The sequence below is a fragment of the Lepus europaeus genome, chromosome 11, assembly GCF_033115175.1.
Source record: "Lepus europaeus isolate LE1 chromosome 11, mLepTim1.pri, whole genome shotgun sequence".
In the NCBI taxonomy this organism is placed as follows: domain Eukaryota; kingdom Metazoa; phylum Chordata; class Mammalia; order Lagomorpha; family Leporidae; genus Lepus; species Lepus europaeus.
Window position 1 is genome coordinate 51,268,280 of NC_084837.1, and position 68,672 is coordinate 51,336,951.

At 51.2% G+C, this 68,672-nt stretch overlaps 3 protein-coding genes across 7 annotated transcripts in view; all 3 read left to right on the plus strand.

Annotated features, from left to right (window-relative positions):
- The first annotated feature begins 10,800 nt into the window (after positions 1-10,800).
- Positions 10,801-36,068, plus strand: C11H14orf93 (chromosome 11 C14orf93 homolog). Its single transcript, XM_062205445.1, has 7 exons — positions 10,801-10,855; positions 24,304-25,330; positions 27,252-27,572; positions 33,918-33,979; positions 34,198-34,301; positions 34,959-35,071; positions 35,347-36,068. The coding sequence occupies exons 2-7, from the start codon at positions 24,731-24,733 to the stop codon at positions 35,764-35,766; spliced, it is 1,620 nt and encodes a 539-aa protein (XP_062061429.1). The 5' UTR covers positions 10,801-10,855; positions 24,304-24,730; the 3' UTR covers positions 35,767-36,068.
- Positions 36,069-39,852: 3,784 nt separating this feature from the next.
- AJUBA (ajuba LIM protein) lies at positions 39,853-49,199 on the plus strand. 2 transcript variants are annotated; one of them, XM_062205443.1, is made up of 8 exons: positions 39,853-41,172; positions 43,773-43,874; positions 45,384-45,451; positions 45,568-45,630; positions 46,299-46,429; positions 46,513-46,564; positions 47,258-47,326; positions 47,765-49,199. In XM_062205443.1, the coding sequence occupies exons 1-8, from the start codon at positions 40,137-40,139 to the stop codon at positions 47,888-47,890; spliced, it is 1,647 nt and encodes a 548-aa protein (XP_062061427.1). In that variant the 5' UTR covers positions 39,853-40,136; the 3' UTR covers positions 47,891-49,199. The 2 variants fall into 2 exon arrangements, with proteins under 2 accessions (XP_062061427.1, XP_062061428.1); XM_062205444.1 differs by lacking the exons at positions 39,853-41,172; positions 43,773-43,874 and adding an exon at positions 44,300-44,706.
- Positions 49,200-61,915: 12,716 nt separating this feature from the next.
- Positions 61,916-68,672, plus strand: part of HAUS4 (HAUS augmin like complex subunit 4) — a 10,089-nt gene continuing 3,332 nt past the window's right edge. Inside the window, exons 1-6 of one of the 4 annotated variants that reach the window (XM_062205446.1) lie at positions 61,916-62,121; positions 63,555-63,592; positions 64,197-64,264; positions 66,546-66,688; positions 66,774-66,905; positions 67,192-67,326. In XM_062205446.1, coding sequence (XP_062061430.1) covers positions 64,210-64,264; positions 66,546-66,688; positions 66,774-66,905; positions 67,192-67,326 — 465 coding nt within the window. In that variant the 5' untranslated portion in view covers positions 61,916-62,121; positions 63,555-63,592; positions 64,197-64,209. The other 3 variants (XM_062205449.1, XM_062205447.1, XM_062205450.1) reach the window with 3 other exon arrangements.

A 68,672-nucleotide genomic window follows, 5' to 3' on the forward strand; every position in this document is an offset into this window, starting at 1 on the left:
AGCCAATAGGGCCCAAATGTGGTCCTTGGCTGGGCATCACTAGTACTCTGTCTTAGCATGTGCTACACCACAGAGTGTCTACGCTATGGTTGTTTTCAGCTACCCCCGCCTGCCTTCTCAGTTAAACACTTACTATAGGCCCCAGCATTGTGGAGCAGCGGGTTAAGCCACTGCCTACAACACCAACATCCCATATGAGAGCCAGTTCAAGCCCCATCTACTCCACTTTTGATCCAGCTCCCAGCTAATGTTCCTGGCAAAGCACCAGAAGATAGCCCAAGTGCTTGGGCTCTGCCACCCACATGGGACCCCTTCATGGAGTTCCAGGCTCCTGGGTTCAGCCTGGCCCAGCCTTGGCTCTTGTGGCCATTTGGGGAGTGAACCAGCAGATGGAAGGTCTCTATCTCTCCTCTCCTCTCTAACTCTGCCTTTCAAATAAATAAATTTTAAAAATCTTAAAAATAAAGAATTATAGGGGACTGGTGCTGTGGTGCAGTGGGTTAAAACCCTGGCCTAAAGCGCCAGCATCCCATATGGGCGCCGGTTCTAGACCTGGCTGCTCCTCTTCTGATCCAGCTCTCTACCGTGGCCTGGGATGGAAGTAGAGCATGGCCCAAGTCCTTGGGTCCCTGCACCCATGTGGGAGACCTGGAAGAAGATCCTGGCTCCTGGCTCCTGGCTTTGGATCGGCACAGCTCCGGCTGTTGCAGCCATCTGGGGAATGAACCAGCAGATGGAGGACCTCTTTCTCTCTGTTTCTGCCTCTCTCTGTAACTCTGTCTTCCAAGTAAATAAAATAAATCTTTTTAAAAATTAGAATTATACTGTTCATTTTTAAAAAGATTTTTATTTCTTTATTTGAAAATCAGTGTTACAGAGAGAGAGGAGAGACACAGAGAGAGAGATCTTCCATCTGCTGATTCACTCCTCAAACAGCCACAACAGCTAGCTGAAGCCAGGAGATAGGAGCTTCTTCTGGGTCTCCCATTTGCGGGCGGGGCCCAAGCACTTGGGCCATCTTCCACTGCTATTTTCCCAGACACATTAGCAGGGAGTTGGATCAGAAATGGAGCAGCCAGGACTTGAATCGGCTCCCATATGGGATGCTGGTGCCACAGGTAGCAGCTTCACCAGCAAAGCCACAGTGCCACCCCAATATACTATTTCATTTTATTTGTTCCCCAGGGTATCTCGTATGGCACTGAATACTTACTAAAATATATGATAAATAAATAAAATGAGTGAATAATTTCCCCCTTGGTGTCATGCCAGTGATACCTGCCTTTTCAACATTGTGACTCCCAGTCCTATTAGTGCTTAGTTTCTTTAAAAAAAAAAAATTATTTATTTATTTAAAAGTCAGAGTTACACAGAGAGAGAAGGAGAGGCAGAGAGAGAGAGTCTTCCACCCACTGGTTCACTCCCCAACTGGCCACAATGGCCAGAGCTGAGCCGATCCAAGGCCAGGAGCCAGGAGCTTCCTCCAGGTCTCCTACATGGGTGCCGGGGCCCAAAGACTTGGGTCATCTTCTACTGCTTTCCCAGGCCATAGCAAAGAGCTGGATCAGAAGTGGAGCAGCCATGTCTTGAACCAGCGCCCATATGGGATGCCAGCACTGCAGATGGTGGCTTTACCCGCCATACCGCAAGGCCGGCCCTGTGCTTAGTTTCAAGGTGCTGTTTGATCCTCTTTTAAAAAAAAATTATTTGAAAGGCAGAGTGACAGAGCGAGAGGGAGAGACAGAGAAAGTGATCTTTCATCTGCTGGTTCACTCCCCAAATAGCTTCATGACTGGGGTTGGGCCAGGCTGAAGCCAGAAGCCCAGAACTCTATCCGGCTCTCCCATGTTGGTGCAGGGGCCCAAGCATTTCGGCCATCTTCTGCTGCTTTCCCAGGTGCATTAGCAGGGAGCTGGATTGGAAGCAGAGCACCCAGGACTTGAACTGGTACTCCTATATGAGATGCTGGCATTGCAGGAGGCAGCTTAACCCTTTGTGTCACCATGCCAGTCCACTTTTCACTCCTCTTAAGCATACTATGAAACAGACTAGGGGCTGGTGCTGTGTGGTGCATTAGGTCTGCTGTGTTGGCATTCCATATGGTCGCCAGTCCAGCCCTGGCTATTTCACTTCCAAACTAGCTCTCTGCTATGGCCTGGGAAAGCAGTGGAAGATGGCCCACGTGCTTGGGCTCCTGCACCTATAGTGGGAGACCTGGAAGAAGCTCCTGGCTCCTGGCTTCAGTTCAGCTCAGCTGTGGCTGTTGTGGCCATTTGAGGAGTGAATCAGCAGATGGAACACCTTTCTGTCTCTCCCTCTCACTATCTAACTCTACCTCTCAAGTAGAAAACAAATATATACAAGAATACTTCCAAAACCTCAAGGAAAAATGGAATTAAGTTTAGTTTGGTGTAAAACGTTTTGAGAAATCCATTGCATAATTTTTTTATAATCTGCATTTTCCACGAGCTTTTTGAAAGTCTCTTGCTAAATTTCTAAAATTAAGACAAATTAAAATTACTTGTTCTAAGAATCTCTGTAATGTTCATGCCACACGCACCCCGGTTGTAAATGAAGGTAAGCAGGGGTCCTACAAACCAGCCTGCGGAAGCAGCTCGGCCCCCTCCCACGCAGCCCAGGTTGGGTAGCCCCTGTGCACTCTTCAAAAGGCAGGATCCGCCTGGCACAGAATCAGGTCAACCCCTGAAGAGGGAGCTCCAGGTGCAGCTCTGAGGAGGCTCCCCCTCGGCTTGTTTCCTTCTGTTTGTTTTACATCCAAGGGCAGAGGCTTAGCTGTGCGGTCGGTCCCAGGATGTCTGGGTGGTCCCGGTGCTTAGGCTCCTCTCTCGGGAAGGGCTGCTCCCACCCTGGCTGGTGAGAGAGGAAGCTGTGTCCCTGAGCCCCTAAAAAGGTAGCGTAGCCATTTTTCTTTGTGTTTTGCTTCCCTTCACAAGCTGCCATTACTGCTTTTCTTCCACCTATTTAATGCTTTGACAGCCTGGGTGGTACTCATTAATGTGCACTTGGGAGTTTTCTGAAGCATTACAATGGAATCCTAAAATAAATCAGAGGAACCTGGAGTCCAGGAGACCATTTTCTTGCCTCTAGGAAGGATTGAATCTAAGTATCTAAAGCAAATGTTATCTATTTTTAATTTTTTAAATTTTGAAATGTTTCAAAACTTCAGAACAGTTAAATAGTACAATAAATATTCATGTCATGTCTTTTGTATACATTGTTACTATTTTCTTAAAACTTTATTTTAGGCTCACTAGGCTAATCCTCCGTCTGCGGCGCCGGCACCCCAGGTTCTAGTTCCAGTTGGGGCGCCGGTTCTGCCCCGGTTGCTCCCCTTCCAGTCCAGCTCTCTGCTGTGGCCAGGGAAGGCAGTGGAGGATGGCCCAAGTGCTTGGGCCCTGCACCTGCATGGGAGACCAGGAGAAGCACCTGGCTCCTGGCTTTGGATCGCGCAGCGCTGGCCGTAGCGGCCATTTGGGGGGTGAACCAACGGAAGGAAGACCTTTCTCTCTGTCTCTCTCTCTCATTGTCTAACTCTGCCTGTCAAAAAACAAACAAACAAACAAAAAACTATTTTAAAAGAGCTATTTATTTGAGAGGCGGAATTCAGAGAGAGGGAGAGACAGAGAAAGAGAGGTCTCCCATCTGCTGGTTCACTCCCCAGATGGCCGCAACAGACAGAGCTGGGCTGATCCAAAGCCAGGAGCCAGGAGCTTCCCCCAAGTCTCCCATAAGGTACAGGGGCCCAGCACCTGGCCATGTTCGGCTGCTTTCCCAGTGTGTTAGCAGACAGCCATGGCATCAACCCCTACTCATCTTTCTTCTGCCCTCCCTGGCCGCCATGTTCTTCTTCCTCCTCCCGTTTTTCACATTCATCTATCTTTTCTAAAGATTGGTTTGTGGGAGCAGTGCCGGCATCCCGTATGGGCACTGGTTCGAGTCCTGGCTGCTTCTCTTCCGATCCAGCTCTCTGTTGATGGCCTGGGAAAGCAGTGGAGATAGCCCAAGTGCTTGGGCCCCTGCACCCACGTGGGAGACCTGAAGGAAGCTCCTGGCTCCTGGCTTTGGATTGGCCCAGTTCTGGCCATTGCAGCCATCTGGGGAGTGAACCATCAGGTGGAAGATCCCTCTCTCTCTCTTTCTCTCTCTCTTGTTCTGTCTCTCCTCTCTCTGTGTGTAACTCTACTTCTCAAATAAATAAATAAAATCTTATTAAAAAGACTCATACTTAAAAAAAAGAGATTGGTTTGTTCATTGGGAGGCAGAACAACATAGAAAGAGAGGGGGAGAGACAGATCTTCCATCTAGTGGTTCACTCCCTAAATGGCCACAATTGCTGGTCCAGGCCATGAGCCAGGAATGCCATCCATATCTCCCACATGAACGTGGAGGGCCCAAGCACTTGAGTCATCTTCAGCTGCCTTCCCAGACACCTGGCAGGAAGCTGGATCAGAAGTGGAGCAGCAGCATCACAAGTAGCAACTTAACCCACTATGCCACAGCATTGGCCCCCCATTTAACTCTTTAATTTTTAATATTATTGCATTTTATTTTTCATAATTTCTTATTTATTTTCAAATTATTGGGATCGGGGTTGCAGTGCAGCAGGTTAAAATGCTACCTGTGACACTGGCATCCCAGCTGCTCCACTTCTGATCCAGCTCCCTGCTAATGGTCTGGGAAATGCAGCGGAAAATGGCCCAAGTGTCTGGGCCCTAGCCATCCAGATGAAGAGAGAGCCAGATGAAGCTCCTGGCTCCTGGCTTCTGCCTGGCCCAGCCCTGGCCATTGTGGCTATCTGGGGAATGAACCAGTGGTTGGAAGATCTCTGTCTCTCCCTGTCTCTGAACTCTTTTAAATAAATAATCAAATTTCCCGTGCGCCATATCAGAGCACCTGGGTTCAAGCCCCAGCTCCTGCTCCTGCCTCCGGCTCTCAGCGAGCTGGTGCAGATGCTCCTGGAAGCAGCAGTGACGGCTCAGCTCACCAGCTCCTGCCGCTCCTGCCCTGGGAGACTTGGACTGGATTTCCATCTTCCAGTTTGCCTCAGCCCAGCCCCAGCTGCTGTAGGCTTTTGGAGAGTAAGCCAATGGATGGGAACTCTCTCTCTTTGTCTCTCTAAAAGCAAGCAAACACCCCCCACCTCCCCACCCTGCTTCCTTCACTCTTCCTTGAGCACCACTCTGGGCTACCTGCCTGTCTTCTTTTGTCTTTTCCTTTGCATGGTCTACACCTTCCATAAGCTCTCTCCTCTCTGCAGCTCAGCCCCCCACCCCTCACCCCCGACTCTCCTGTGTCTTGGAGGACACGTTCTGCACCGGCTCCAGGGTTTCCTTGCACTCCGGTTCCACAATGCTCTCACCTGTGGTCACCAATGACTGTCGGAAACAGCTTCGTGGCCTCACTCTAGGGGAAGTTACATTTCACCATAGAGAGGTCCCCTTTGCAACCTCACAGAACTGAGAATAAAAGATCTTCTTGACTCAAAGCCAAATAAGCAGCTTGTCCTCAATCAACAAGTCATCTGCTAAGTCTAATATTTAAAATCCTGAGTGCTTAAACTTTGCAAATTATAATTTTTTTTGTGAAAAACATGCATTTTTCTTCCAATGCTCATCACCTAACAGCACAAAAACGCTTTACTCAAACTTTTTACTCAAAGGTTCCCCTATGACCATAGGGGAAAACGCAACTTAAAAATAAATGGCTTCCCCAGCTTCACGCTGACCTTTGTAGAAATGGACTCATAATTAAAAACTATATGCCAGGAGGCTTTGTATGGGGGACGGGTATGAACATGCCGTTGATCATCAGAAGGGAGACACCTTGTCTTTCACGGCTGCAGAACAAGAGAACAAAGGAGGGTAAGAGCAAGGCTGAGTGAGTCCAGCTTGGCGTGCAGGGGCTGCAGTCAGCATACCTGACTCCACTGAGCTACGCGCTCCTCGACTCCCTGTTGGGGTCTCGGTTTTCCCACCAGTAGAAGGAGGAGTACAGTAGTAGCCATCTCCTAGGATTGATTGATGGAAGGGGATTTAGAGTTCCTAGCACCAGGTAACTCTTCAAAAACTGCTGGCTGTAACAATTATTAGCATTTCTGTTCTTGCATCCTAACTGTTTTGGAAATGTATCACCTGGATATTTGAGACTATGAGACACACTAGGAGAGTCCTAGCAAAAGTTGATATTTTCCCAGTGATCTTATAACTGGCTTGTGTTCTTAAAACCAACGTTTATGTGGAAACTGAAAAAGCAACACAGAAATCCTATTACCCTTAAGTATATAATGTGAGTGCCTCCTTTACAGGTAAGAGGCAAAGCTTTTCCCTGACAAGGAGGCCAGGCTGCTGTTGTTAGAGTGAAAAGGATTTCAGAGGGGCTGGCGCCCAGGTGCAGTAGGTTATACCATCTCCTGCAACACCAGCAAGCCATAGAAACACCTATTCAAGTCCTAGCTGTGCCTCTTCCCATCCAAATCCCTGTTAATACACCTTGGAAGGCAGTGGATGATGGCCCAGGTGCTTAGGCCTCTGCATGCACATGGGAGACCTGGATGGAGTTCCAGGCAACTGGCTTTGGCCTGGCCTAGCCCTGGCCATTGTCGCCAATTGGGGAGTGAAGCAACAGAAAGATCTTTCTCCCTCTATCTCCCCCCCCACCTCTATAACTCTGCCTTTCAAATAAATACATCTTAAAAGAAAAAGGCATGAAGACAATATTGGAGGCAACAGGTCTTTCTATTCAGAATCAGATTTTTTAAATTTAATTTTATTTTTTTGACAGGCAGAGTGGACAGTGAGAGAGAGAGAGAGAGAAAGGTCTTCCTTTTGCCGTTGGTTCACCCTCCAATGGCCACCGCGGCTGGAGTGCTGCGGCCGGAGCACCGCCCTGATGCGATGGCAGGAGCCAGGTGCTTACCCTGGTCTCCCATGGGGTGCAGGGCCCAAGCACTTGGGCCATCCTCCACTGCACTCCCGGGCCATAGCAGAGAGCTGGCCTGGAAGAGGGGCAACCGGACAGAATCTGGTGCCCCGACCAGGACTAGAACTGGTGTGCCGGCGCCGCAAGGCGGAGGATTAGCCTAGTGAGCCGCGGCGCCGGCCGGAGAATCAGATTCTACCAAGAACATCCCGTACTTTGAAATCAAAGGTTACCAGAATGTGCATGTGTATGGGGGGACTGGATAAGCTGGCTTGCATATGTCTCAGTTTTTTGTGTACTGGGGATGTCAATAACCCACTTGTTTAACACTGATGCAATCAAATTATCTAATGTCCAGGCCACATTCAATTTCCCCAGTTTTTCCCCAATTATCCTAGTAATATCAATTCATTTTTTTTCTGACCGAAATCATACTTTGCATTAGTTGTCCTCTTTATGGTGCTCTGATTAGAAGAGTCGCCTCACCTTGGTGTGTGGCTTCATTAACATTGGCATCTTCAGTTCAGCTCAGGCCATTTGGCTTGTGGAAAGTTGCAAGAATCAAATTAGATTGACACTATTTTTTTTTTAATTTTTTTTTTTGACAGGCAGAGTGGATAGTGAGAGAGAGAGACAGAGAGAAAGGTCTTCCTTTTTGCCGTTGGTTCACTCTCCAATGGCCGCTGCGGCCTGCGCATCGCGCTGATCCAAAGGCAGGAGCCAGGTGCTTCTCCTGGTCTCCCATGCAGGTGCAGGGCCCAAGGACCTGGACCATCCTCCACTGCCTTCCCGGGCCATAGCAGAGAGCTGGCCTGGAAGAGGGGCAACCGGGATAGAATCCGGTGCCCCAACCGGGACTAGAACCCGGTGTGCTGGCGCCGCAAGGCGGAGGATTAGCCTGTTAAGCTATGGCGCCGGCGACACTATTTTTTTAATTTAAAATTTTTTTAAAAAATTAGTGTTTTCTTTTTTAAAATATTTATTTATTTACTTGAAAGGCAGAGTTACAGAGAGAGAGAGAGAGAGAAAGTCGGTCTTCCATCTGCTGGTTCACTCCCCAATAGCCACAATGGCCAGAGCTGTGCCGATCCAAAGCCAGGAGCCAGGAGCTTCTTCTGGGTCTCTCAAGCAGGTGCAGGGACTCAAGCACTTGGGCCATCTTCCACTGCTTTCCCAGGCCATAGCAGAGAGCTGGAATTGAAGAGGGGCAGCTGGGACTCAAACCGGTGCCACAGTACCAGCCCCAGCAGTATTTTTTTTAAAACTGGCTGTAAAGCCAGGAGGCAGGGGTGGTCTTTTGGCCTACAGGTTAAGATGCCCAAGTCCCACATCAGTGTGCCTGGGTTTGATTCCTGGCTCTGGCTCCTGACTCCAGCTTCCTGCTGATTCAGGACCAGTGTGGCAGTGGCAATGGTACAAGTAATCGGGTTCCTGCCACCTATTTGAGACCTGGATTGAGTTCCTAGGTGTGGGTATTTAAGGAGTGAACCAGAAGATGGGAACGCTGTTTCTCTACCTCACAAATACAGATTTAAGGGAGAAAAAAAAAAAAAGCCAGTGAGGCACAGTGGTTATGGACTTGGGCTATGGAGTTGGATTTTCATTCTCTATTAGCTATATAAACTTTAAAAATATATATTTATTTTATTTATTTGAAAGAGTTACAGAGAGAGGCAGAGACAGAGAGGTCTTCCTTCGCTGGTTCACTCCTCAGATGGCCGCAACAGCTGGAGCTGTGCTGATCCGAAGCTGGGAGCCGGGAGCCTCTTCCAGGTCTCCCACACGGGTGCAGGGGCCCAAGGACTTGGGCCATTTTTTAATGCTTTCCCAGGCCATAACAGAGAGCTGGATCAGAAGAGGAACTGCTGGGACTAGAACCAGCATCCATGTGGGATGCTTTAACCCGCTGCACCACAGTACCGGCATAGCTATATAAACTTAATCAAATTTTACGGCTGACATTGCGTTCCACTGGGTTGGGCTGTGGCTTGCCATGTGGGCATCCCATATTGGAGTGCTGGTTGGGAAGACAGCGTAAGATGGACACATACTTGGGCCCCTGCCACCTTTGTGGGAGACCAGGATATAGTTCTGGCTCCTGGCTTTGACCTGGCCCAGCTCTGGCTGTGGCAGCCATCTGGAGAGTGACCAGTGGATAGAGTCTTTTTCTGTTTCTTCCTCTCTCTGTGTCACTCTGCCTTTCAAATAAATCCACTTATGTAATCATATTTTTAAAAAAATTTATTTATTTGAAAGGCAGAGGCACAGAGAGAGAGAGAGAGAGAGAGAGAGAGAGAGAGAGAGGTCTTCTATTCACTGGTTCACTCCCCAAATGGTCACAATGTACAGAGCTGGGCCAACCCGAAGCCAGGAGCCAGGAGCCTCTTCCAGGTCTCCCACATGTGTACAGGGGCCCAAGGACTTGGGCTGTCTTCCACTGCTTTCCCAGGTCATAGCAGAGAGCTATATCGGAAGTGGAGCAGCCGGGACTCAAACCAAGGCCCACATGGGATGCCAGCACTGCAGGTGGCGGCTTTCACTAAGCCACAGTGTGGGCCCCTCATAATTGTTTTTTCACTGCCTAGTATCTACCATTATGTCAGCTGCGGCAGTAAAAAGCAGCTCCTAAATGGAAGTAGTTTTGACGTGTAATCTCTGATTTCCAACAGCTTACTGGGGCGAAATGACTAAAATATGTGAAACAATCAAAGTGGAATCAAGTGCTGTTAACCTGAATGAGCATGAAGTTCACGTTGGGGCCAGCATTGTGGCATAGGGAGTTAAGCCACTGCCATCCCATATGGGTGCCAGTTTGAGTCTCAGCTGTTCCATTTTTAATTCAGACCCTGCCTATGTGCCTGGGAAGCCAGCAGAAGATGGCCCAATTGTCATCTTAGTTGGAGACCCTAATAGTTTGCAGCCATCAGGGGAGTGAACCAACAGATGAAAGATCTCTCTCTCCCTATCTCTTTATCTCTCTCCGTAACTCTGCTTTTCAAATAAACCTTTAAAAAAAAAAAGTTCATGTTGACAGGAGCAGAGAGCAGTGGTCTGTGTAGAGTGAAATAGCTGAAGAAGAATGGATTAAAAAATGACCAAAGAGATGACAGGCATTGCTCCAGGCAGACAAGATCAGCTGAGAGAGGAATAATACCAGGGTGAAAAATAGAAGGCAGTGGGAACTAAGATCAAAAGTAGGGGGGAGGGGGCCAGATGAGGGTAGCTTAAAACCAGGTGCAAGCAACCAGACCTCAGCAGGAAGTGAGGGGAGCCATTTTAGTTCTTGACCCTGCGGTTTTAGCCAAGTAGAGAAAAACTGGGAGCTCAGGCCGTGCAAAAGCAACCCCCAAAGGGCAAAACGATTTTGTCATTCGGTGGAAAGATGTCTCCCATGTGAATGCTCATTTACAGGTGAGGAGCTTAAGCAATAGATGTGAGGGAGACATTTCACCTGGAAGCCAGGGTTGGGCCCCGGCGCCACATCCCTGATGTTTAATCCCAGTCTAGACTCCTACTGTTAACAAGTTAGTTTCCCAAGTTTAGCAAAGTGTCTGCGGATTGTGATGTTGGTGACGGGGGCCTGGTTTCAGGGAGGAAAAAAGATGGGGAAGGGTGAGAAAGTGAAAGGAAGGGGGTGGAGAGGGGTGGAGAAAGGCTATCGGTGCGAGCCGGGCCGCCAGGGTCCGAACGGGAGGGGTCGGGGGTCGAGCGGCCCCTAGGGGCCCCCTCCAGCCCCCGCCCCTCGCCCCGGAGGCCGCAGCCGCGGGCGCGGCGCGTGTGCTCGCGGGCGGGGCGTCCCGCGGCCGGCGGCGGCCAATCCGGGCGGGCGTCCGGGAGGGGCGGGGCTTGCCGGCTCGGGCTCCGCGAGTCCTCCTTTTTGCACACACACGAATACAAAGAGCCAAACGACCTTCGGGTATCCTTTTTCCATTTTTTTTCCTCCTTAATCTTGTGTGCGTTTTCAAAAATTTTTAAAAATAGAGATCTGTGGCAGTGCTGGGGTGAGGAAAGTGTTGCGCCGGGGGATGTGCTCTTTCCCCCATTTCTTGTGCTGTCTCTCTTCCTCTTTCTTTTTCCTGGTCGAGGTTTTGAATATACCAAGAAGTTGCGAAGCAGGAGGGCCGTGTACAACTGCTTCCAGTCAAATTGATAGCTTTTTCCTTTTTGTTATCACATTTTAAGGACTGGTAAATTTTTGTGGTTGAGGGATTTTAAGAATCGAGCCGCTGGGGAAGTGTAGATTTCTTTTTTCTTTTTCTTTTCTTTTTTTTTTTTAAGCGGGCTGAAGGGATCATGTAAATTTCTACCACGGGCATCGTTGGAGGCAGCAGAGAGATTTGAGGCTCCCTCACAAAGCTGTTTTCGTGCGTTTTACACACCCGCCCCCAGAACCAAAACCAAGTGGCTTGGACGTGGCAACTGTCCAAGACCAATAGGTTAAAGATATTGGGAGGTTACAATGGGGACACTCATTTCCCTGGGGAGGGAGGAAAGCCCTTCTTACTGTGTGTTTTGCACACACATTTTCATGAGGCCATTTCTGTGTGTGTGTGTGTGTTTACTGCAAAACGATTTCACAGAGATTTATCTTGCGGTTTATTCTTTGTGTATATGTATGGTATGTGTATATGTGTTATTTTATTTTCCAAAGGAATACTTTTGGTTTTGTGTCTGCAAAGTAGCCCCTAGGATGTGAAATTTTTTTTTTCTGTTGTGTTCCCAAATGTGATCAAAACAGGATTTCTTATGCAAAGTAGGGCTTAGTATACTTAGCACTTTCATTCTGTGTGCATTTGCTGTATTTCTCTGCTCTTCCGAAGGACCAGATTAGTGAAGCATTAGTAACTGCCAGTGAGTATGCAGTCCATGTGGCAATTTATTGAATCTGGGTCCAGGGTCGTCTTCAGGGACTGTTTTGCCTTAAGTGGTTTCGCTTTTTACTGTCTCACGTTCTTCAATGTACAGCTGTGTATATTTGGGCCTTTCTGTGTGGTTTGGTTGGTGTGTTCGGAAGGGCAAGTTCTCTCTTGGCTTTTTGACAAAATGGTCGTTCATTGGTTAAGATTTGTTTGAAAAGCTCCACAGCTGGCCAAATATCAGGGGGAAAAATCCAGTCAAGCCCAATTTGCAGAGTCTATCCGCCGTGGTGGTGATGGGGTGAGGGCAGGGGTGGGGTGGAGGAGGCCAGGAGAGGCAAAAGCAAGTAACAGGAGGCATGCGAAATGCATTTTGGTTCTCAGGCTGCATTTTTTGGAATGGAAAACCTTCTCCCCATGTCTAAGAGTCACAGAGAAAAAGTGTGAGCCCTAGAGAACAGGCTTGGCAGACTGCTGGTGTAGGAACCCTAGTCTCCCATCCTGCTGTCCCCCATATAGGAAGGAGTCCTAGAGAAAACACCTCTAGCCCAGGCTGTGTCACAGGTTGGAGTGAGAGAGCTTGGGAAGCCTGCAGGGCGAGGAGGGAGAAACTGGAACATCACAAGTGTAGTAGCAATCAGGAGATGAAAAAGATCTACTGGAGAATTCCAGTTTCATTACAACAGACCCTCTGCGGGAGCGTAGTACCTTCTCATTCCTCCAGCAGTGTGCAAGACACCCCAGTAACAACTGCAGTAAAATTATTTGTACAAGGTCTGGAAATTTATCATAGAGTGGCCCTGAATGGGCCCTCTGGGTTGCTTACCTTACTGAGTGAGGTTTTGTGTGTGTCTGTGTGTGTGTATTTAATTCCCTAGCAATGCTAGTCAGAGCAGTGCGAGTAAATCCTGGCTCCTCTCTGGGTCCCACAAGTTGAGTCTTGCGTTTCTTTGAGCTCTGGTCTCTTCTAGAGTCATGGGAGTGATGGGACTTTCTGCCGGAGGTATCCCCTTTCCGACTCTTGTCTGCGTCACCTACTTTTAGCTTCTGAGGACACTGGGGTACACAGCCCGTGCCCGGCTTCCGAGGCTATTGGGTTTCTACATCTTGGAACTCAGGCTTACTATAGCCAACGTCCTCGCTTTGAGTTTCTTTGTAAGAAAGAATTCCTCCCAAGATCAGTAGTTGGCTTGGCCTTCTTACCAAAGAAAAGCCAATCTAAACTCTTGTTCATTTAACCTGGGAGTCCGCGGGCCCCTAGAGATGAAAAGTTGTTTAAGAGGAACTTTCAGCGCCCTCTCAAAGATTTGTAACCCTGGCCAGCAGGAACTAAAAGTCGGCCGCCACCAAACGTATGAAACCGATCTGTGGTCACCATATTTATAGTCGTGTACACACAGCTTTGCAAGCGGCGGAGAACAAAAGCAAGTAAACAAAAAAGCAAAAAATGGCGTCTGACGGCCTTGAAAAAGCCTCGCAGTCGTGTGCCTCCCTGAAGAGGCCCCTCCCCTCCCTTGCTCTTTGAGTGACTGTGACTTACAGCCAATAGGATCCCCTAGACCTGCTCCCGCCCATTCCGCAACCGCCAATCAACGGGAGCCAGAGGGCCAGCTGGGCGGTGTCTTGCCGCGTGAGTGCGCGGGCCAGGTACACGCACAGGCGGTGCTGACTCCATCGTCCGCGTGCGCGCCTGGCTGAGTCAGCGGGCGCGGTAGCGAGGGGCACACGCGGAGGAACGCGTGTAGGGCTGTTTAAGTGGGGCCCCGCCGCGAGCGCTGCTGTGGTCACGTAGTCCACCTACGGCGATTTAGCAAGAACCCCCACCGCGCTTCGGGCTGTTCCGGCCTCTGCCTCCCTCCCCGAAATCGCCCCGTTTCTGTGGGGCCCCCGGGGCCTCTGGCTGCCCACAGTAGGGGTCGCCCGGTCCCCTGCGGGTCTCCGCCCCGGGCGACGCCGCCCGTCCTAGCCGAATCACGCTGTCTCCTCGGAAATGGTTCTGCTGTCCCCGGTGCCCGCCTTGACATCTTTGACTAATATTTAATCAGCTAACATTTACCCAGGGCCCCGCAAGACACAGGATAGACTTCTGGGAGCTGGTTTTTGCTTTCTCAGTCTCTCCAGAAATACAGCAAGAATCCTGTATGTCAGGCATCTTCCTATGAAAACCTGAAACCCAGAAAAAAAAATTTTTTTAACGATTTCTTTATTTGAAAGAGTTACAGAGAGAGAAAAAGATCTAGTGTCCTCTGGTTCACTCCCCAAATGGCCACAAAGGCCAGGCCCGAGCCCAGCTGAAGCCAGGAGCTTCATCTCCCAAAGCGCTTGGGCCATCTTCAGCTGCTTTCCCAGGCCATTAGCAGGGAGCTGGGAGGGAAGTGGAGCAGCTGGAACAGTAACTGGTGCCCATGTGGGAAGGCAGCTTTACCTGCCATGCTGCAACACCAGCCCCCTGAAACCACAGCTTTTGATCCTCCCAAGTTGTGCTTTACCAAATGTACATGAAAAATGACTTTGGTCTGCTTCCTCAAACTCTCATCCTACTGTGTGAGTATACTTGGGATTTGCAGATTACAAAGAGTCCTCTTTAAGACCCCACTCTATCCTGTGGGTCTTTTTACCCCTAAAAATGAGGTCTTGGATTTTTTTTTAAAACAGATCTTAAATCAGATACTCAAACTGTAGGAAAAGAATATTTTTTGCTATTTATGCTATTTTCTCACCTGCTCTATTTGTGATAAGGCACCCATTTCTGATAGAAATAGGTTTTGAGAGGACTCCAACAGATGGGCCATTTTGCACCCAAAGTGGAAGAGCAGGGCTGACTGGCATGGCAGGAGCTTGAAGTGGCCTTTTTCCTTTTTTATTTCATAAAATAAAGATTATGATATGAATTGCCATGCTTTCAGTAATCACATTTAAGGAAGTCCATTTCTAGCCTGACCTGAATGAGTCAAGGGCCCATTATAAAAACATAGATCATCTCAGTGATACCATATCATACACATCTATTAAATAGGGAGAAAACTTTTATTTTTCATAGTTTGGAGGTGAACTCAGTCGTGCAGAAAATTCAAACTCAGAATGGGGAGAAAGCAAGCAAGGGAGCTGCCAAGAAGATGATATATTTAGTACTAACAAAAATACATGTGACTCAGGAGGAAAGGGATAGTTAAGCTTATGGACAGTCTCACCCTGAGCTGTCTATAGGAGATGAGCTTTCTTTTTTTATCTAACTGTGTGTGAAAAAATATCAAAATTATTGAAAAGTACATTTTCAGGCTCATTTCACATGTATTAAAATTAGACCAATACTGAAGTGAATGAACCTCCGGCATGTATTTTATGAATGGCTGAGTCTGACATCTATTGTCATTTTGTCTTGGCAACTAACTCATCATAAGATTAAAGATTTTTTTTTTTCTTAATACCAGTCCTACAGATTGATAGCATTTTACAAAAGGCACATGTATTATTCTATGATGGTCAATCTTAGTTTGTTACTAGTTTTTCTTTCTTGAACAGAAATATGAACTCTTGGCTTTAAATTATCTAACAATCTGGAACTGCAAACGTTGACAGCCTTAATACAGAATAATAATGATACCGCCGTGGCCTGGATCATTTACTGGTGTTAACCACTGCTTTGCCAAACATGCTGGGGATTGATTGCTTCATGGATCAGTGACTTAGATATATATTTGAGAATAAAAGTACCAGAATAAAGTCTAGGTGTGTTCATAACATCGGCAGGGTTCAGTGGGCTAGAAAACTTTCAGCTAATGTAGAAAAAAGTGAGAGTAATTATGTTTGGTCTAGAGCATTAAAAAGGAACTCAACAGGTTGTGGCAACAGATAATGCAGTCGTGTCTACTGTAAAGTTATTTTATCCATTTGAATTCTGCATACTGAGAAAAAAAATCTGTCTCCATAGTAAAAAGCATCCCAGTTTCATACAACTGACTCTCCTCTGTACACCCAGTGAAGTTGGCCCACCTGGAGTCATTGTTTACATCTCTGAGGGAACATCTCTGAGTGAGGAGCTTGCCCTTCTTTCTCACACCCAAAGGATCCTTAAGGAAGAAAACTTAAAACCTTTCCTAATGTTTCACTCTTTACTTTTACACTAGCCTTATTCCTTCTCTGTATACACACACACACAAACACACACACAGAGATGCTTTCTGTGCCTTGGAAATACTTTAACTCCTAAAGCCTCTTTTTTTTTTTTTTTTTTTTTAAGATTTATTTATTTGAAAGTCAGAGTTACATAGAGAAGGAGAGGCAGAGAGAGAGAGAGAGGTCTTCCATCTGCTGGTTCACTCCCCAACTGGCTGCAACGGCCAGAACTATGCCAATTTGAAGCCAGGAGCTTTTTCCAAGTCTCCCAAGTCGGTACAGGGGCCCAAGGACTTGGGCTATCCTGTATTACTCTCCCAGGCCACAGCAGAGAGCTGGATCGGAAGTGGAACAGCCAGGACTCGAACCGGCGCCCACATGGGATGCCGGCACTGAAGGCGGTGGCTTTACTCGCTAAGCCACAGCACCAGTCCCAATCCTTCCTTCCTTTCAAAGTTAACCTACAGATGAGTCTTGCTTTCATTTTGTTGCAATCTGATTGTTCTTTTGTCTGCTGAGTGGTGTCACTCCTCTCTGGTCATCATAGACAAGTCAAATGTATTTTTTTTTATTTTTTTTATTTTTTGACAGGCAGAGTGGACAGTGAGAGAGAGACAGAGAGAAAGGTCTTCCTTTGCCGTTGGTTCACCCTCAAATGGCCGCCGCGGTAGGCGCGCTGCGGCCGGCGCACCGCGCTGATCCGATGGCAGGAGCCAGGTGCTTCTCCTGGTCTCCCATGGGGTGCAGGGCCCAAGCACTTGGGCCATCCTCCACTGCACTCCTGGGCCACAGCAGAGAGCTGGCCTGGAAGAGGGGCAACCGGGACAGGATCGGTGCCCCGACCGGGACTAGAACCCGGTATGCCGGTGCCGCAAGGCGGAGGATTAGCCTAGTGAGCCGCAGCGCCGGCCCAAATGTATTTTTTTTTTTTAATTTTTAATTTTAATTTTTATTTTTTGACAGGCAGAGTGGATAGTGAGAGAGAGAGACAGAGAGAAAGGTCTTCCTTTTTGCCATTGATTCACCCTCCAATGGCCGCTGCGGCTGGATCATCGCGCTGATCCGAAGCCAGGAGCCAGGTGCTTCTCCTGGTCTCCCATGCGGGTGCAGGGCCCAAGCACTTGGGCCATCCTCCACTGCCTTCCTGGGCCATAGCAGAGAGCTGGCCTGGAAGAGGGGCAACCGGGATAGAATCCGGCGCCCCAACATGGACTAGAACCCAGTGTGCTAGCGCCGCAAGGCGGAGGATTAGCCTGTTAAGCCACGGCGCCGGCCCCAAATGTATTTCTTTAATTTTCATCTTCCTTAACCACCCTGCTGCACTTCCCACCATTGATTAGATTCACTTTCTTGACATTTTCTCTACTTTGGCTTCCATAGACTGTTTTGCTCCCACCTTACTGACCATTCTTTCTCAAGTTTCTCTTTAAAGGAAGCCTCTTCGTAGGATTGGCATAAGGTACTGTCCTTGGCTGTTGATCTAACTTTACACTCGCTCATTCAGCCTCCCAGTTTCAACCATAATCCCCCTGCTAAGGGCACCAAATCTGCATTTCAGCTCTGACCTTCCTACCATTTGTGTTTTTCAGTCCTATTCAGTTGTTTTCAAGATGTTACACTTAAAGATGTTGCTATCTGTTGAAATTGATCTTTTAAGATAAGATTTATGTATTTATTTGAAAGAAAGAGAGACAGATTTCTATCCTCTCATTCAATCTCCAAATATCCACAATAGCCAGTACTGGACTAGGCTGAAGCCAGGAGCCAGGAACTCCATCTGGGTATCCTGCATGGGTGACAGGGACCCAAGTACTGGAGCCATCGTCTGCTGCTTCCCAGATACGTTATTGGGAAGCTGGATCAGAAGTGGAGGCAGAACTTTATCCCAGACACTCAGATGTGGGATGCAGGCATCCCAAGCAACAGCTTAACCCTCTGTGCCACAGTGCTCACCTCAGTATATTAATGTATATTTATTAATTTTCATTTGTTTTAAAAGCAGAGACACACAGACAGACACAGATCACAGACAGAGAGAAATCTTCCATCTGCTGGTTTATTCCCCAAATGCTCACAACAGCTGGGGCTAGACCAAGCTAAAGCCAATCCAGATCTCCCATGTGGGTGGCAGGGACTCAAGTGCTTGGGCCATCACCTACTGCCTCCCCGGGTGCATGTTAGCAGGAAGCTGGATCTGAAGCAGAGCCAGACTCAAATCCAGGCATGCCGATATAAAAAGCAAGTCTCCCAAGCCATCTTAACTGCTGTACCAAATTCCCACCCCTGAATATTTTTTTTAAAGATTTGTTTTAGCCGGCACACCGGGTTCTAGTCCCAGTCAGGGTGCCGGATTCTGTCCCGGTTGCCCCTCTTCCAGGCCAGCTCTCTGCTGTGGCCAGGGAATGCAGTGGAGGATGGCCCAAGTGCTTGGGCCCTGCACCCCGTGGGAGACCAGGATAAGCACCTGGCTCCTGTCTGCGGATCAGCGCGGTACACCGGCCGTGGCGGCCATTGGAGGGTGAACCAACAGCAAAGGAAGACCTTTCTCTCTGTCTCTCTCTCTCACTATCCACTCTGCCTGTTTAAAAAAAAAAAAAACAAAAAACAAAAAACTCTTAAAAAAAAAAAAGATTTGTTTTATTTATTTGAAAGGCAGAGTTACAGAGAGAGAGAGAGAGATCTTCCATCTTCTGGCTTACTCCCCAAATGTCTACAACAGCGAGGGCTGGGAAGCCAAGGAGCCAGGAGCTTGTTCTGGGTCTCCCACATGGGTGCAGGGGCCCAAGCACTTGGGCCATCCTCCACTAATTTCCCAGGCACATTAACAGGGAGCTGGATGGGTAGTAGAGCAGCTGGGAGTTAAACTGGTGCCTGTATAGGATGCTAGCTTCCCTGGCAGCGGCTTTATCTACCATACCACAAGCCTGGCTCCTGAAATTTAACATATTAAATAAATGCACATCTCTTATAGCATACAGGGGCTTCCTCTCAGCTGCCTCATACCTGTTGAATATTCAGTGGTGAAGGCTTGTGTATGTGACCTCAGGTTGTGATCTTCTTTAACATTTATTTATTTTAGTCTTTGAGAGGCAGAGAGAGAGCGCTCATCCCTTAATTCAGTCCCTAAATGGCAGGAGAGCAGGGAACTGAAATCAGGTTGCCCACGTGGGTGGCAGGGACCCAAGGACTCAAGCTTTCACTGCCTCCCAGGGTGTGCATCAGCAGGAAGCTGGAATCCGGAGCAGAGCTGAGACATGAACTCAGGCACCTGCTGTGGGATGTGGGCATCCCGAGTGATATCTTCACTTGTGTGCCGAATGCCCACCCAGGTTTTTTTTTTTTTTAAGATTTATTTATTTATTTGAAAGACTTACACAGAGAGAGAAGGAGAGGCAGAGAGAAAGAGAAAGATCGTCCATCGCTGGTTCACTCCCCAGTTGGCCGCGACAGCCAGAGCTGTGCCGATCTGAAGCCAGGAGCTTCTTCCGGGTCTCCCACGCAGGTGCAGGGGCCCAAGGACTTGGGCCATCTTCTACTGCTTTCCCAGGTCACAGCAGAGAGCTGGATCGGAAGTAGAGCAGCTGGGATTCGAACCGGCACCCATATGGGATGCTGACATTGCCGGTAGCTATGCCACAGTGCCAGCCCCACCCCTCCCAGGTTTATACGCTTGACGTCTTTAACCAGTATCTTCACATACAAACCCCTCCTCTCCCACCAACATTTGTCAAGTAAAGACATGTCAGCTCTTCCCCCAGGTGTTGAACTTTCGCGTCCACAACCCCCATTCTCATCAAGTCACTCCTGAGTCAAACAGCCTCCTGCGAGCTTCCAGTCCGTGATTTCCAGGTCCTCTTACCGTGTAAGCCCCTGTGCTCCCACGCCTCACGCGCTCTGTTAGGGCCTGTGATGTTTGTTGTGTTCTCTCCAGAACGTGTTAGCACCCTACCCCTTCCTCCCCTACCTTGTTCAAGGCTCAGCTGCACATTTTCCTGCTGTAAGAACTCCTTGTTACACTCATGTGATTTTACCCTTTGATCTTTTTGTTATTTGAACTGATTCCTCAGGAATTTCTCAGTCTGTGTGTGTTTTGCTTTTTGCTTTCGATAGGCTAAATCTGGGACACTCCATGGTCTGTAGACATTCCCATTTTTTAGTACCCTGTAAGCTCCTTGCCTGCGAAGACCTGGTCCCTTTATTTGTGTGCCTCGTCAGGTGGCAGTCCATTCTGTGGATTCATCCTTTGGCGGAGGGTTTTTGGAAACACTTCTCTTTCCCTTTTCATTTGCTTGCCTTCTCTAATGGAGATGTATCCCGCTAATGAAATGAGTGCTTTGTTTGTAATCACCTCCCCAGCATTTAAATTGTTATCTGGTTAGTAAATAGAATGTGAAATACTCCTTTATTACTTGCTGACCCCAATTTCTTTCCATGTCTTAGCGTTGAGGTGGGAGACCGTAGTCAGAGGCAGCGGAATTAAGTCAGCAATAGTGTCCATGGAAACCGAGAGCTATTTGAATGCCCACTATGCTACACTGTACTTGGCCAGGCTTTTATGGACAGGTTTGTATACCTGTTGCTCTGAATGTGACAATACAAAATGGACGTAGTGTGGTGATATGCAAAGTAGACAAGCAGAAAAAATACTAAGCAGCACAGTGGACTCAGATAGGAAAATACATTTTGCATAAAAAAATTGCAGTTAACTATTATCCTTAGTCTAAGGTCAAGCCATCACAGTAAATAAGTTACAAATACTCTTTTTCTCAGTTACCTTGCCAATATCACAGGAGGCTATGTATCTGTAAATGTATGCTTCTTTTCTTGAGATTTCCTTATTTGGAAAGCAGAGTTACACACACACACACACACACAGTGAGCTCCTATTGCTGATTCACTCCCCAAGTAGTTGCAATGGGCTACTTTGGGCCAGGCCGAAGCCAGGAGCCTGGAACTCCACCCGAGTCTCTTACATAGGTGCCAAGTGCCCAAAATACCCAGGCCATCCTCCACTGCTTTCCCAGGCACATCAGCAGGGAGCTGGATCAGAAGTGGAGCAGCCAACCAGTACTGCAACAGAGGCTCACATAGGATGCCTGTGTCACAGCCGGCGACTTAACCCGCTGCACCACAACACTGGCCCATGTAAATGCTTTCTTTGTGAATTGAATTTATTGTTTCTTAGAAATGTGGTATTAAATGTAGGCACCAGTTTCCACCAGTTCTGTTTTTAGCCATTGCATTGTATTGAAGATTATGGGTGTCCTGGGTGAGACACAAAAGGTCAGGGCATGAGCATAGCCCCAGCTGCTGTGTGTGGAGCACGGACTGCGTGCCAGTCTGTGGGTGCCTTGCATATGTGATTGAAATCTTCACAGAAACACCCCAGGTAGGCAGAGCTGAGAAAACGAGGACTCAGGAAAATGAAATCATGTGCTTAAGTTCACACAGCTCATAAATGATGCAGCCAGACCAAAACTCCTTTTTTGTTTTAACCTCCATTTCAGTGCTATTTCAGAAAGAAGTCTGAGGGGCTGTCGTGTGGAGTAGCAGGTTAAGCCTCTGCCTGCTTCGCCGGCATCCCATACAGGTGCTGAATCGAGTCCCAGCTGCTCCACTTCCAATCCGGCTCCCTGCTAATGCACCTGGGAAAGCGGTGGAAGGTGGCCCAAGTGCCTGGGCCCCTGCATCCACATGGGAGACCCAGAGGAAGCTCCTGGCTCCTGGCTTTGGCCTGACCCAGCCCTGGCCATTCCAGCCATCTGGGGAGTGAGCCAGCAGATAGAAGATCTTTGTCTATCATCCTCTCTCTATAACTCCTTCAAATAAATAAAAAGATAAATCTTTAAAATAAAAATAAAAAAGAAATAAAGAAGACTAAGAATGTAGCAGTTATCACTTTGAAGCCAGAAAGGGGTTAGGTAACCTATGCAGCGTCTCAACCTGATGCATCCTGATTTTTTAAATGATTGATTTATTTATTTGAAAGTCAGAGTTAGAGGGAGAGAGAGAAATCTTCCATCTACTGGTTCAGTCCCCAAGTAGCCACAATGGCTTGGGCTGGACCAGGTTGAAGCCACAAGCCCAGAACTCCATCTGGGGCTCCTACATGGGTGGCAGAGCCGCAATTACATGGGCCATCTTCTGCTGCCTCTGCAGGCACATTAGCAGGAAGCTGAATTGGAAGCAGAACAGCCGGGACTCAAACTGGTGCTCTGAAATGGGATGCCAGCATGGTAGGCAGTGGCTTAACCTGCTGTGCCACAATTCCAGCCCTGTATCGTAATTTCTGATTTGATAAATACTGAAACCAGTTGGCAAGCATGTGCACCCAATATGTACTATCACCAAATATAACTTTTTAAAAATATTTATTTTTTTTTGAGAGGCAGAGTTATAGACATAGAGAGGGAGAAAAAGAGAACTTCAATCCACTGCTTCACTCCCCAAATGGCCGCAATGGCCAGAACTGGGCTGATCTGGGACCAACAGCCAGGAGCTTCCTGGGTCTCCCATGTTGGTGCAGAGGCCCAAGCACTTGGATCCTCTTCCACTGCTTTCCTAGGCCATTAGCAGGGAGCTGGATTGGAAGTAGAGCAACTGGGACCCAAATGCCAGCACTGCTGGCAGAGGCTTAGCCTGCTACGCCACACGCGGGCTCCCGAATATAACTTTCCTCTTTTTCCGGCACCTATGTTTCAGACTAAACTTGTGTGGTGTTAGCTTAAAGTAAAATAAAATAAATAAATAAATAAAAACTGGGGCGGATATTTGGCACTGTGACCAAGGCCGCCTGGCCTGCCCACGACCCGTATCAGAGTGCCTAGGTTCACATCTTGGCTTCACTCTGATGATAGTTTCTCCTAATGCGCATCCTGGGAGGCAGTGTTGATGGCTCAGCTACTTGGGTCCCTGCCACCCACGTGGGAGACTCGGATTGATTCACCCTGGATTGAGTTCTGAGCTCCTGACTGGCCCCGCTGTGGCTGTTGGAGGTATTTTTCTCTCCTGTTTCTTTGCCTTTCAAATAATAATAATTAAAAAAAATGCTTTAAAAAAAATGCTTTGAGAGCAGTCTAGGCCTTTATTTAGGAAAGAAAAGAATACATAAATGATCCATCCATGTAAATTGACATAGAATCGCTCAGTGCTTTCCCTTAACCTTTAGTTTTAATTTGGTTTAACCTTTAGTTTCAGGTTTAGCTATGCCTCCCAGTGACTCGAATGACAGCAAAGTTGTAAATGGTTTGTGTTAGGTTCTTACAAGAAGTGAATATATGGCAGAGAAAAGCCATTTCTTCGATACGAAGGGTGAAAAGAGCAAATTAAAGACTATTTTTTAATAACCAAGTGTAATTAAAATGCATTGTCATATTTATGTTTTAGTACCTCAGAGGCATCGATATTGCCTATTTCTGAAATGAGATTGCTGATTCAAAAGAAAAAAAGAAAAAACCAAAAGCCTTGATGTTATAGAACTTTCTCCTAACCTCCTCCTCTCCTTTTAATTGTGACGTTATGATATAATTTAGAGTGTAAGATAGGACTGTGTCTTGGGGAAATTGTAAGCATACTTGAGGTTTTGTTCTTTTTTGCGTAATCAAGTATCAGCAAACGACAATATTTATGAAATGGAAGCCTGCTCCTTTGTTTGTTTGTTTTCTTTCCCCCCTGGAGTGGTTGAGTTGCCTCACACCAGCAACAGCAGAGAACAGCAGCTTGGCTCCTCACTGCCACTCTGACTTCTGCTAGGAGCTGGTCCTGTGGGCACCGTGCAGCCCTTAGCAGCGTAGATGCTGCTGTGCAGCTGTAGAGATGGGAGGGCCGGAGCTGAATGCTCTGGGCTGATGGCCGGAGGATTCGGGACCACTGGTCTCCTCGGCAGGGGCCATGACAGCAAGAAGCTGTGGCATCCTGGGTCCCCCCAGCTCAGTTCCCCACCCCCACCCCAAAGCATTAATGACAACAGTGAGACGCCGGCCAGTGGCACGCAGAGGGCTGTTGTGATCGATGCATTCCTTATTTAGGAGCCTCCGAATGCATCTGTATGAAAATGATAGAGAAGGTTGCAATCATGATTCTTTATGTCAACAAGAAGTGGTATCGGTTAAGAAGAAAAAATCCAACACTAGATTGAAAGTAGCAATAACGGGATTCTGCTGTCTTCCCCTGACCTTGAAAGAGACATATCCCCTTGATGCACGTGGCTTCTCTGCACCGGGGGTAATGCGTGCTCCTAGGTGCTGCCGGGCAGATGAGATACCTGTGCGGAGCCTTCGGGAACGATGTCACAGCCATCAAGGGCAGTGCTGTTATTACGGTGAGGCTGGTGAAAGGGAGGAGAGGGGAAGACAGATCTTCATTTGCTTCCTTAATCTCCTAATCTTTCCAGATGCCAGTGGATCCTTTCGGGTCCCCAGTCTGTCCTGTAGGGGGCGGCACGGGGGGTGCCACGCGTGGGTGCAGTGAGAACGCCTTGTGCCCACTGACGGTGTGCTCAGCGAGGCCCCTGGAGGCATCGCGGTAAGGGCTGAGTGCGGCAGCCGGGAAGCACAGCATCTGCAAATACAAGAAGGAATCCTTCCCCTCCGCAGGCCATGAGGGGCAGCCATGGCCTGTGTGCTGCGCCCCGGCAGGCATGCGTCTCCACAGCACCCACAGCTGGGGCCCCGCGCTCCTCTGACCACCCTCAATGAGAAAGAAGAGTGACGCACAAGCGGCCAGTGTGTGCGTCTCACCAGCCTCTTGAGGCCTGTGGACTAGAGACATCCTTGGCAGAGGCCCCCCGGTGTGAGCGCGCGGGCACCACACCTGTCGCCATGTCCTTCAGTGCCACCATTCTCTTCTCCCCTCCCAGTGGCAGCGAGGCCAGATGCTGCTGCTGTGCCTGTAAAAGCGAGACTGGCGGAGGCAGCACAGGCTCTCAGGGGGGCAATCCTCCACCCAGCACCCCCATCACGGTGACTGGCCACGGCCTGGCCGTGCAGAGCTCCGAGCAGCTCCTGCATATCATCTACCAGCGGGTGGACAAGGCCGTGGGCCTGGCCGAGGCCGCCCTGGGGCTTGCCAGGGCCAACAACGAGCTGCTAAAACGTCTCCAGGAGGAAGTGGGAGAGCTCAGGCAAAGCAAAGTGCCTGCCCCCGAGGAAGATGGCGAAGGCCGGACGCACAGCTCCCCAGCCCGGGAGACAGGGCCTCTCAAGGAGAGCCCTGGGGAGGCCTGCAAGGCCCTGTCTGCCGTGGAAGAGGAGTGTGACAGCGTGGGCAGCGGCGTACAAGTGGTGATCGAGGAGCTGCGGCAGCTGGGAGCAGCCTCCGCCGGGGGGCCCGGGCCTCTGGGCTTTCCGGGCCCGCAGAGAGACCTGCGGCTCCCTGGCTGTGCCCTGGCCACGGGGGAGGGCCCCCCGCTGCTCAGCCCTGTGAGTATGGTGGCCACTCCTGAGCACGTGGCCGGGCCTTTCTCGCTCTGCTTCCTCTCTGCTTTCCTTCCATCCTGAGAGCTTCCTTAGGCACACGCTTGTGCCTTCTGGCTAGTTGGCGTTCCTGCTCCCTCCCCGAGCTGGCAGCCGCCTTGGCAGGAGGTCCTTTATAGTGGTGGTGACGAGGTGGCCTCCGCTCCCTCTCAAGAGCTCCGCATGGCACCTTCTCCTCCGCAGCTGGCTCAGCGGCTCTTCGGGCCCTGCCTCTCCTGGCGAGAATGCCTGCCATGCACAGACGGCTCATTCATATTTGATCACGGCCCTCTGCTTGCCAGGAGGAATTCAGCAGAGAGCGAGAGCGAGATGGGAGTGTAGACAGGAGAGAGGCAGAGGAAGGGAAGGTGAGAGGGAGAGGACAAGGATACAGATAATAGCCGGGTACGCAGAGGGAAGGAGGCAGGCAGAACTGAGAAAGTGCAAACAGGAGGCCTGGAAGAGAGCGAAGCCACGTGGAGGGGCGAGGAAGGGAACAGCATGCCACAAAGCGGTGGGCAGTTGAGAGTTAACGGTGACAGAGGCAGAGGGATGAGAAAAGAGCAAGCGCCGGGATTTGCGAGCAGAAGACAGCCATGCCCTGTGCTGTCCAGCTCTCCCTGCTCCAGGCCCCAGTGCGCAGGGAGACCCGCAGAAGGTCACGTGGGGAAGGGCCGAGAGGAGATGGAGCCAGCGCAGAGATCCTAGAGCTGCGAGATGGCAGAAGCCGGCGGCAGGGCTGTTAGCCCTCTCTGCCCTTTCTCACCTCCTGCTCCCCCCGCAGCAGGGCTGAGAGCCCCACTGATGAGTAAAGGGGCTTGAGATGAGAACTCCCAGCCCATCTGTTGGATGAGACGAATCGCTCCCACCACTCCTACCCCAGTGGAGGGAGGCCACTGGCCACTGCGCTCCCGAAGGCACAGCCACATTGGGCAGTGGCCGCTGCCACACACCCATCTCGGGACTCACAGTGGTCTGGGCCCACTGTCTGCAGGCTAGCTGGCCGGGCGTGGCCCGGAGCTGTGGGTTCTTGGAGGCAGGGCCGCCTTCCAAGCCGACAGGATGGAATTAGATTTCACAGCACAGAAAGCAGCTCACAGGTCTATAAATCTCCGCCTCCTCCCCCGCTTCTCTCTGTGTGCACGCGGTGTTTTTTTCTCCCCCACTTTCACCGTTTTGTTTTCTTGGCTGCAGAAATCCCCCCTCCTTTCTTCTCTCTCTCTCCCTGTGCCCCTCCCTCCTTTCCTTGTCCTGGATGTCCTTGAGTGAGGGCACCAGCAGTCGGGGATGTCAGGGCCGTGACAGTTGGACGTGGCCAGGGCAGGAGCCAGAGCAGGGCTCAGGTTGGCCCCGGGAAGGGAATGGACAGTGGGGAGGGCGCTGCCCGGGCCGGCCTCTCTGGGGATCCCCGGGTTTACCGCCCCTGCCTTGCTCGTGTCTCTCCCTTCTCCTCTCAGTCATTGTTTCCGCTTTATTTTCTTCTCCCCCTTTCGCTTAGTTTCCCTTTCTTGTCATCACCTCCTCCCCTGTCCCTTTTAGATCAAACACTTGCCTAGGGGCATCCACAGCCAGGAGCCAGCCATCGAGGACCACCCACAGTCAGAGCCTGAAACATGCCTTGTTCTTGTGGGAGACCCTCGGAACAACCCCCCTGGCCTCTGTACATATAAGAAGTGTTTGCCCAGCCCTGAGCTCTGTACACGCAAGAAGTGTTTGTCCAGCTGCCCCACAGGGGTCCTGGAGAAGCGGGCCGGTGAAGACTGTGCTGGGCACCCCTCCTCCCCACTCCGCGCCTTTCCACTCTGATCACTAGTTCTGGCCAGAGAATGGTGGCGGCCCAGCAGTCCCTAAGCCTGGCTGGCTAACGCGTTATTCCCTGTGTTCTCAGCTGGTGGATGACTACGTGGCCTCCGAGGGTGCAGTACAGCGGGTGCTTGTTCCTGCTTATGCCAAGCAACTCTCCCCAGCCACCCAACTGGCTCTCCAGCGGGCAGCCTCAGAGACAGGGCCAGAAAATGGAAGCAAGCTGCCACCGCCCTGCCCCGAGGACGTGCTCAGCGCTGCGGCTGCTTTGGACGGTGCCTTGGAGGAGCCAGGCCCTGGGAGCACAGGGGAGCTGAGACACTCCCTCGGGTTCACTGCTTCCCCGTGCAGGACACGGGGGAGCGGGCAGAAGAACTCCAGGCGCAAGCGGGATCTGGTACTCTCTGTGAGTGAGCCTGATTTCTATCCTTTTCCTTAAGCCTCCTTGTTGGATGCCCCTGGCATGGGAGGGACAAGGAGATGGGTCATTTGCAGCCCTACAGAGATAGTCTCCCTGCTATCAGTGGACTGTCTAGACATTTTCCAGATAAAATTATATCTTCCTCCTAAAGAACAGGGAATTATATCATCTCCCCCCACCCCACACACACACCCCAGGGCTCTAATCGTTTTGATGGGATAATCTTTAAGGGATTCAGCTGATTGATCACCAAAAGGTACTACTGGGACTGCCTACAAATTTAGCCGGTGTGCGGGGTTTGGGGCAGAGGGCCCCACGGGGGAAAGGCCAAGCTGTCTTGAGATGGTCTCAAGCCCGTGGGAGGCACTCCGCTCTATTAAACAGGTTTAGAGGTCCTAGCCATTCCATGAGCTCTTGACAGGGCCGGCGCTGGCCTGAATCAGGTCTGCGGGAAACCTGCTCCTCGTGGCTGGGAGCCCTCCGAACACTGCTGAGCCAGGAGCCCCGGGCCTGGAGGCTGACCCCAACTGGGAAATCTGTTAGGCCAGGAGTTCTGCACCTGGGGCTGATTTGGCCCCCAGGGGACATCTGGAGATATTTCTGGTGTCTGCAAGGAGCCAGCAGGTTGGGAAGGGAAAGAGGAAGCTGTGGACATCTAGTAGGCAGAGGCCAGGAACTCCGCTCAGCATCTTCCGGCAACAGCCCCCACCCCCGCACCATACCCCCATAGCAAAGAAGTCTCCAGAAAGTCCACAGTGCAGAAGCTGAGGAACCTCCCAGGGTGACCACAGTCTTCTGGATCAACTGTGTACCCCAGAGCTTCTTCCTAGTAACTGTGGGGATGCTCTTTGGCCATGTGGTTAATGTTCACATACTGTTCATGTTGCCCACGGTCAGCCTGGTTAATGGCTGATGTGAAGTGACGTGACTGGGAGTCCTGGTTGGGAGTGGAAGTCACCACCCACATCCACCCTAAATCCCATCAAAATACACAGCCCATTGCTTCCAGTGCCTTGAGAACAGCTGCTTGCCACTTATACTTCCTTTATTTGTATTATTTCCTTCTTCCTTCTCGTTTTCCTCAGAGATTCAGCCCTTCCTCTCCCGTCATGGGATGTATCGTTGTACCTGAAGGTTCTTTTTCCCTGGGAAGACCCCATTCATAATCAGCACTGACTTGTTTTCCAGCCTCATTTCAGATTTTGATTACAGGAGATGAGTATAGCTTCTCTGTTACGGATTTGGGACCAAGAAGGCCCCCTCTGGCTGTCAGCAGTAGAAATGGAGCCATGTACCCACAAATGCATTCCTAGAGATTCCCCCAAACCTCTAAGGGTTTCAATCATAAGCAAATGTGACACTTAGAATTTACATAAAATTGGCCGGCGCCGCGGCTCACTAGGCTAATCCTCCGCCTTGCGGCGCCGGCACACCGGGTTCTAGTCCCGGTCGGGGCACCGATCCTGTCCTGGTTGCCCCTCTTCCAGGCCAGCTCTCTGCTGTGGCCAGGGAGTGCAGTGGAGGATGGCCCAAGTGCTTGGGCCCTGCACCCCATGGGAGACCAGGAGAAGCACCTGGCTCCTGCCATCGGATCAGCGCGGTGCGCCGGCCGAAGCGGCCATTGGAGGGTGAACCAACGGCAAAAAGAAGACCTTTCTCTCTGTCTCTCTCTCACTGTCCACTCTGCCTGTCAAAAAAAAAAAAATAATAATAATAATAATAAAAAAAGAATTTACATAAAGTCCAGGTTTTTCTCAGCACCTTGCTGCTGCTCCTGCCCACGGCTTCCAGGGAGAGGCACAGTGGAGGCCTGGCTTCTGCCCTCCCCCCGGCCAGCAGCTGGGAGGGCTACACACACTCGATGCCAGCGCTGGCACAGGAGTGAGGGGACCAGGCCAGGGGTTTTGCTGCCCCCCGCAGAGGGAGGTTTAAGGTGTGACTGTGCCAGGCTGTGGGTTTAGCCGGGAAGGGGGAGCTGCAGACCCTCGCTGTAGGTCTTCAGCTCTGGGAAGGCGTCAGAGGGGCATCTCGCCAGACTGCCAGGCTTCCCGAGTGCTGCCGCCAGGGACCCTGTGGCCCCAGAGAACCAAGGCTGAACTCGTAATTCCTTGGAATGCTGCGGATCCCAGCCATCCCTCTGGGAAGGATGTTTATTTTTAGCTCAGTCCAGAGGCAGGTGAGCCTGCAGCAGCCTTCCCAGTCGCAACACTTATTGTCTAGAGTATTTTCCTTTTCCACTTCAAGCCTGGTTGGATTTCTATCAGCTGATCTCTTCCAAGCCACTTGAATTGGAAGCTATGTAACACCTCTTTTCCCTTCTTCTTTTTAAAATGTTTATGTATTTTTATCTGCTTGAAAGGCAGAGCAAGAGAGAAAGAGAGCTCTTCCACCTGCTGGTTTATTCCCCCAAAGCTCACAACAGCCAGGGGTGGCCAGGCTGAAGCCAAGAACCCGGAACTCCATCCAGGTCTCCCCCATGGGTGCCAGGGGCCCAAGGGCCTGAGCCATCATCTGTTGCTTCCCAGGATTCATGAGTGGGTAGCTGGATCAGAAGCAGTGTAGCCAGGACTTGAACAGGCACTCCAATATAGGATGTGGGTGTCTGAAGTAGTGGCTTAACCCACTGTGCTACAACACCTACCTGTTTCTTTTTTTATCTGAAACTGTCCCAAATTTTTGCTGAAGCATTCATCTTTTTCTTTGTGATCTCTTAAGTTTGAAACTCTAAGAGATAAAATAACTATGTCAACTATGAAGCTAGTACAGTAACAGTTCTCTTCATAGAGGGGAGACCCTGGCCACAAAGAATTTGTAGTACCTTTTTTTTTTAAAGATTTATTTATTTTTTAATTTTTTTCTTTCTTTTTCCAAAGATTTATTTATTTAATTGAAAGTCAGAGTTACACACAGAGAGAGAAGGAGAGGCAGAGAGAGAGAGAGAGAGGTCTTCCATCTGCTGGTTCACTCCCCAATTGGATGCAACGGCCGGAGCTGTGCCAATTTGAAGCCAAGAACCAGGAACTTCTTCTGGGTCTCCCCCATGGGTGCAGGGGCCTAAGGACTTGGGCCATCTTCCACTGCTTTCCCAGGCTGTAGCAGAGAGCTGGATCAGAAGTGAAGCAGCCGGGACTCAAACTGGTGCCCATTTGGGATGCCGGCACTGCAGGCCGCAGCTTTACCCACTAGGCCACAGTGCCAGCCCCTAAGATTTATTTAAATATTTGAACGGCAGTCACAGAGAGGCAGAGGCAGAGAAAGAGAGAGGTCGTTCATCTGCTGGTTCACTCCTCAATTGCCACAATGGTTGGATCTGGGCTGATCCAAAGCCAGGAGCTTCTTCTGGGTCTCCTAAGTGGTGCAGGGTCCCAAGGACTAGGGCCATCTTCTACTGCTTTCCCAGGCCATAGAGGAGAGCTGGATTGGAAGCGAAGCAGTCAGAACTCAAACTGGTGCCCATATGAGATGCCAGCACTGCAGGCGGTGGCTTTACCACTATGCCCCAGCGCCGGCCCCAGCTCCGTAGTACTTTCTTAAGTTGGTCTGGCCAGTCAGCCTTAGCAGTAGAAGGACAAACAGGATTTCTGAGTAAGGGGCTGAAACCCCTAGGTCAGGATATGAATCCGTTAAGTTGGGCCTAGGGAACGTGCATTGACTGAGGGAGCTTGGCACAAAAATATAATCAGAAACAACAAAACTAAATGTAGTCAGAAGCAATGTAAATGCCCTGCATTAAAGTTCAAAAGCAAGTTACAGCACGAACCCCTTGACCTTGAGAGCGGGGGTGCGGCTGCCGAGGAAAGGTCACGCCCCTTGGAGTCCACCCATGGCAGTGCAGAGATGTGCTCAGGGAAGGAATGCTACATCGGCCATCTGATGCACTCAGCTGGTGCATCAGATCAGCTCCAGTTGCCACACTGTTAACAGGGACCCTGGCAAACCAGAGAGCCTCGGGCTTGAGAAGGAGCCGGCCAGCAAACCGCGAGGAGTGGCTGATAGATGTGGGGTGTGTAGACCGGATGAGGGAGCAGTTGGGGAGGACTTGGAAGCCAGCTTTAGATGTCTCAGGTGCGATTCTGTACAAACTGGGGTCAGATTTTGGATCAAGTGAGGCAAAACTTTTCAACAATTAGGGGCAGGTGTTTGCCGAGGTGCTATGATGCCCTCAACCCATATCAAAATGCTTGGATTTGGTTCCCTGCTCTTGACTCCAGCTTCCTGCTAATGTGTGCCCTGGGGAGCAGTGGTCATGGCTAGCACAGATGGGTTCCTGCCAGCCACATGGGAGACCTGGTAAAGCTGAGTCCCCAGCTTTACCCCTAGGCTGTTGTGGGTGTTTGGGGAATGATGCAGAGGATGGGAGACCTCTCTCTCTGCCACTTGAAAAAAAAAAAAAATTAGGAAAGGTCAATGATACAAGATGTGTATGGGCAACACTGAAAAACAGCCTGTTTAATGATGTGAAAGCAGCTGGCGCTGCAGCTCACTTGGCTAATCCTCCGCCTGTGGTGCTGGCACTCCGGGTTCTAGTCCAGGTTGGGGCACCGGATTCTGTCCCGGTTGCCCCTCTTCCAGGCCAGCTCTCTGCTATGGCCCGGGAAGGCAGTGGAGGATGGCCCAAGTGCTTGGGCCCTGCAGCCACATGGGAGACCAGGAGGAAGTACCTGGCTCCTGGCTTCGGATCGGTGCAACGCGCTGGCCGTAATGGCCATTTGGGGGGTGAACCAATGGAAGGAAGACCTTTCTCTCTGTCTCTCTCTCACTGTCTAACTCTGCCTGTCAAAAATAAAAATGATGTGAAAGCAAGGTTGAGTGAAATAGTCTCCAATATCCTTTCCAAGTCACATTTCTGTTATTTTAGACATGTTTTTCCGATCATGGTGTATACCCCTGGGATGTGCAAAGGTATATGGAAAGCCATGGTCAAACCTGGGGCCACTTTCTTGGGTTATCCGTTTTACTAGAGGATTTTGGAACATTTTACATATGTATTTAAGGATATTTATTTATTTATTTATTTAGACAGGCAGAGTGAACAGTGAGAGAGACAGACAGAAAGAAAGGTCTTCCTTTGCCGTTGGTTCACCCTCCAATGGCCGCTGCGGCCGGCACGCTGTGGCCAGTGCACTGTGCTGAGCCGATGGCAGGAGCCAGGTGCGTCTCCTGGTCTCCCATGGGGTGCAGGGCCCAAGCACTTGGGCCATCCTCCACTGCACTCCCTGGCCATAGCAGAGAGCTGGCCTGGAAGAGGGGCAACCAGGACTAGAACCCGGTGTGTTGGTGCCGCAAGGCGGAGGATTAGCCTGTTGAGCCACGGTGCCAGCCTGATATTTATTTATTTTAAAGGCAGAGTTACAGAGAGAGGGAAAGACAGAGATCAGTCTACCCTCCACTGGTTCACTCCCACATAGGTACCATGGCCTGAGCTAAGCCAGGCAAAGCCAGGAGCTAGGAACCCCATTCTGGTCTTCCACATAGGTGGCAGGGCCCAAACACTTGGGCCATCTTCCACTGCTTTCCCAGTGCACTACCAGGGAGCTGGATCAGAAGTGAGCAGCTGGGACTCGAACCAGCACCCATATGGGATGCTGGCATCACAAGTGGCAACTGACCCTGCTGTGCCACGATGCCCAGACTTTTTATATTGAAAAAAATACAGGAGTGGGCAATTGGTACAGTGCTCAACTTGCCGCTTGGGATTCCCACATCCCATCTTGGAGTACCTGAGTTCAAGTCCCAGCTCCACTTCCAATTCCAGCTTCCTCTTATGTGCACCCTGGGAGGCAGCAGGTGATGGCTCAAGTGATTGGGTCCCTGGCTTCTGGCTTCAGTCTGGCCCAGCTCTGCTGTTGTGAGCATTTGGAGAATGAAGCAGTGGATGGAAGATCTGTCTGTATGCTTTTCAAATATTTAAAAAATAAAAAGATATATTTTGAAGAAAGGTTTAACATATACAAGAGCAGGAGACTCTAAGAGATGTCTACTTGCAGGAGCCCAAATTGCATATTCGGCAGCTCCTTGCCTTTAGGGCTATGTTCATGGAAATGGTTGAGCCCTCTGCTCTAGGGCTCACATTTTTCAGGAGAAGTAAGACCAGGGATGATCATGCAGTCTTAACACAAGTTGAATGGAGGAGGGGGGCAGAGCCCCATTATAAATACCAGCTTGGATAGTGTCTCTGGCTAAGACATGGTATGTGCAAAAGTGGTCCCTGGGCTACCAGGGGATTCAGGCAGAGCCCCAGAGGGGTAACCCCTGTACCTCCCCAGAGACCCGAGGAGAGTTTCCCATAACATCTATCCTGGGCTTGATTCTTTTTTTTTTTCCCCCTAGAAATTGGTTCACAACGTGCACAACCACATAACCAATGACAAGCGATTCAACGGGTCTGAAAGGTACGATCCTCTTGTGGAAGAAGCAGCACCAGGGGCTCTGGCAAGGTGGAGGGAGTAGTGGGAGACATCGCAGTCCGACCACAAGGCTGAGGGTTCACCTGGCCCGGGTCCTGTGTGTCCTGTCTGAGGCCATGGAGGAATTTACCGCAATGGGTATCTCTGCTTGGCTGTTAAAAAAAAAAAGCCAGCTGTCTTACTCACTCTCTTCTCATTGGCAGCATCAGGTCCTCTTGGAATATCTCCGTAGTGAAGTTCCTTCTGGAAAAGCTCAAGCAGGAGCTGGTGACCAGTCCCCACAACTACACTGACAAGGAGCTGAAAGGTGAGTCAAGGCGAGCTAATGCCCAGCCACACTCCTTCCCATTCCCAGCCAGGGGAGACACATGATGGAGCTGAGTTAGAAAACAGTAGGTTTACAAACATTTTGGGGGGCTATTTTTCTCACCGATAGTATATTCACAGAATTATCTCAAATTGCCATTTATTCCTACACACAGTGTGAAATGGAAATGGGAAGAGGAAAGGGCTAGAACACCTCTGTGCGTTGTGTCTACACAGGGCTTGAGTCGGTGGCGTCCCTAGGGGCGGAAGGAAGCCAGGCCTGCCCTTTGGTCCCTAAATACTACATCCTAGGCTTTCCGCTTTCCCAGCCTCTCCTGTTATTTGCAGCCATCCCCGAGGTATTAGGAAAGCTCCCGCTGGGAAAGTAGCCATAATCTGCTGTCGGTGAATGGCAGTGGGGGTGGGTTTAATGGGGCAGGTGGGCACAGAAGGGCTGGAGTTGTCCTGTTCCTGTGGGCAGTATTCTGGAGGATGGAGGTTGAAACCAAAGAGGAAAGAATGGAGGCCATCGGGTTCGCTGAGAAGGCCCCCGTGGAGAGCAGCACCTGCCCCGGCTCTGCAGGGCCAGGGCAGACTCCCAGGCCGAGGGCCACTGTCTGAGAGGGCCCTGTTCTTGTGCCCCGTCCCCACCCGCCAGGTGCCTGTGTGGCCTACTTCCTCACTAAGCGGCGTGAGTACCGCAACTCTCTGAACCCCTTTAAAGGCCTGAAGGAAAAAGAGGAGAAGAAACTTCGAAGCCGCCGATACCGGGTAGGTTTCAGGGCCTTCCTTTCACGATGCTGAACCCTAAACCCTCATAAGCCACAGCAGGAAGGGCCAGAGGCCATGGCATCTGAGACGAGGTGGGAGAGCCTGGGATACGGGCCGAGAGAAGACGAGGAGGGTGAGCCAGTTCTAGGTGTGACTTAGGCACTGGCCTCCCTTGGGCAGCTGCACCCAGCCTAGCTCCCCAGCCGTACCGTGCATCCCAGTCTAACCCCCAGTCCCTTGCTCTTCCTCCCCCCTGTCCGGGGCTCCTCCCTTAGCTTTTCGCCAACCGATCCAGCATCATGAGGCATTTCAGCCCCGAGGACCAACGCTTGTGGAAGGATGTGACGGAAGAGCTGATGTCGGATGAGGAGGACAGTCTTAATGAGCCGGGGGTCTGGGTGGCCCGCCCGCCCCGCTTCCGGGCCCGGCGCCTCACAGAACTCTGCTACCACCTGGACGCTAACTCCAAGCACGGCACCAAGGCCAACCGCGTGTATGGGCCGCCCTCAGACAGACTGCCCTCTGCTGAAGTGCAGCTCCTCCCACCAGAACTCTACAACCCTAATTTCCAGGAGGAGGAAGATGAGGGAGGGGAGGAGAATGGACCCGTCTCCCCATCTTTTGACCAACCCCACAAAACCTGCTGTCCTGACTTGAACTCGTTCATTGAAATCAAAGTAGAAAAGGATGAGTGAAATCCGTAGCCAGGAATGACTCTGGCTTCTGCCTCTCCCCATGTCCCAGAAACGGGCAGCTGGGGGGGTACCCCCTGCAGCCCGAGAAAGCCAGTCATCTCTCTTCACAACACAGTCTCCACTGGGAGTGGAAACTGGGCGCTCTGACAAGATAAAAGGACTGATGTAGAAGGGGAGACCTCCCCGCACTGGGAATGGCAAGCCAGAAAATGCTTATTCCTAAGCACAAAAGGTGCCTCGGAGGAGCCTGGGAGAAGAGGAGGAGGCTGGGTGTAAGAAACATGAAGCCTTCTTGACATATACTCCTGTCTCTGAGTCTGTTTTTCCCACTTGGGTTTCACCCAAAGCTCTGGAGAAGCAGCCCTGGTTGTACCTCTTGCTTGCCTGTGACTGCTGCTTCGGCTCTGCAGAGGAAGCCAGGACCAGTCCTGGGTAACACTGCCACCTGGTGGCCGTTTCAGTTGCAGGCTTGAGGATTCTGAGCAATAGACCATGAGTTCGGTCACGATGAGGGAACTGGGATCTAGATATAGCCATCATTTATCAAATTATATAAGGAAGATTTTATTATTACCATCTTACAGATGATGAAATTAAGGCTTAAAGAGTTTCTGTGTCTGCTCTGCACTTCTCCACTGTGTGACCAAGCCAGCGACACAGATTTGTAGCCATTTCCTAGTCTTTTCGCACAAACTGTATATTGGGGGAAAGTATGTGTGTGCACACATGCACACATTTTGAATGCATTGGGTCACAGAAATGGATTTATATTCATTCATTCATACAACAAACACCGAGTGCCTAGCAGGCGTCAGGTACCTTGCAGGGTGCCATGGATATGCTATTGATAAGGTTAGATGATGACTAGAGGTTTCGTTGTCTGCTCAGGAAGCAGCAGTGGTGTAGACAATGAACTGTGCTAAGGGTGACGTGGGAGTGGGCAGTGTGCGATGCCGTATACAGCAGGGGTAGCCAGCCTACTGTGTCAGTCTAGAAAGGCTTCTCGGAGGGACTGAGATGGGAAGCGGTACCTGGAAGATGGGGGAGGAGTTGACAGGAGAAGGGCAGGGGCAGCCGGGAGAATGTCGCAAACATAAGGAACAGCAAGGACACAGGCAAGAGGACAGACGAGATGCAGTCCTACAGCCGAGCAGAGGCGATAATGCTGAGAGAAGATGCAGAAGAGCTTGAGGTCTTGTGAAACATCCTACAGAGGTGACTGTAGCTCCAGGGTCACAAGAAATCGCTGAAGACGCTAAGCGGGGAAGAGATGATTGATGGCTCAGGTGGGACCGCTTGAGCTCATGGTGTAAGGTGGATCGGAGCGAGCCAGCCTTGGGCAGAAGGTGCTTGCACTGGTTTGGGAGAGAAAAGATGCTGCAGCATACACACAGTGTATGGTGGTGATGGAGGGAGGACAGATTTAAACATACTTGGGAAGCCGAACTGATGTGTGATAGGACTTGCTGGATTTGAGGACAAGGGAGAAGGAAGACATGGGGTTGATGGTGCCACTTACTCAGGGGCTGCTGGAGGGGCCAGTGGCAGGAGCAGGGAAGATGAGTCCATGTTAGGGGGGTGGGCACCTCGACACCGCGTGGCCGTCCTGACAGCCAAGCAAGTCTGAGCTAGGGACACAGACTGGGGAGTCATCTGTGTACACAGATCAGCGTTAGTCTTTAGTCTCGGGGATGAAGTGCTCCCAGCTCCAGTTCACACAGTGGGGTGGCCAGTACTGAGGCTCAGTGTCCCCTCCTTCCTCTTCATCACCTCCAGGGCCTCTTAGCCCTGAAATCACAGGCTGTTACCCCAACTGTGCGCAGGGTTGCCACCACTAGCTCCTGCGTGGCCTCCTTTACTGGCTTCTCAACTTTTCCCAAGATTTACTCTCACTCCCATCCCAAAGGATCAAAGCTTCCGCATACTGGAGGCTATGTGGATGTTTTGCAGGTAAGTAATGAGAAGGAAGAATCCAGGGTCTCCTAGCCCATCCCAGACAGGAAAGGAGGGAGAGCCTTCTGGCTAATTCTGAAGATGTTGCTCACAGCAGGATTTAGATGCAACCTGATAGCGTCCTGGCCCTCTGTTACTGTGATTTCAGTCTGATAATAAACCCTCCTCAGGCCAAAAAAGCTGCCAGAGAAAGAGGCCGATTCTCAGGAAACTTGAGGTCAGAGAGACAATGCAGCTAGGACAAAGAAGCCAAATAGTGTGTGCCAAATTAATTTCCCCCAAAGATGTTAACCTCCTTTCCTTCCCCACTCCCTAAGGCTACACTAAAAAGCTTATAAACGGAGTTCAGAATTTTGAGATGCAAAGAATACCCTCTGTTTACATACAATCTTCAGCCTCATTTACTAGCTAAATCCAAAGGGGTCATTTTGCTTCTTCATTCCACTTCCCTTGCCCCTTAGGTCCTAGTCTGGGCAAAATCGGTTGGGCTGGCTTTTTTTTTGACAGGCAGAGTGGACAGTGAGAGAGAGAGAGAGAGAGAGAGAGAGAGAGAGAGAGAGAGACAGAGAAAAGGTCTTCCTTTTTGCCGTTGGTTCACCCTCCAATGGCCGCTGCGGACGGCGCATCTCGCTGATCCGAAGGCAGGAGCCAGGTGCTTCTCCTGGTCTCCCATGCGGGTGCAGGGCCCAAGGACCTGGGCCATCCTCCACTGCCTTCCCGGGCCCTTCCCGGGCCACAGCAGAGAGCTGGCCTGGAAGAGGGGCAACCGGGACTAGAACCCGGTGTGCCGGCGCCGCAAGGCAGAGGATTAGCCTGTTAAGCCACGGCGCCGGCCTGGGCTGGCTTTTTAAAAAAAGTTTAATTGATCTAGTCGAAAGAGTTACAGAGAGGGAGCCAGGATCTCCCACCGCTGGCTCACTCCCCAGCGAAGCCAGGAGCCAGAAACTCCATCGGGGACTCCCACGTGGGTGGCAGGGGTCTAAGCACTCGGGCCTCTGCTGCTGCTTTCCCGGGAGCACTGGCAGGTAGCTGTGCCGGAAGCGGAGCAGCTGGGCTGCAACCAGCGCCCACAGGGGATGCTGGCGTCTGGCGTTGCAGGCAGCGGCTCAACCCACTGGCCACAATGCCCACCGCCCCTTCCCCGCCCCCGGGTGGGGGGGGGGTCTGGCTTTTAACTAGCTTCAGCAGCGGCTGCCGCTTTAATTCCCGACCCAGGCCTGGGAGTCCCATCTTCACCTGAAGTAGCTGCAGAAAATCTCGATTCCCAACACCAGGGGGTGTCTGTCTCGGCCTCTATCTGCCCTACCCCCGAAGGCGGCGATTAGTCCCGACCCGCTCCCTCGCTCGTTATCACGGCTTTTCTGTGTACACTGGGTCTCCCGCCCTCGCTCCCAAGGTGGGGATTAGCGCCAGACCGTCCCCTCGCCGCTTTCCGCTGCTTTTGCAAACAGGCTAAGCCGCCCGCCCCTCCACCCTCGCAGAGTGCGACTCTCCAGAGCCGCGTCTCCTTATCGCAGCTTATCTGTTGGCCTCCCCGGCCCTCTGGACAGCCGTGTCCCTTCCTTTGCGTGCCTCCCACACTTCCCCGGGCCCGGAATCTCGCTACCTGTCTCGCACCTCTGCGGCTCGCTCGCTCGCAGGGTCCCCCTCTTCCTCTTTACTCGCCTCTCCCTCTCTCGCCACCAACCTCTGTATACCGAGCTCTGCCCTTCTGCGCCCACACTAGGAACAAAGTCACGCTGTTTGCGCAGAGCAAGCCTCGCGTCGCGCCGCACGGGACGGCGACATTCCACCGTGCCCCTCCGCGCATTCCAACTGCAAACAAAGAGTCCCCCTCCCGACGCCCCCACGCTCCGTCCGGCTGCTAGTCTTGGGGGTTGTAACCGCAGCTGCCCTAACTGCCCCGCGCCGTGCGCCCGCGTCCGGCCAGCCGGCCGGCCTCCACCTCCCGAGCTCCCGGCCGCGGGTCCCCCTCGCGGGACGCATCCGAGATCCCTGCGCACCCCTCCCCCCGCCCCTTCGCTCTCGCACTCGGCGCGCTCCGCCCTTCCAGGAAAGTAGATCCGGCCAGGCAGACAAAAGTTTGGGAGAGAAGTTTGGTCTGTGCCGAGCGTGAGAGCCAGGGGGCGGGGGCCGCGGGGAAGCGGGGAGCTGGGGCGAGTGGACGCGTGAGCCGACGGACCTGCGGACGGGACGGCCGCGGGCCCTGCCACCCCGCTGGACGCCAGATGCGCGAGGGGACGCAGCCCCTCCCGCCGGGGGATGCTGCGGGGTCCCTGGCGCCGGGCATCCGGGCCGCCCCCCGCTAAGCCCCTGTGCCTGCCCCGTGCCCCTGGGGACCCGGAGTCCGGCCGCAGGGAAGGAGACGCCGCAGGGTGCCTGGCGGGGAGGGGGCCCGAGGCCCCAGACCCGAGGGCATGGAGCGGTTAGGGGAGAAAGCCAGTCGTCTGCTGGAGAAGTTAAGACTCTCGGACTCCGGCAGCGCCAAGTTCGGCCGCAGAAAGGGTGAATCCAGCCGGTCTGGGTCTGATGGGACCCCCGGGCCGGGCAAGGGGCGCCTGAGTGGGTTGGGGGCACCGAGGAAGTCAGGGTCCCGAGGAGCTGCTGGGGGACCTGGGGATGAGCCGCTGGAGCCTGCCCGAGAGCAAGGGCCCCTGGACGCAGAGCGGAACCCGCGCGGCTCCTTCGAGGCGCAGCGCTACGAAGGCTCCTTTCCCGGGGGGCCGCCGCCCACCCGGGCCTTGCCTCTACCTCAGTCCTTGCCCCCCGATTTTCGGCTGGAGACCACGGCCCCGGCCCTAAGCCCCCGCTCCAGCTTCGCCAGTAGCTCGGCCAGCGACGCGAGCAAGCCGTCCAGCCCCCGGGGCAGCCTGCTGCTGGACGGCGCGGCGGCTGGCGGAGCCGGAGGCAGCCGGCCCTGCAGCAACCGTACCAGCGGCATCAGCATGGGCTACGACCAGCGGCACGGGAGCCCCCTGCCCGCCGGGCCGTGCCTGTTCGGCCCACCCCTGCCCGGGGCTCCCGCGGGCTACTCCCCCGGAGGGGTCCCGTCCGCCTACCCGGAGCTCCACGCCGCGCTGGACCGACTGTGCGCTCACCGGCCCGCGGGGTTCGGCTGCCAGGAAAGCCGCCACTCGTACCCCCCGGCCCTGGGCAGCCCCGGAGCACTAGCCGGGGCCGGAGTGGGGGCGGCGGGGCCCTTGGAGAGACGGGGAGCGCAGCCCGGACGACACTCGGTGACCGGCTATGGGGACTGCGCCGCGGGCGCCCGATACCAAGATGAGCTGACAGCATTGCTGCGCCTGACGGTGGGCACCGGCGTTCGAGAAGCCGGCGCCCGCGGGGAGTCCTCCGGGATGGAGCCGTCGGGTCTCGAGGAGCCGCCAGGTCCGTTCGTTCCCGAGGCCGCCCGGGCCCGGATGCGGGAACCGGAGGCCAGAGAGGACTACTTTGGTGAGTGGGAGAGGAGTGCGGTTACGGACGGGAAGGGACCCGTCGCTGCCTTCATTTCCCAGTGCCCCGACGACCCACACAGCCGGTGCCCCGGGGGTCCGAGGCAGACACCTGGGGTGGAGAACAGACCGGAGGGATGGACGGGGGGTGGGGGGCGGGCCTCCTGAGCGCTTGCCCCTTTCCCACCGGGGTTCCGATGGCCACGCTCCTCATTCCTGCTCAGTTCAGACCCCCGGGTTATTTCGTGAGTCCCAGTTTCTCCAGGGAGAGGAGCCTCGGTTTGTCGCAGTAGGAGGCCTCGTAGGGAGGGGGCCAGTTGGGGTGATGATTAGAGTCTTCCCCCCAGATGGCTCCCCCTCTGCGGCGGTGTCCCTACAGGCTTCGGCGCGCCGCGCCCCCACCCCGGCCCAGGCTCCGCCCGCAGGAATTCGGGGAATGCGCGGGTGGGGGGGCGGGGCGGGCGGGCCGCGTGCGTGCCGACTCCTGCCCGGGCGCTCCAGGTGCCCGCGGGCGGGGCCGGCTGCGGCCGCGGGGTGGGGTGCGGGGGTTGGGTGCTCTTCCTAGCACAGGCTGAGCCGTGGTCGCTGTCGGGGTAGCGGGGCCCGGAATGGAAAGCAGAGACCCTAGCTGCTGCCCAGTCCTGGTGCTGCCGGCCCGGTGCCTGCGGGGACCTTCCAGCGGCGACCTGGTGGTACCAGCCTCTGTTTTCCCCATCCTCCGGAAGTCAGGGCAAAAGTCGTGAGCGCCAGGACACGCTCAGCCCTGGACAGATGACGACCCTGTGTAATTGCCAGAAATCACCTGGCCTCCAGTTTCGGCTGTAACCTGCTCAGAAGTCTGGGCCCAGAATTCATCGCTCCCTTGCCCTTTAGGGACCCTGGACCCTGGTCCCTGTGGCTTTCATTTCACCCTGTTTGAGAACTATTGGCTGATTCAGGGTCTCAGCTACAGTGGGTCTTGGGGTCCTTAACGATATTTGAAAACCCACGGGCACTACTTCACTATGTCAAGAAACGCTGGTCTCCCCCAGGGCCGTGGGCTCCCTCACTCTCCAAGCCTCTCTGTTCCCACCTTTCTCACTACCTCCTCCCTCTTGCCTGAGACCCCCTGCACGGCAGCGCTCCATGTTGAAATGGGAACAGCTGGAGAGGAAGTTGGGAGGCAGCAGGGCTGCAGGCTGAAAGGGCCTTGCGAAGTTCAAACCCAGCCCAGAGTAGATGATGTTAAATCACTTTGATCAGGGGAGACGAAGTGACAAGGCCCATTTAGCAGTTTCCTTTTGGGGCCCAGGAGAGGCAGCTGGGAAAGAAGCGTCTTTGGCTAAACCGTCAGAGCCCAAAGGAAGCAGGGAACTCAGCAAGTGCGATAAACAGCAGGAAGGACTGCGGCGTGGATTCGCTGGCTTAGAGGAGGTGAGGCAGACGTGCCTGGACAGCCTTCCTCTCGTCTCCAAAATGTCCAAGGCTTCCTAAGGAATGGCTGTGCAGTGCCCTCCGCATGGCCATCTTGGGTCATCTCCTTCCACCAGGAGGCCATGTTTTGAATTTGGGGGGTGGGAGCGGGCCTCTTCTCCCCCCCCAAGGGGTCAGGTGTCCCCCCTACCAGAGACCCTTTGTTCCCCTGCCCTAGCCTGACCATCCCCTCCTCCTACTGCCTCTGTGAAGGGCCCTGTTTCTTGGCTTCGGCCTTACCCAGCTGCCAGAGGGTGGGAGCAGGGCAGGCCTGGGCCCATCAATTGCTGCAGCTGCTGCACAGGCTCCCGAGCCCCTGGGCAAAGACTGGGATGGGCCCCGACAGGCAGGGAGTGTGGCAGTGTGCCGAGGGGGGAGGTGGGGCGGGCCCGTTGGGATCTGCTCCCCAAAGACAGGCACCAGCCCTCACTCATGGGCCTGGAATTGGGGAGTGGAGGGAAGGAAGACCACACCCAGGAAAGGAGTGCTGGAGCCAGGTGCAAGTACCTTAACAGGGGATGTCGGCAAAGAAGAGCGCTTCAGCTCTGGGGCCCTCCCATGATAGAAGGTGACAGGAAGGCCTTTAGGGGTCCTGCCACCCTCCCCCACCACTTCTTCTGCAACCCAGGTCTCTGGAACCGGCTCATGTGGCCGGTCCCCTCTGCTGAGCCAGGTCCTCCTCTCCATCCCTGGGAGCCTGCAGCAGAGGGTGGTCCTCGGACTGTTGGGGGAACTGAAGTCCCGGAGGGGCTTTCATGCAGAGTGTTCTCCAGGTCTTCGGCTGAGCACCTGCGCCCCAGCCTCTCTGACCATTCGTCCCATGCATTGAGCCAGGGCTCACGGCTTGCCTGTGTAGTGCTTTCTCCGACAGAAATGAAACATCTGAAGGCCAGGGACACTTTGGCTTCCTCCAGTTTTCCGCAGTATCATGCGCTGTGCTAGACACAGGAGGGACGCCCAGAGATGTCTGTTGAGGAATCGGCCGAGCAGGAACGGGACAGCCCAGGCACAATCTTGCTGCATCTTCTTTCTTGTTACCCTCCCTTCCCCTTCCTGGAGGGAGCTCTGCCGGTTGTTAGGAAAGGGGGAGATCCCTGCATCGGAGCTGGGGGTAGGGTTGGAAGCTGATGACCTCCCCCCCCCCCCCAGGCACCTGTATCAAGTGCAACAAAGGCATCTACGGGCAGAGCAATGCCTGCCAGGCCCTGGACAGCCTCTACCACACCCAGTGCTTTGTCTGCTGCTCCTGTGGTGAGTGCGCCCGCCACCTGCTCGGGAGAGCTTAGGGGGGCGGGAGGAGAGCCCGTGCCCCTTCCTGGGCTTGCTGTGGCCCTTGTGTGTGCTCTACCTGGCTCTGCCTCCCCCTATATCCCCCATGGGTCTGCTCCCCGCCTCTGCCTCCTTCTCCGTCTTCCTCTCCTCTATCCTCTATTCCTGCCTTTTTCTTGTGCCTCCCAGCTTGCCCAGCCTGGACTCCCGCCCGGCCCCTCAGGCCTCTCCTTGGTGGGGTTTGGTCTTGGGCAGCCGAGTTGCCTGGGGCGACTGTGAAAGCCTGGAATGTGGGAAGGGCGGGGGTGGGCTGGGGGAGTGGGGAGCCGTGGGGGGCGGCGAGGGGGGTTTTCTCTTGGCTGGTCAGAGTTCAGCCACCTCACTAGAGTGCAGGCCACCAGGCCATGCCAAGCTGATGACATCACGCTCCAGGAATGCCCGCTGCTGTTAGCTCAGGAGGCCCACTGGGAGGGGGGTGCTCCCAGCGGCCTTAACTCCCCCCACCCCTACCCTCCCACACCTCCCTCATTGCCCTCCCCACCGCTTACCCATTCTGATTCTTTCGCTAAACCTTTAATCTCCTATCTCTGCCTGACTCCAGCACTCAGCTTTTCTCTGCTCCCCCAGCTTCTGCCTGACTCTTTCTGCTCGGCTGTCTGTCTGTCTGTCTGTCCTTTTCATAGGGCCTCTTCTGGGTCTGGGTCTCCTTCCATCTCTTTCCCCTCCCTGGGTCTCAGGAGTTTCTCTAAGTCAGCTTTTCTAAGCCACCGGACAGAGTTGGAAGTGGAGATTTGTGATGGGAAGAAGGCCGAAGGTGGGGAAACTGCCCCTTCTGCACCTCGTCCTCATTCCTCCCCCATTCAGACACGGGGTGTGGTGTCTGGGTCCTGATAATGTGGGAAATGGCCCTCCTTTGTCTGCTCACGGAAGACTCTGGAGACCCTGGGTCCCTCCAGGCTCGGGGAAGCAACCCAGTCCAGCAGCAGGGGAGACTGGCTGCGCTGCCCAACGCAGCCCCTTGTCCCCGGCCATAACTCGGATGAGGCCTGCCCTCCAGAGTCTCCCCCTGGAAGGAGAGGGGCTTGCTGAGCAGGACGGCTGTGTTCAGCAAAGACACAGCTAGGCTGAGAGGCCCACAGGGCAGGGCCTATGTTGGGCAGAGCCCCTAGCCGTGTCCCCCAGGATGGGGCTGGCCTTGCTCGCCCAGGTGCCTCTTCAGGGAGAGGAAGGCACTTGTGCAGCGGGAGGCCTCTGAAGAGTTGGGCAGGCTGGAGCTGGAGGAGCAGTGAGCAGGGGAGTGGGGAAGTTGGCTGGAATGAGGCCAAAGCGGATTGGAATTGCATCAGATGGGATGTTTGTGCGGGGAGGGAGGGCAGGCTGCAGCGAGGAGGAGAAACAGCGCCACAGTTCAGGTTTGAATGCAATGTCAGGGAGCGCAGGAGGCTGCCCCAGGCTGCGGGTGGATTCCAGCCCCTTCTCTGCTGCTTCTAGGACGCACTTTGCGCTGCAAGGCTTTCTACAGCGTCAACGGCTCTGTGTACTGTGAGGAAGACTATCTGGTGAGTGAGGAGCCGCTGCCCCCAACGCGGCGCCCCCTTCCTGGTGACCTGTTGAGGTTCCGCCCACCGCTCTGAGCCCAGTGACATCCTCCTGTTTGTCTTTCCTGTCTTCTTAGTTTTCAGGGTTTCAGGAGGCAGCTGAGAAATGCTGTGTCTGTGGTCACTTGATTTTGGAGAAGGTAAGGAAAGTGCCCCCAGCCGAGGCTGCGGGACTACAGGGCAGGGGATCGGGATCGGGGCAGCTACGTCCAAGAGGGGTGTGGGGAGGACACTAGTGACCAGGTGAACCGCTTTCATCCCATTCCTCCCAGAGCAGCTGTTCGTGGTGACCTCTCCATCCCCCCCCCGCAATAGGGTCTGGGCTTCAGGGCCTAGCTCTTCCCAGGCCCGCCAGCCTGGGCTAGGAGTGCAGGGGCTTGTGGCTGCCACTGTTGAGCTGGAACTCAATTTTCTTTTCTGTAAAAAGGGGACATTGGATTAGATCGGTGATTTTCAGCCACCGGGCACATCATCCAGGAATATCTAAAAAAAAAGAAAGAAAAGGCTGCCCAAGTCCCATTCCCAGAGACTATGACAGGATTGGGGGTGGCGGGGGTCCCAGGCACTAGACTTTTTTTAAAAGCCCCCTCAGGTGGTCTCCACCAGCTTTTTCAGGGTTTCTGCCTCCATTAAAAGACTCCTTGGTGCTCACTTTGGCAGCACATATACTAGAAATGGAAAGACCCCTAGGTCCCCACCAATTACAGACCTTGCTTTGGGAGGCTAGGAGGGGCTGGCTGAGGTTGGGGAGCAGCGGGGGAACCCAGGGCCCGGAGGGAGACTGATTCTTCTCCCACCCGCGAGCCAGATCCTGCAGGCCATGGGGAAGTCCTATCACCCAGGCTGCTTCCGGTGCATCGTTTGCAACAAGTGCCTGGATGGCATCCCCTTCACAGTGGACTTCTCCAACCAGGTGTACTGTGTGACTGACTACCACAAGTGAGTCCTCCCGGCGGGGCGCAGTGTGGAGCCGGGCCCCAGCATTCCCCACCCGCGGCTCATGGCTGCCTGCTCTCTTTCAGAAATTACGCTCCCAAGTGTGCGGCCTGCGGCCAGCCCATCCTCCCCTCCGAGGTCAGTGTGTCTGGGTTCTCTGGCGGGGAGGGCCGGGGCCCGGGGGCACTCGCACTAGTGCTGAGGAATGTGCTCTGAAGAGATTCCCGTGTGACTCTGCTGCGGGGGTCACCACGCTGACCCTAACATCCGGGCCTGGACATGTCCTACCGCCTCCCTGGGCCCAGGCTCCACGTCTTTTATCCCAGGCCAGAGGCGATTTCTTTCGAGGTTGGGGGTCATCAGAGCTCAGATGTAGGGGTTGGAAGAAGGTGGGAAGGATCCTCAGGGCTGGTAGGAAGGGGTCAGAAATGACTGAGGCGGGCGGGATGTGCAGAGGGCATGCCTGGGGAGAGAAGCCTAAAGCCCACGGGGACCCAGACCCTGTTACAGGATCTCCTTGTCCCCAGCCTGGCCTACTTTATCTGTGCTTCTTGCCCCCTGCCCTTGCCTCTGCTTCCCCCAGAGCTGGGAGAGCTAGGCAAGGCGGGGTGGGGGGGGGACCCCTACAGAGGGAGGGCTGCATGCAGGGTGTGTCCTGAGAGCAGTGCAGGGTGGGGGTGGGAGGGAGAGTTCCAGTGGGATTTGCAGAGGAATCAGAGCTACAGATGATTTCAGAGGGGCTCTGAGAGCCTTGTGTCATCTTCCCATCAAGGGGAGGGGGCAGAGTTGGGCATCAGTGTGTGCCCATCCCCCATGGGATGCCTATTTCAGGGCTGTGAGGACATCGTGAGGGTGATATCCATGGACCGAGATTATCACTTCGAGTGCTACCACTGTGAGGTGAGTGTCCGGGTCCATAGCTACTGGGGGAGAACTGGGATCGGGCAGAGGGGAGGAGCCAAGTCCCAGAACAGCCAGGCATCCAGGGTAAGGGTGTACACCATAGAAAACCGGGCAGGTTCTGTGACTTCTTGCCCTCCAGCTACTCTCCCTGGTCCTGGTTGTCCAGTGGGTTCTGAATCTGACCTCCCCTGAGTCTAGACTGCAAGACTGAGGACTCATGATAACTTCTGCGAATGGGGACCTGTCTCATTATTTCTGCTGCAGCAGCGACACCTGGTGTCAAGCTGGGGTATTTTCTTGAGTCGCTTCCATCCCACCCCTGTTCCCAATCCATGCTTCCAGTCATTAGGAATCTGGTGTTGAGGGTGACATCCCAAGATGTCCTCAGTGCCCAAGGAGCCTGGGCTGAAGTGAACCAGGTGTCTTCTCCCTTAGGACTGCCGGATGCAGCTGAGTGACGAGGAGGGCTGCTGCTGCTTCCCTCTGGATGGGCACCTGCTCTGTCATGGCTGTCACATGCAGCGGCTCAACGCCCGGCAGCCCCCTGCCAACTATATTTGAGCTTGATCTGCAGTCGCCTCTGCTGCCATCACCACCTGACAGATTATTCTGGCCAGTGGGCCCCTCTGAGGTCAGCCAAGATGAGGAACGCACTCGGCAGGCCTGGGAGGGGAGCTCTCTAGGGAGGGTCCCCAGGGCCAGAGACCCAAAGATCGCAACATTCCAAATGGATTGTGGAGGAGGAACCTTCTCATTGCCAGGGTGGCGGTGACTGGCCAGCTTTCCACGTACAGGCAGGTTCCAGTACTTTCTGAACAGTGTCTGATTCTGGGCTCTATCCAATTTATGTTCGTGCATAAGTGAAGAATGTTCTGGTTCAGGATTATAGGGGAAAAGGACATCATGGAAGCTGTAAACGAGTCAGATACGCGATCAGCCAGGCATTTTCCCTGGTATCCAGTCTCTCTTATCTGGATGAAGAATTGGAAACCCTGGACCTTATTAACGAGTGATTTCTTGGCTGCCTTCTCCCTGAGGACTAGGAGAGCTCCTCATCGCTGCAGGGAATGGGGACCCACTCTGGGTGGGCCTGCTGTGTGTATTGCCTGTTTCTCAGGGACTCACGTGGACCTGGGAAGGCTGGGTGGGTGCCTGTACGTGGTTGCTCTTCTCAGCTGGGGCAGTGAGGAGCAGGTGTGGATGTGAAGCTTGCTGGTGGGATGTGTCCAGAGTCGCAGGCTCGCCCCTCTCCCAGATGTAGGTGCACTGAGCTCTGCAGCCCAGCGGATGCACACGTGGACACATTCGTGTTCACACATGCATGTACACACACATGCACGCTCTTGCTTCCCTTCTTCTCAGGTCAGTCTCGCGCCTAGTTCCCTGGCAGTAAATAGCTCACCGCTCCAGACCTGCCACCTCTCAGTACCTCCACCGCCACCCCAAAACTCTGGGATTTGGGGGTGCTGGAAGGAGAAGAACACTCTGATTTGCTTCTAGTCATTTTGGCTGAAACTAGTTCACCTAAAGCTAGAGCTTTTAAAACCAATTCACTGAAATTTGTTTGCTTGAGGTTCAGTTCACTTAATGACTGATTTGCCCAAAGCTCAACTCCCTTTTGGGTGTTTTTGTGTCCACTTAGGTGTCCTGTTCTCTTTTTTTGTCATGCTTCAGGTATTTCAAGAATTTCTATCTGCTCATCCAAGAGTACTTCTGAGTTCTTATCAGCAACATAACTTTATCAAAGTTGCAGCACTTTGTGAATGATGAGATTGCTTCCTACCTTTATGGATGTCTTTTTCTATGTTATCTACTTTTCAAACACTTTTTTAAAAAAAGTTTAAAGTTTCTAGCAATAAATACAATGGGTACAGACATTCTGTGTATTATTTTTTGTGTCTCTTAATCCAATATCCTTTTACAAATTAGATGCCTTGAAGAGTGTACTGGAGCTCAGGGAGATCTCCATGCTTTGCTCTCCTTTGCACAGCCCAGATGAACAGGTGGGAGGCACACTCAGTTGACTAACGATTAAAGGTTGTCCAGACCACAGCAATAAAGAGTCAAAGGGTGAATCTGCTAAATCCTTTTGAAACGCTGCAGATTTGATATTTATTTTAGGCTGATTGGCTATAGGTGAATTGGTTTTAGGCAGTCATTTGAGTTTCATACTGGGAATGATGATTCCTGAGAACGTGAGTTCCACATTTGGGGGTTACTCCACGATGCTTATGCCAGCCAACCTGGGAATGAGGTGGAAGAGGCCTTTTTTTTTTTTTTTTTAAATTTTTGACAGGCAGAGTGGACAGTGAGAGAGAGACAGAGAGAAAGGTCTTCCTTTTTGCCGTTGGTTCACCCTCCAATGGCCGCCGCGATAGCGCACTGCGGCCGGCGCACCGCGCTGATCCAATGGCAGGAGCCAGGTGCTTCTCCCGGTCTCCCATGGGGTGCAGGGCCCAAGGACTTGGGCCATCCTCCACTGCACTCCCTGGCCACAGCAGAGAGCTGGCCTGGAAGAGGGGCAACCGGGATAGGATCGGTGCCCCGACCGGGACTAGAACCCAGTGTGCCGGCGCCGCAAGGCGGAGGATTAGCCTAGTGAGCCGCGGCGCCGGCCTGGAAGAGGCCTTTGGCCTAGAAGGCAAGGGTTCAGACTCCTACGATTGAGTGCCAGAGTGGGAAGAGGTACTTCTTGGAGAATGAAATGTTCTAAAATTAGATAACCTCTTCTACAGCGGAGATTGCTTCTATTAAATGTGTGACTATGAAGAGCCTGCAACTGGGACCTTTATATGCTGAGGCTGCCCCAAGCCTGGGAAATGCAGACGAGCTTGTGCAGCGTCCCATCTGTACCTCTTGGTTCTTTTACTTGGGAATCTTGTTCACTCTCTCCCCCTTGATCCTTTGTTTCTTTTTTTAAAAAGATTCATTTATTTGAAAGGCACAGTGGCAGAGGCAGAGAGAGCGTTTTCATCTGCTGGTTCACTCCCCAAATGGCCGCAACAGCCAGAGCTGGGCCAATCAGGAACCAGGAGCTTCTTCCAGGTCTCCCACACGAGTGCAGGGGCCCAAGCACTTAGGTCATCTTCCACTGCTTTCCTAGGCCATAGCAGAGCTGGATCAGAAGTGGAGCAGCGGAGACTTGAACCAGTGCCCATATGGGATGCTTTCACTGCAGGCTGTGGCTTTACCTGCCATGCCACAGTGGCAGCCTGGTCCTTTGTTTCTTTTTTTAAAAGATTTTATTTATTTTGAGAGGTAGAGTTACAGACAGTGAGAGGGAGAGAGAGAAAGGTCTTCTTTCCATTGGTTCACTCCCCAAATGGCCGCAATGGCCGGCGCTGCACCGATCTGAAGCCAGGAGCCAGGTGTTTCTTCCCAGTCTCCCACGCGGGTGCAGGGGCCCAAGCACTTGGGCCATCCTCCACTGCCCTCCTGGGCCACAGCAGAGAGCTGGACTGGAACAGGAGCAACCAGGACTAGAACCCGGCTCCCATATGGGATGCCGGCGCCGCAGGCAGAGGATTAACCTACTGCACCCCAATTCCTTTGTTTCTTACTCTTATTTTGGCCTCCCTCTGTACCTGACCTGCCTGGCTCATTCCTTTCTCCATCTGTGCTGATCTGACCCCACCCTGGGACTCCCTAGGACTCTACTTGCCCCTCGGGCTGCTCTCCTTTCTTCCTGAGGAAAACAACATCTGACAAGGGTGGCCACCCCTCCTCATCACCGGCAGGCTCCCAAGAGCACCCTGCATCACAAGGCCCCCTTCCTGTTCACTGGGAGACTGTCCCTCCTTAATATTTCTGTTTAATATATTTACACTTGATAGGGAAAGAGTCATGGGATGGTGCCAAAGATAACAGCACAAGGTAGGTCTTGGCCAACATGCCCCCTGATTTTTATCAACTGCTGTGAGTCCTAGGACGGGGAAAGGAGAAAAATGGAAGAAATTAGGGATCCATTTTGTGTCCCCAGGTAAGCAGCAAAGGGCAAGTGCCAGGCTTTGACAGCAGACTTCAGCTCTTCACCCTGACCACAGCCTGAACGTGGGTTGTCAAGAATAAGGCTGGAGAGGGTTTTCTTCCTGCCTTACTCCTTGGAGACTTGACATCTCCCCTGGCATTGCCTGGAGCTCTCAAGGCCAGGGAAATGGTAAGATTCCATTTATAGTCAGGCTGGAAACTGTCCTCCATCAACGAGGAGGTAGAGAAAGCTATTTCCAGGCACATAAAGCCAGTTGGATGAGGTCCTTCAGATAGGACCTATAAAGAAGGGAATAAAAAGAGCAAAAGGAGAGCAATACGACTAAAATGAAGGCTGGGGAAAAGCAGGTGGGCTAGAGCATTTTTATATAGTTTTGTGTTTAAGAAGCACTACCTTTGAGGTAGGTGTTTGGCCTAGCAGTTAAGATGCAGCTTGGGACGTAGGCATCCCATACCCCATAGCTCTGCTTCCAATTCCAGCTTCCTGCTAATGAGCCTCCTGGGAGGCAGCAGGTGATGGCTCAAGTAGTTGGGTCCCACACCACCCACGTGGGAGACCTGGATTGAGTACTGGGCTCCTGACTTCAGTCCGTTGCAGGCATTTGGGCACTGGATCAGTGACTAGAAAATCTGCTTTTGTCTCTTTGTCTTTGAAATAAACAAACAAGCAGGACTGTACCCAGAGCGCTGTCCCATCTTGGTTCTACCAGTCCTCTCTCACCTCTTCCTGCTTCAGGAAAACCTAAGACTGGGTCTCTGCTGTGCCAGCTGATTGCACAGGGGCCCTTGGCATATCCACACTCAGCCTTGGTAGTAAAGGACAGAGGTTTGACCTTGAAATGTGAGCAGATTGTTACCAGGACACAGAGTCCCGTCTCACTGTGATGGTAGGACAGGCGTTGGAGGCCGATTCTGTCACTGTGGGTGTTATTTCACCTATGCCTCATCTCATTTGGAGAGGACCCTGCTGAACCCTGTGAAAGGAGCCGGGGTGCTACCCAAGCAGGGTCAGTCAGATCAGGAGGAATGCCGGGTAAGATTCTGGAAAGAATCTAGGCCTCCCATTTTACTGAATGAAGAAATGGAAACTGAGTGGTGATATGACTTGCCCAAGGTCACACAGCTGGATATGACTTTGAAGGCTCATAAAGGGTTATTTTCCCCCTTTTGTCTCCCGTCACAAGGATTCCCACAACACAAGTAAACTGTGAAGGTTGACTTTTCATTGTAGATGACATAAGCACTTTATTACGACAGAGAATTAGGGAAAGTCAGAGAAAACATTTGGTTCTTACCAGTGGTTTGTTGTTGTTAATTAGGACCAGCTATAGCCAAAGTACCTTTAAAAGTACATTGGGAAATGCAAAGGAAATATCTACAAGAGAGTTCTTGCCCTTGAGGAGGTCACAGTCTAGCCATGGAGACAAATACACACATAAAATGACTTGAGAAGAGTACAGGAACGTGTCAACAAGTGTGAAGTAATTGATTGTTACAAATAAAAGACCTAATGCTGCAGGATACAGAGTGATGATGAGTGAGACTTTGTCCACTTTATAGATCAGAAGGGGATGGCCAACAGCCTAAATACTGCCCCCAGATGCATCCAGTTTGGCCTACAGGGAGGCTTTGTGTTTGTTAAAAATAATATTAATTAGGCCGGCGCCGCGGCTCACTAGGCTAATCCTCCGCCTTGCGGCGCCGGCACACCAGGTTCTAGTCCCGGTCGGGGCACCGATCCTGTCCCGGTTGCCCCTCTTCCAGGCCAGCTCTCTGCTGTGGCCAGGGGGTGCAGTGGAGGATGGCCCAAGTCCTTGGGCCCTGCACCCCATGGGAGACCAGGATAAGCACCTGGCTCCTGCCATCGGATCAGCGCGGTGCGCCGGCCGCAGCGTGCTGCCGCGGCGGCCATTGGAGGGTGAACCAACGGCAAAAGGAAGACCTTTCTCTCTGTCTCTCTCTCACTATCCACTCTGCCTGTCAAAAAATAAAAATAAAAAAAATAAAAAAATAAAAAAATAATAATATTAATTAGAACCCTAATTGAGGAGGCAAAATGTCAGCTAGCATAGTGGAAGGAATGATAGATTGGAAAATTAGCATTTTGTGAACTTTAATACAATTATTGGTTATGGCAAAGATTATTAGTTGGTATTAAAAACACAGGAGGGTGGCCGGCGCCGTGGCTTAACAGGCTAATCCTCCACCTTGCGGCGCCGGCACACCGGGTTCTAGTCCCAGTTGGGGCGCCGGATTCTATCCCGGTTGCCCCTCTTCCAGGCCAGCTCTCTGCTATGGCCCGGGAAGGCAGTGGAGGATGGCCCAAGTCCTTGGGCCCTGCACCTGCATGGGAGACCAGGAGAAGCACCTGGCTCCTAGCTTAGGATCAGCCCGATGCGCCGGCCACAGCGGCTATTGGAGGGTGAACCAACAGCAAAAAGGAAGACCTTTCTCTCTGTCTCTCTCTCTCACTACCCACTCTGCCTGTCAAAAACAAACAAACAAACACAGGAGGGTGTTGGTCATGTCCCAGTGACTGTGCTTTCAGTCTAGCTCTCTGCTAATGGCCTGGGAAAGCAGTGGAAGATGTCCAAATGCTTGGGCCCCTGCACCTGCGTGGGAGACCCAGAAGAAGCTCCTGGCTCCTGGCTTCGGATCGGCACAGCTCCAGCCATTGTGGCCAACTGGGGAGTGAACCAGCAGATGGAAGACCTCTCTCTGCCTCTCCTTCTCTCTGTGTAACTCTGACTTTCAAATAAATAAATAAATCTTAAACACACACACACACAGGTGAAGGGAGTGGGCATTGTGGTGCAGCAGGAAAACTAGCACTTGGTACAGCTCTTGGCTTCAGCTTGGTCTAACCCCAGCTGTCGAGGGCATTTAGGGAGTGAACCAGAGGATGAATGAGGTGGAAATGTAACTATGTTGAAGAGACCAGACTGTCATCATCAATTTTCTGGAATCGGTGTTAGTCTCACTAATGGTAAACCAGTTCTGGTGTGTATGATGCAGGTACACAACCCAATATATTATACTTAAGCTGTTTCCTACCACCTAAAAGAAGTGTTAGATACAACTTGCAGTTTGCAGGAAACACCTGGGGATAGAGAAACAAAGGACGCTAGGAGGAAGCAACTGGACAAATCTAGGAGGAGAGGCATTCTGTGGGGCAACTGGCCAATCGTCTGCACCAAGTCAGTACGAATTTTTAAAAAGTCAAAACTGTGCTAGATTAAAGCTACTTAATGTGTGTAGGGGTTGTAGCAACCACTTGGGATACCCATATCCCATATCAGAGTGTCTGGGATCATGCTTTACTTCCACTTCCAATCCACTTTCCTGCTAATGTACCCTGTGAAGGCACCAGAAGATGGCCCAAGTACTTAGGCCCCTGCCACCCATGAAGATGGAGTTCCTGGCTCCTGGCTTTGGCTTGGCCCAGTCCTAGCCACTGTGGTCATTTGGCAAGTGAACCAGCAGATGGAAGATCTTCCTCTGTGTCTTGCTTTCTCCCTGTTGATCTGCCTTTCAAATAAATAAAATCTTAAAAAAATGAGAGGACTTAAGGGATATAATAAAAATACAACACATGATATTGGATTCCCTGTTGGCAAAATAATTTACTATAAAAAATATTTCAGAGTCAACTGGAAAAATTTGAATATGGAGAAGGTAATAGATGAGATGAAAATTTACTGAGAGGGAAAGGTTGAAATCATTAACAAAAAGTAGCTTCCAAAAACATGTACGGCCGGCGCCGTGGCTCAATGGGCTAATCCTCCGCCTTGCGGCGCCGGCACACCGGGTTCTAGTCCCGGTTAGGGCACCGATCCTGTCCCGGTTGCCCCTCTTCCAGGCCAGCTCTCTGCTGTGGCCCGGGAGTGCAGTGGAGGATGGCCCAAGTGTTTGGGCTCTGCACCCCATGGGAGACCAGGAGAAGCACCTGGCTCCTGCCATCGGAACAGCGTGGTGCGCCGGCCGCAGCGCGCTACCGCGGCGGCCATTGGAGGGTGAACCAACGGCAAAAGGAAGACCTTTCTCTCTGTCTCTCTCTCACTGTCCACTCTGCCTGTCAAAAAAAAAAAAAAAAAAAAAAAAAAAACATGTACAGGATAATCATATTTTGTATTATCCTGAAAAAAATAGGCACTATAATAGGGTGAGAATGTGTTTTTTGTTGGCCTATTTTTTTTAAGACTTATTTTATTTGAAAGTTAGAGTTACAAAGAGAGGGAGAGACAGATCTTCCATCCATTTGTTCACACCCCCCCCAGGTGGTCAAAACGTTCAGGGCTGGTTCACACTGAAGCCAAGAACCAGGAGCTTCCTACAGGTCTCCCATGTGGGTGCAGGGACTCAGGCATTTGGGTCATCTTGTGCTGCTTTTCCAGGCACATTAGCAGGAAGATGGATTGGAAGTGAAACAGCCAAGACTTAAACCAGTTCCCATTTGGGATGCCAGCATCACAGGCAGCAGCTTTATCAGCTAAGCCACAATGCCGGTCCCCATGTTGTCTATATTTATACAGTGCATGTGTCCTGCTTTTATAAAAAACTGTTAAAAATGAAATAACTAGGCCGGCGCCGTGGCTCAACAGGCTAATCCTCCGCCTTGCGGCGCCGGCACACCGGGTTCTAGTCCCGGTCGGGGCACCGATCCTGTCCCGGTTGCCCCTCTTCCAGGCCAGCTCTCTGCTGTGGCCAGGGAGTGCAGTGGAGGATAGCCCAAGTGTTTGGGCTCTGCACCCCATGGGAGACCAGGAGAAGCACCTGGCTCCTGCCATCGGATCAGCGCGGTGCCCCGGCCGCAGCGCGCCTACCGCGGCGGCCATTGGAGGGTGAACCAACGGCAAAGGAAGACCTTTCTCTCTGTCTCTCTCTCTCTCACTGTCCACTCTGCCTGTCAAAAAAAAAAATAATAAATAAAAATAAATAAAAAAAAATAAAAATGAAATAACTAGGAGCTTGTGTTGCAGCACAGCTGATTAAGCTACTGCTGCTCTGCTGTACGTCCCAGCTGTTCTGCTTCTCATCTAGCTCCCTGCTAATATGCCTGGGAGGGCAGCAGAAGATAGTCCAAGATCTTGGTCCCTGCCACCCATGTGACAGACCGAGATGAAATTCCCTGGCTCCTGGCTGTGGCCTGACTGAGCCAGGGCTGTTGCAGCCATTCGGGGATGAACCAGCAGATGGAAGCCCCTCTCCATCTCTCTCTCCCCATCACTATGCCTTCAAATAAATAAATAAATAAATAAATGTTTTACAAAAGTAGTTACCAACATTTATAATCCAGGAGGTTTCACATAAAAATAAATATATTGCATATGAAGAGCTGGGTTTCTAAGTTTGTTTGTTTGTTTGTTTTGACCTTGGGCTTCTTCTACTTCTACCTTGTAGCAATTGCTCTGTCATGGCTGTCTGTACCAGAGGCCAAGCTGCTCACTGGAAGTGAATGGTGACTGCTCCTTTATTTGGCATATTCCCTTCAGACTGTCAAGATGTCTACCATCCTTAAGTCTGTGCTCTTCACATATTGCTTACCTACCTGGCTCTTGGAGACTTTTGGGTCAGTACTGTCTGATTTGGATCCTTCTTATCCATAGAGATTGCCATTATTAATCATTAGAAAGAACCAATAAATTGATTTTGAAATGCTACCTGAGAAAAGCACCAATTCCAGTGTGATCTGTGCCTGGGTTTTTTATAAGGCAACCCAGTCATGGGAAACCCCAGATGTAATAATCTAACTACCATGGTTGCATACTGTACATTAGCTAAGCAAAATTTCTCTTTGGTAAATGGAATACAGAAAGTATATTAAATTCACTAACTTCCCCAAGGTTTTTGCGCTTTTTTCACCATAAGACCTTAATCATAGGAGGCGTTTCAAAATTCTCACTGTGTGTGATTCCCAAGCATGAAGCTCTAAATGCCCTTTGGCCGGTATATTTCTCCCACTGGTTCTGATACAATTTTTAAAGGAGAAAATCTCTTTCATATGCATCTCAGTCCATGGCAGTGTCACCATTGGTTTGAAATCCAGGGAAATACTTTTATCAGCCTGGCACATGCTCCTGCGTTACGGCAGCACACTCAATCCTTATAACAAGAACTGCCCACGTTGCGCTTCGTGTCTAGCTTTTCAAAATGATACTAGGCTTTCTTTCCTGAATCAATTTCCTTTACAGTCTCATATTCCTTTGGTAAAAATTGTTTCAATCTGTCCCATTTTTGAGCCAAATTTCCCAGCTTTTCTTTAAGATCCAAAATTTTCTGTCAGGCCTAGTTTATATGTTAGATCACAGTAGTGTCTCAAAGTAAAACCAGCCTTATTCCAGTTTGTTTCTGGGAATTGACAGGCAACCCTTAACACCATAAGGGACTGGGTTTGAAACCTCCTTGTAAATGTTAAGCAATTGCAAAAATGGCACATTAGGAACATTTGTTCTGAAATTTTCCTTTCATGTCATAGGTTGATTACATATTTTCTTTATCCACTTGTTTTCTTCTTAAATCATGTACTTAACAATGGGCATGAAATTTTCTGGCTTAATCATCAATAGGGTGGCTCTGAATACCTTCATTTCCTAGTGAACACCCTTGAAAATAATTCCAAAATCTCTTGACTGCATAGAAATTCTTTTTATTCCTAAAACTAGTTTCTTTGTCCACATTATGATAATCCATTCATATCCTTTCAAATATGGCTTACTTTTAAAGTTTTTCTAAACAATGGGTCGGTTGACTGTGGTTCCAAGTTCCAATGGCCATTTCAGTGTCCTAGCTTTGCCCATATTCTTAGTGTGGTAACATATTCTACTCAAAGGTTTCCATTAGTATCTCAAAAAAAAGTAGAGTAACTATTCCCCTGGAATGCCACTCTTTGGGGCACCATTTTGTTTCCTGACTAAAATGTGGGAGACTGAAGCTTGCAATGATCCAGCAGCTCTCCATTCTTCTCTGAATCGAAACAATGCAGCAAAGCAATGTCCAAGTCCAAAAGGTGAAGCAGATTTTTTCTCAGACTCCCAGTGACCTCTATAATTGAGTTAAAAACAAATCTATTGATGTTACGAGAAGACTGATCAGGAGCAAGGTCTTCAAGACAGTAGCATTAGACTGAGGGCAGGAATTTATCTTTCTACACTCCCAACTTCCATCTTTGCGGAAGTCTAGTTCAGGAATACTTGAGGATATTCTTGGTTTTATTATTAAAGATCATTCAGGAATTAAGTGCAGAAGGTGAGATGAGCCACGCTGATAAAGAGAGGCTTACAAAGGTCAAGCATTCCACAGAACAAACACAACTGTATGAGGTATCAGCACCCCAGGGGTGGTCAACAAGTCATTCTTTCAACAAATAAGTGCCTCTGTATGCCAAGCACTGAGATAGCTACCTTGGGGTGACGGAAGAAGCACCTCCCTAAAAATAAATCTAAACAAATGAAAGGATTCCATACACTTCTCAGCAATAGAAGACATGAACTTAAAAAATAATTGATATGAGGGGCCGGTGCTATGGTGCAATAGGTTAATCTTCTGCCTGTGGTGCCAGCATCCCATATGGGTGCCAGTTCTAGTCATGACTGCTCCTCTTCCAATCCAGCTCTCTGCTGTAGTCTGGGAAAGCAGTAGAAAATGGCCCAAGTGCTTGGGCCCCTGCACTTGCATGGGAGACCTGGAAGAAGCTTCTGACTCCTGGCTTCAGATCATCACAGTTCTGGCTGTTGTGGCCATTTGGGGAGTGAACCAATGGAAGCAAGACCTTTCTCTCTGTCTCTCCCTCTCACTGTCAGTAACTCTACCTCTCAAATAAATAAATAAAAATTAAAAAAACAAGCAAACTGATACTAGTAACAATATATATGAATCTCACAAAATTACAAATAGTGAAAAGGTACACCCCCCAAAAAAGAGTATATCTTTATTTGATTCTATTTATATAGAATCTGAAAAGTGCAAATTAATAACAGTGATCAAAAGCAGATCAGTGGTTGATTAGAGCAGTGAGGGGCTAGAGAGAGGAAATACAAAGGGGTACAAGTAAACTTTTAGAAGGTGATGCACATGTTCACTGTTTTACAAGTGAACTGATTTTTATTTGAGGGACAGAGACACAGACACAGAGATCTTCCATCACTGCTTCACTCCCTAAGTGCCTGTAACAGCTGAGTTGGGTCAAGTCAAAACGGTCTGGAACTCATTCTGTGTCTCCCATGTGTGGCAGAGACCCAGCACTTGGGCCATTACCTGCTGCCTCCCTGGGTGTGCAGTAACAGAAAGCGGGAGTCAGGAGCAGGAGCTGGCAATAAACCCAGGCACTCTAATGTGGGATGTAGGCATCTTTACTGCTAAGTTAAACAACCCCATCTCCCCCTGCCATGTTCACTGTCTTGATTGTGGTGATGTTTTTTAGGGATTTATAGTTCTATCAAAGCTTACTGAATTGTATACTTTAAACATTGTATACCAAAATACTGCAAGGAAACTTGTTTTCTTTCTAAAATACGGGAGAAAAAAGAGGGAAGGAGGGAGGGAGGGATAGAGGGAGGAAGGGAGGAAGGGAGAGAGGGAGAGAGGGGGAGAGAGGGAGAGAGGGAGAGAGGGGGAGAGAGAGAAAGAATGAATTGCAGACCCTTTCTTGCAATTCTTTCTTGGTCACCAACACCAGATGGTTTCTGATTGTAAGATTCTTTTTTCGGTACTTTGCTGCATTTTTAACTGCCAGTCTGCTCTACAGATTCAACTTTCTAGTCTTATGTAGAGCTGGCCTATAAAATCCTTCACTTCAGCTGGTCCAATCTCCTCTTGAACCTGGATTGCAGCTTGTAGTCCCTGCCTCTGCCTCCATTGGCTGAGATGTTTCTTCCATTCTAAATGATCCAAATTTTCTCTCTCCTTCCAGGGCCAATACGATTTATTTCATAGTCTTTCCTATCTGTTTCTGCAGGAAAAAAATTTCATACCTTCTCCAAGTTTCTCTAGTATTTATAATCTAAACTGCTCTTTTGGCACCCATTTGCTGCCTTGTATTATTTGCTTTTCATGTGCATATGTCTTACCTTTTCAACTAGATTATGAACTACTTCAGGGCAGGGACTGCTTCATATTTATCTTTGTGTCTCTCCCAAGGCACTTAGTAAGTGCTTAATAAGTGTCAATTTAAACAACCTAATTTTTATAGTCTTTTTCAACACACTTTCTCAGCCATTATCTCATTTGATCATTACATCAACACTATGAGATTGGTGGAACTAGAAATATGTTATTTCCTCCTTTTGACAGATGAGGATCCTGACGTCCAAGGTCACAAGGCTTGTTAAGAGACACAGACAGAACAGATAATTGCCTACAGGAGTCTGATCAAATGCAAGGCTTCCCACTGCTGACTCCTCTAGCTCTACCTTCCCTCTAAGGTGGGCTTCTGCACCCTTCCCCTGCTCATGACCTCAAGCACTTCAGAGCTGCGTAACCAGAGCTTTGCAGTAGTGCCATATTGGAGAACTTGACAAATCCAGCAGACAGCATTCCAGTACATTTCTGATCAGCTCTGAGTCACCAAAGCTTGCTTGCTATTTTGTTCCAAGTGTCGTTTGTTGGGGACATTACGCCTGATAGTTAACGATGCTGCACTACAGAGTTGAGGAAGCATAAATGATTTTTAAAAGCCTTAGGAAATGACAGCACTCTAAGATTAAACATGAAAGGCGGCAGCTGAGGAACTGACCAAGGATGCAAAATGTCTGCACTGGAGCATGCCGTGCCCCTACGTGTTCTAGAATCCTCCAGCTGATCCTAAAGGGAATGGGCAAACTCTAGCCCTGCGATGCCTTCCCCAACCCACCCTGAGACGATCAGCTGCTTCTCTGAGGCCAGAGATTGGAAGACCTTGGTGCCGTTTGCTTAGCACCAAATAATATCTTTCAAAAAAGAGTAGATTCCAGTCGCCTCTGCAAACAGGGTGGGTTTCAGAAGCAGGCAGAGGTGAATGAAGGAGGAGAGATAAAGAGAAGGCAGAGGAGCCGGCGGGAGGAAAGTCGAGAGGAGGCAGAGCTAGCCAGAGCCAGGCGCCAGCCCAGCTAGCAGGAGCAGGGCCCGAGTGGGGCGGAGCTTGGCAGGAAGTGCCCGAGAGCAAAGCCCAGGTGAGGAGACTGTAGGTCTGGGAAGGCTCAGAGGGCCATTGGGTCAGGCTTGGACTCTCTGAGCTGTGACCTTGAACATAACCTTTTTGTACTCTAGTTTTCCTATCTGCAGAATGGGCACGCTAGTGACGTTCTGTAATAATTCCATGAGGCAAAACCTCGGCCTAGTGCCTGACTCATCCGGCACCCTTAACAAATGCTGGCAGTCATTACCATATTCTCGACGTTTGCACTTCAACGGGGATGGGGAAGGTACCGAAAAGACGGCTCCAGGAAGCCTTCGCCGACACCGCCATCTCTCCCGGCTCCTTCCTACAGCCAGGCTGGGGACCAAGGACGCGCGTACCGCGAGGGGCGGGGCCCGCCGTTCCCGCCTCGGGTGTGGCCCCGCCCCCTCGCCTCGCGGCCTCCGCGGCGCTTTCCGCCTCTTCTGCCCCCGGCTTTCCCGCGCTGTCCTCCCGGGCCTCGCTTCCCCCGGCCCCTGCGCGGGCCCGCCCGAGAGGTTCCGGAGCCCGGCCGCCGGCTGGGTGTTGACGCTGCCGGCCCTTCCGCCCCAGGCCCCTCGGCACTGCCTCGGGAGCCTCGGCTGCCCCAGGGAGTGCAGGTTTGCTTCCGAGGGTCGGCGGGCCGCGCTGCGGGAAGGAGGAGCGCGCTGGGAAGGTCAGTGCGGCCAGCCCCCGGTCTCGGGCCGCGGAGGCCGCCCTCGCCCTTGGGAATCCTTGGCCGCCCAGACAGAAGGGGAGTCGGCGCCGGGGAGCCCGTTCTGCATTTTGATTCATCTTGGGCCCTGTAAGGGTCACATCTTGTGAAAATACCTGTAAAATCAATTTAACGTTCAGTGCAGCGTGTAAAGACAGCGCTAAGAATTTAAAAGACGCCTGAGTCAGAACATTTAAATGCTTGGGTCCCTGTAGCAGTGTTTTAACACGTCTGAGTGCAGAGGGTGGAGAATCGAGCCTTGATTGCCGCCACTGTGCACGCCCTGTAACATTTTAAAAGGGTAAAGAAAGCACCCTGAGAAACCCACGTGGGCCCTTCCCTTCCGGAGGGAACAGAGTTGACTTTCTGAAATTTGAGTTGGTCCTCACCACCGCCCGCGAAATTTGCCTACAGAACCTTTTATGTGCGGCCTTAGATCAACAATAAACAGAACTGTTAAAACACTGGGCTTAACTAAGTAGTGGCTTTTGTTGACATGTCGATTGTGTTAATTCTTAATGTCTCATCCAAAAGCAGGGAGCGTTATCTCAGTTTTGCAGGTGGAAAAAATAGTTTGGCACAAAGAAAGCAGTTTCCCTTAAATTCACACAGAAGCAACGGCCGAGCAGCAAATTAAGTCCTAGCACTCTGCCTCCTCAGCTGCGTTCCCCCTGTAGACCGTGCTACAAAACAAATGAGTAGTTACTTTGATGCTACTCATAAAACGGGCGAGTAAACCAAATGTGCTGTGAACGTGAAGTGTTAAATCATAATAACCTTCGATGTCTGCTCAGCTTTGGGAGGCTCAGCTGCCCTCTGGAGTTTGATCCCTTCCGGGAGAGGAGGAGGTGGAGCAAAAGCTTGGAAAACGATGTCAAGGGGAAAGTGTCCGAACTGTGCCATCTTCCCTGCTGCTCTACATTGATGTCATTCTTTTCTGGGTACTCCACGTTCTGGCCAAGCGCTCAGCATCACCGTCCCAGCCTCGGCCCCCTGAACTCTACCTTAGCGTTGCTTTGTTGGCCCTGACCTCCTTGTCAGCCTGCTTGTCACGCTCTTCCCTCCAGGTGCTCTTTACTAATGCTGCTATGTGGAAACCAGTGGTTGCTGTTCCAGTGTGGCGTGATTTGTCGCTCCTGAAGGGTGATTCCAGAGTTAATGATCAAACGCTACCAACAGATCTTAGATGAAAGCCCAAGTTAAAGAAGCACAAAAAAGCTATTGTGCCATTTGATAGCTGAGTTATTTGGGGGAAAAACAGACTTTGATATTTTTCCCTCTTTCCCTCTTAACTGGAGAGCAGTGGTTCAGTTATAACCTTGACATAATGGGTGGAGAGGGGGAAATCCTCCTGACTAGACCCTTGTAATTGGAAAGTTTTCTTTCTTTTCCAGAGGCTCTTTTTTGGACAGCTTGGACTAAGTGGAGTTTGGTAAGTAGAATGTAAAATATTTGGGCACTTGTGAGTCCATATGTCCAGAAAACTCGTGTAAGAGCTTGGGTCCCAGGATGTGTGACCTCATCCTTTTCTTTTTTTTTTTTATTTTTTATTTATTTTTTTTATTTTTGACAGGCAGAGTGGACAGTGAGAGAGAGAGAGAGACAGAGAGAAAGGTCTTCCTTTGCCGTTGGTTCACCCTCTAATGGCCGCCGCGGTAGCGCACTGCGGCCGGCGCACCGCGCTGTTCCGATGGCAGGAGCCAGGTGCTTCTCCTGGTCTCCCATGGGGTGCAGGGCCCAAACACTTGGGCCATCCTCCACTGCACTCCCTGGCCACAGCAGAGAGCTGGCCTGGAAGAGGGGCAACCGGGACAGGATCGGTGCCCCGACCGGGACTAGACCCCGGTGTGCCGGCGCCGCAAGGCGGAGGATTAGCCTGTTGAGCCACGGCGCCGGCCAACCTCATCCTTTTCTGTCCTGAGTCTCTGAGGTGCCTTCCTTGCTTGTGGGCCATGGAAAGTCGAACCCCAGGCTAGTTTCATCTGCAGCAGTCATCCACTTACTCATCTTTGATCTCCTTTCGCTTGGTTCCACAGATAAGAAAATCAAATGGCATCCGGGGATTACTGCTCACCTGGAGAAGGGGTGGAAATGCTTCACCAAGGTAGCAGCCATTTGCAGGAGGCCTTTTTGTTGTTGAAATCTTTATTTATTTATTTGACAAGCAAAGAGACAGCGGAAGAGAGGAACACACACAGTGTGGGGGTGTGGAGGTGTCAGAAGCTCCTGTCTACTGATTCACTTCCCAAATGCTTGCAAAAGCAGGGCTGGGCCAGGCCAAAGCCAGGAGCCCAGAATTCCATCCAGGTCTCCCTAGGGGTGGCAGGGCCCAAGTACTTGAGCCATCATCTGCCGCTTCCCAGGATTTGTTAGCAGGAAGCTGGATTGGGGCTCCCAAAGATGGATTTTTTTTTTTTTTTAAAAAAGGATCTATTTATTTATTTGAAAGGCAGAGTTATAGAGAGGCATAGAGAAGGGTCTTCACTCCCCTAACAGCTACAACAGCTGGAGCTGCACTGATCCCAACCCAGGAACCTCCTCTAGGTCTCCCATGCTGGTGCAGAGGCCCAAGGACTTGGGCCATCTGCTACTGCTTTCCCAGGCCATAGCAGGGAGCTGGATCAGAAGAGGAGCAGCCAAGATTCGAACTGGCACTCATATGGGATACTGGAACTGCAAGTAGTGGCTTTACCTGGAATACTACAGTGTGGGCCCCTAAAGATGGACCTTTACAAGGGTTTTATCTCCTTCTTCAAGAACTTTAGTAATTCTGGAACTGGCATTGTGGCATAGCAGGTTACGCCTTTGCCTGTGATGTGTTCAAGACCTGGTTCTTCACTTCTGATCTAGCTCCCTGCCAGTGGGCCTGGGAAAACAGTGGAAGATGGTCCCTGCACTCACATGGGGGACCTGCAAGAAGCTCCTTAGGGCTCCTAGTTTCAGCCTGCTCTAGCTGTTGCGGCCATTTGGGGAGTGAACCAGCGGATGGCGGATCTTTCTGCCTTTCAAATAAATAAATAAATCTTTAAAAAAAACTCTAAAACTTTTGTGTAAATGAGGCATTTGGTTGCTGTGATGATCCCTACTGTAGGTTCCCTTTTTATCAGTTCTGTTTGTTTAATATATGCAACAGTATTTCCATTTTCTAAAATCTTAGTGTTATTAGATACTCATTCTTCCTCAATTAATGTCCCTGCATATAACAAAAATACCTGTTCTCTGAGTATTATCTCTAGTTTATTATTTTTATTTTTATATATTTATTATATCTCTACTTTCATTTTATTTAAAAGGCAGAGAGAGACAGAGAGAGCTTCCATGTATTGGCTTATTTCCCAAATGCCCACATGGCGGGTACTGGGCCAGGCCAAAGCTGGGAGCCAGGAATTCAGTCCAGGTCTCCCACATGAGTGGCAGGTACTCAATCACTTGCCTCATCAGTGCTGCCTCCCAGGGTCTGCGTTAGCAGGAAGCTGGAGTCAGTAGTGAGAGCCCAGTGGATACCATGCATATATGGGATGTCAGTGTCTTTTTTTTTTTTTTAATTGTATAAGTATTTTTGTTTTTTTAAGGATTTATTTTATTTATTTGAATGTCATAGTTATGGAGAGAAGGAGAAAGAGGTTTTACTGCCATCTTAACAACTGGGCTGAATGCCTGATTTTTTAAGAATCTCATTAGCTGCTTGTCCCACGCCTTCTGGCGTGCAGCCTTCTGGCTGCCCACTCTCTGCTTTTTTGCCCATGCTACATTACCTTGGCTGCTCCCAACCACATACTTGCTCCACTTGGTTCCCGGCCTGCTCTCTGCCTGGTAGAGTAGAGGTGTTGGGATCATATTAGCATGTGGAAGACACCGTCCAGTTCCTGGGAGAGCACATTTGAAGGGGCACAAATGGATGTGCAAAGACTTCACAGGAGAGTACTGGGGTTCTCCCAGGCAGATACTGATACAGCCTTGGACTAAAACAGCAGCAGAGCAGTTACAGAGCTCCTTGTAGATGCTCCTGGGAAAGTACTGAAAGATGGCCCAAGTCTTTGGGCCTCTGTACACATATGGGGACCCGGATGAAGTTCCTGGCTGCTGGATAAGGCCTGGCCCATCTCCCTCGCCATTGCTGCCATTTGGGAAATGAAGGAAGATGGAAGACATCTCTGCCTCTTTCTCTCCCCCTCCCTTCCTCCTGCAACTCTGCCCTTCAAATAAATAAAATAAATTTTTAAAAAAGTAAAAAAAAAAAAAAAAATCTCATTAGCTTTAGAACTCTTTCCTAATGAAAACGTAAATTTCTTTGGGAAGTGATCATTAAGTTATTCACCATTATATAAAGTAAGAATCAAAACCTTTTTTTTGCTTTTTGTCCCTGTGGGGGCCGTGCCACGAAGTCTGCAGCAAACAGTTCCCTCCTTGTAACCTGAGTGAAGAGGATCTGTTGCAGAACCCACACTTCAGCAGGCTGCTGCTGAGTCTCTCTGAGCATATGGACGAGAGTGGCTTGTGCCTCACCCTGGCAGAGGAGCAGGCTCAGGTAAGGGTCCTGCAAGAAGGGACGTGAAGAGGAAGGGGAAATCCTCCTGGGAGAGCTTCCTCCATGGGACCTGTTGGTTTTCCAGGCATGGAAGGAAGTTCGAGTGCACAGGACATCATGGTTGAGGTCAGAAACTCTGCAGAGAATCATTCAGGAGCTGCTTGTGGACTACTATGTAAAGACACAAGACACAGATTTAACTTCTGAGGACAAAAAGGTGAGGCAGAGAGATTAGACAAAGGTCAGTTACTGGCTGGAGCTTTGTCTGATTATGTGATTTAAGGGAAAAAATTATAGGATATCAAATGAGAAATGTCTGTAGTTGGAGGGGAAGAGTGGGTGTGTTGTCAAGGTTTTGAAATAGAAAGATTGACAGGAAAAGTCACTTGCAGTCATCTAAAGGGATTGACGTGTTTGAGGACTTTGAAAATGGTTTGTAAGATTGCAAGAGGTAGAACGGGACAAGTTTTACCGTCATGTCTCTGTTTTTTATTCTCTCTCAGTTTCATGAGACCCTTGAACAGCGACTGCTTGTGACTGAACTGACCCGACTCCTAGGTCCCAGCCAGGAGAGAGAGAAACCTCCACTGCTAGGGCTGGAGAAAGCAGACCTTTTGGAACTCATGCCGCCCTCAGAGGTCAGGAGCGGGCCAATGTCGGGACCAAAGAAGTGAAATGGCTTGTTTTCGCCTATATCTTTCAGATTTTTTTTTTTTTTTTTTGCTTAGCTTTATGTGTTTTTCTAAAAGATGATATGTGTTCATTGTGATCAAACTCAAAAAAAAATTACACAGGAGAAAGTGAAAGCTGAAATACAATTTCTAAAAACAGTATTATTATAAATGGCTTGAGATAGATGGTACTCTCCATGGTTGTTTAGAATGTAGTCTCTTTCCACATAATATATTTTGGACTTTTTTTTTTCAAGTCGATACATAAATGTAGTGGTGGGGGTTGTGGCATAGCAGTTTGAGCTGCTGCATGGAATGCCCGCATCCCACATTGGAGAGCCTGGTTTTTTGGTTCAGTTTTTTGCTGGTGAGCCTAGGAGGCAGCAGATGATGATCTGAGTGCTTGGGTTCCTGGCTCCTGACTTTGGCCTGGCCCAGCCCTGGCTGCTGCACATATTTGGAGAGTGAACCAGAAGATGGAAGTTCTCTCTCTGTCTTTCCCTCTTTCTGTCACTGCCTTTCAAGTAAATAAATATTTTTAACAAATAAATGTAAGTAAGGTGATACTTCTGATAGCAGTCTTAGCACACTGTCTGCACACACAGTGCTCAGTGTTCTCACTGAGTCGTCAGTTTAGATCACTGCTGGGTTCCATTGGTTGGATGCAGCATAATTTGCTGATCTTTAGTGATAGATATTAAGATTGTGACCATATTTTTGCTATTGGAAACCACACTGAGATGAACATGCTAGTTCATAGATATCTTTCTTTGTATGATCATTTCCCTGGCATTGGTGCTAAAAGGGAGACCATTAGGTCAAAGCATATACACGTAGAATGTATTTGTACATTTCCAGACTGCTTCCCCGGCTCCCAGCTTGCCACCTTTTTCACCAGCATGAGATCTTGATCATTTTCTTTAAAGATTTATTTATTTATGTATTTGAAAGACAGAGTTACAGAGAGGCAGAGGCAGAGAGAGAGAGAGAGAGAGAGGTCTTCTACCCACTGGTTCACTCCCCAAATGGCTGGAGCTGTGCCAATCTGAAGCCAGGAGCCAGGAGCTTCTTCCTGGTCTCCCATGCAGGTGCAAAGGCCCAAGGACTTGGGCCATCTTCTACTGCTTTCCCAGGCCATAAGCAGAAAGCTGGATAAGAAGTGGAGCAGCCGGGATACAAATTGGTGCCCATATGGTATGCACAGAACTGCAGGCAACTGTTCCACCTGTTACACCACAGTGCCAGCCCCGATCTTTTTTTTTTTTTTTTTGGACAGGTAGAGTTATAGACAGTGAGAGAGAGAGACAGAGAGA

Excerpts from the sequence above, each read along its gene's own strand:
- AJUBA (XM_062205443.1), top strand. The coding sequence starts at position 40,137 with ATGGAGCGGTTAGGGGAGAAAGCCAGTCGTCTGCTGGAGAAGTTAAGA. Across the intron at positions 46,430-46,512 it reads TGTGTGACTGACTACCACAA|AAATTACGCTCCCAAGTGTG; the intron begins GTGAGTCCTCCC and ends GCTCTCTTTCAG. Across the intron at positions 46,565-47,257 it reads AGCCCATCCTCCCCTCCGAG|GGCTGTGAGGACATCGTGAG; the intron begins GTCAGTGTGTCT and ends TGCCTATTTCAG.
- C11H14orf93 (XM_062205445.1), top strand. The coding sequence starts at position 24,731 with ATGTCCTTCAGTGCCACCATTCTCTTCTCCCCTCCCAGTGGCAGCGAG. Across the intron at positions 33,980-34,197 it reads CGATTCAACGGGTCTGAAAG|CATCAGGTCCTCTTGGAATA; the intron begins GTACGATCCTCT and ends TCTCATTGGCAG. Across the intron at positions 34,302-34,958 it reads CACTGACAAGGAGCTGAAAG|GTGCCTGTGTGGCCTACTTC; the intron begins GTGAGTCAAGGC and ends CCCACCCGCCAG.